The sequence below is a fragment of the Leucopleurus acutus genome (genome assembly GCF_964270905.1).
Source record: "Leucopleurus acutus genome assembly, chromosome: 18".
NCBI lineage: Eukaryota > Metazoa > Chordata > Mammalia > Artiodactyla > Delphinidae > Leucopleurus > Leucopleurus acutus.
This window is the reverse complement of record NC_139160.1, coordinates 7,340,578-7,412,666: the sequence shown is the minus strand read 5'-3', so window position 1 is coordinate 7,412,666 and position 72,089 is coordinate 7,340,578. Positions and strand designations below refer to the sequence as shown.

General features: G+C 39.9%; 1 protein-coding gene across 1 annotated transcript; it reads right to left on the bottom strand.

Annotated features, from left to right (window-relative positions):
- Positions 1-25,195: 25,195 nt before the first annotated feature.
- On the bottom strand, positions 25,196-65,064 carry USPL1 (ubiquitin specific peptidase like 1). Its single transcript, XM_082859366.1, has 9 exons — positions 64,964-65,064; positions 56,499-56,664; positions 55,854-55,982; positions 50,025-50,667; positions 46,280-46,393; positions 40,441-40,570; positions 37,118-37,243; positions 30,732-30,889; positions 25,196-28,832 (listed from the first exon to the last, which is right to left on the bottom strand). The coding sequence occupies exons 2-9, from the start codon at positions 56,595-56,597 to the stop codon at positions 26,932-26,934; spliced, it is 3,300 nt and encodes a 1,099-aa protein (XP_082715492.1). The 5' UTR covers positions 56,598-56,664; positions 64,964-65,064; the 3' UTR covers positions 25,196-26,931.
- Positions 65,065-72,089: the final 7,025 nt, after the last annotated feature.

Sequence of the window (72,089 nt, the reverse complement as noted above, 5' to 3'; positions counted from 1 at the left end):
CAGGCTGAAATAACAGCCTCTATCCTGGACATGCCTTCCTAATAGCAAAGGGAAGAGAACAAAAACGCTGGTAGAAACATGCTGGTAGAAACATTCAAGTTTCTCCCACTCACATTTTATAGGCCAAAGCAAGTCACGTGGCCAAACCCTACAATGAGGCAGGGAAGCATACTCCTCCTACAGTCCCAAAGCAACAGGCAAAAATATCTAACACTCCTATAGGGGAGCAAATATTTGGAAATATACAGAAATGCCAGGGCTAAGGTTTCTGAGAGTTTCTTGTCCTTTCCCACATTGTGCCAAGATGACTGCTGTAGCTCCAGGCATCACAGCCCTATTCCACACAGGAAGGAGAAGGAAGGGGCAAAGATAAACAGAAAGACCAGCTAGCTGAGTCTGTCTCTTCTAAGAATTTTCTTGGCAGTCTCTCCCATGACTTCCATTGACATGGGATGTATTATTAAGCTGCCACTCTCAACAATACAGGGGTTCTGTTAGTAAGGAAGCACAATAATATGAATATTAGGTGGTCAACTAGTAGTTTCTGCCACTCCCACATAAGAGAGATTATCTATACATTTTTGGAAGATGCAAGACCAATAAAGCAAGTTGACCGACAAAGCCTGAAGAGAAAACACAGTCTAGAATTTTCTGTAGTTGTTGCAGAGATGCTGGCAGCTGATCTATCTAACAGAACCCTGGCATGTTTCTGGGCTTGGAGTCAGCAGCTGGGTTAGAGGGCAGAAGCAGGACGTGGGCTGGAAGAGAGAGATTATGTGAATGCCTCATATGGACAACTAGCTTTTAGACACCGTCTTCCCCACCGCTGCCCAGAGAGCCAGCATTTACTGGCAGACAGAACAGAACAAAACCCAAAGATACTGAACAAAATATTCAAGGAGAGCTCACCCCAAAATTCAGCCTCTTTGGGCCCTTATTTGGAGGTCCCTGCAGCCCGACATCCCTCTTTTTGCCCACCTTACCCAGAGCTCTGAGTCTGAAATCCTAATTGGTGGAGACACTTTGCCTGAAAATAGACAACGGCCGAGGAAGCTCACATCAGGCACTCACTTTTCCTTTCATATGCAGGCAGACCACTGGGGCTCTCCAGGCAAATGAGGGGCTCCACTTCAGGGCCAGGCACAGCTGCAGCTGGTGATACCATACTGAGAGCCAGGCATTAAGTGAAAAGTCCTGCAGGCGGACCCATGAGACCTCCTAGCCTGCCTGTACCCATGCAACAATAACAGGTTGCTATAAAAATGGAACATTCAGAGAACCACCAAAGAGTGCTTATAAATTTTAAAAGTCTGCCTACCACAAATATGAATATTAATACTGGGAAGGGGATGGTGGACTGGGACATTGCAAAGTAAATCTTCATATTGAAATGTTAAAAGTTAATGTCAAAGCCTTCTAACTAGGTCAGTACAGGTGACAACACATATATAGTCTTGAGTTATCAGCGTAACCAGAAGCAGAGGTGAATAAAGAAACGTTTTCTAAAAAAAAAGAAAGAAAGGGAGGGAGGGAGAAAGGGAGAAAGAACCTTGTCTCTGAGTTGTGAATCCATGGCGGGGAAGGAAAGGTGGAAGACCATGACTTTCCACTATAACCTGCCCTGTATTATTTGCTCTGTCGTCATGCACATGCACTACTGTAACAAAAATAAATGGATGTGACCACCAAGAGGGGTGGGATAGGGAGGGTGGGAGGGAGACGCAAGAGGGAGGGGATATGGGGATATATGTATATGTATAGCTGATTCACTTTGTTATACAGCAGAAACCAACACAACATTGCAAAGCAATTATATTCCAATAAAGATGGTAAAAAAAATAAATGGAAAAAATCAAATAGGAGAATTGTGTCTCGAGTAATGAGGTTTGGAAATTCAGTCACAACGTAGGCATCAAACACCTGCTTATTAAGACTCAGCAGCGTTTGTCAGTTACTAGGAGACAGGAGCTACCTGGTCAGAAAGTGTCCAGAAGATGCTATAAGATGGGACCACTTCAAGTAATTGTAACAATAAGAGCAAACACTTATTGATGCTTACTGGATGCCAGGACTCTGCTGAGAGTTTTACTTGCCTATTTCTTTTAATTCTCATAACAATTCTAAGGTCTAGGTGTTTTTTTATCATCATCCCCATTTTACAGATGAGAAAACTAAGGCAGAGAAGTAAAGAAACATGCCCTGGTGCCCAGGGTAGTAAGTGGTGATAGAATTTGAATAGCCTGCTAGCAAGGGTACAACCTTAACCACTGTGCTCTGTTGCCTGTAAGCTAGTGCCCCAAATACTGTCTGAAAAAATACTGGGCCATTACAATACTGGCAGACGAGCCCTACATTCTATCATTACAGTTAAATTCACATAATGGGCACTGACTTTTTTTTTGCCTCATTGCTTTCGCATGGCTGTTATAAGAAATGTATGTTAAAAGGCCTTGGAGACTGTAAACCATTCATTGCAAAATGAAAGATGTTAAAATGCTCTTTTCTTTAGCTCACTGTCAGGGTTGGGACTCTTCGTTGGAGCCCTTGTAAGTCCCACATAAAGCCCCAGCCCACCGAGCACACAGGTCCTCCCCACTCACGCTATTGTATCTCCCACTCAGTCTCCTTCTCGTCCCCAGAACTCCTCTTCATTCCTCCCTCCTCCCCACCCAACGTAAGCTCTCAACCCTCAGCATTTTCTGCCATGTTCCTTGTATGTATCACTTAAACCATCACCTCAATTTTATCATTGAACTCGAAAGGCCCCAACCAAGAGAGGCAAATGTCTGGGAACCTGCGCTTCCCCCACATGGGAGAGACTTGTAGCAGATTATGTTTCCCAAAGAATGCAAACCCAGGCTAGAGCAACAGGCCCCAGTGAGACCATCCAGCATCAGGCCAGTTTCACCCACTCGCCTGAGGAACTCTCTTCCATTACCAGAGAGCAAGGCGCAGCACAAGTCATGGCCCTTCCTGGACTCTTGGCAACGGTCGAAACCCTGATGCATCCCCACTCCCCAAAGGTAGCTATTAAGTGGTTTAGTATGTCTCTTTCAAGATCTTCTTGTACAAATACACGCATATGTACGTGTATATATATTATACTACACATAGATATTTCCCCTAATAGCACTGAATGTATGGATTAATTTTAAGAAAATTTACATCTTGTAGTATTTTAAATCTTCCCATTTACATACAAACTCATACAAACTCTCAACTTGTACGATCAAGTCAAACATGAAACTCCCAAGAAAGAAAGACAGAATTAGAATAAGGCATTATATCTGCAACAACCGTGTCTTCGATGGTTTTGATAAGGAATTCTGGCCTGCCGTTTAAAATATTGTTATGAAATATTTCAAACACAAAAATCAGTTACAATAATAACAAGCTACAGAACGGGAGAAAATATTTGCAAATCATATATCTGATAAAGGGTTAACGTCCAGAATTTATAAGGAACTCGTACAACTCAACCACAACAACAACAAAAGTAACACATTTAAAAAGGGGGCAAAGGACTTAAAGAGACAGTTCTCCCAAGAAGATATACAAATGGCCAAAACGCATCTGAAAAGATGCTCAACATCATTAATTATCAGAGAAATGCAAATAAAAATCACAGTGAGGTATCACCTCACACTCATTAGGACGGTCACTATTAAAAGAACAAAAGATAACAAGCGTTTGCCGAGATGTAGAGACATTGGAACCCCTGCGCATTGTTGGTGGGAATGTAAAACGGCCATTATGGAAAGCAGTAAGGAGCTTCCACAAAAAATTAAAAATAAAATTACTGTACACCCAGCAATCCCACTCCTGGGTATATATCCAAAAGAATTCAAAGCAGGATCTCAAAGAGATACTTACACACGCATTGCAAATTATTCATTGCAGCATTATTCACAACGACCAAGAGGTGGAAGTAACCCAAATATCCATCGACAGATGAATGGATAGAGAAAATGTGGTCTAGACAGATATATAGTCACATGTACATACATATATACATATTATATACATATAATGCAGCCTTAAAAAAGAAGGAAATTCTGACATATGCTACAACATGGATGAATCTTGAGGACATTATGCTAAGTGAAAGAAGACAGTCACAGAAGGACAAATACTGTTATGATTCCACTCATATGAAGAGTCGGAAGCAAATTCATATAAACAGAAAGCAGAGTGGTGGTTGCCAGGGGCTGGGAGGACGGGGAATAAAGAGTTGTTGTTTGATGTCTATAGAGTTTCTGTTTTGCAAGATGAAAAAGTTCTGGAGCTCTTCACACAACAATGAGAATATACTTAACACTACTGAACTGTATACTTAGAAATGGTTCAGATGGTAAATTTTTTATGTGGTTTTTTTCCACAGTAAAAAAAAAAAAAATAACAAAAATCTGTGTACCCACCCTGGAACACTATCAAATCCTAAGATTTCACTATACCTCCTTCAGTTTTTTTCCAGGAACAAAAGGTGGCAGACAATGGGAGAGCCTTCTGTCTCCATGACCCTACTCTCCTGTTTCCCTCTTCAGAGGTATCTGCTTCCCTGAATTTGGTTTTTATCATTCCCATGCATGTTTCACATTATGACCGCATGTACATGTATCCATAAATAATACATAGCATTGCTTTGTCTATTGACTACTTTTATAGAAATGGTAACGTACTGTACCTATCCTTTGTGCAACATCACATTAGAAAATTTATACACACTGGTAAGTAAAGACCCAATTCATTATTAGAACTGCTATATAGTATTGCAATGTTTAAATATACCATGTTTATTTATCCACCATCCTTTTGATGAAGTTGAGTCATTTCAACTGCTTCACTATTATGACAACTCAACAACAACAAAAAACAAACAACCCAATTGAAAAATGGACACAGGGTCTTCTGAATAGACATTTTTCCAAAGCAGGCATATAGATGGCCAACAGGCACATGAAAAGATGTCCAACAACCCTAATTATCAGGGAAATGTAAATCAAAACCACAGTGAGATATCACCTCACACCTGTTAGAATGACTGTTATCAAAAAGACAAGGAATAACAAATGCTGGAGAGGGTGTGGAGAAAAGGGAATCCTTGTGCACTGTTGGTGGGAATGTAAATTGGTGCAGCCACTGTGGAAAACACTATGGAGATTTCTCAAAAAATTAAAAATAGAACTACCATGTGATCCAGATATTCCACTTCTGAGTATTTATTCAACGAACACGAAAACACTGATTTGAAAAGATACATGCACCCCTATGTTCATTACTGCATTATTCACAATAGCCAAGTTATAGAAACAACCTAAGTGTCCACTGATGGACGAATGGATAAAGAAGATTTGAGATATATATATATACGTGTGTACACACACACACACATACACACACATATACAATACAGTGGAATACTACTCGGCCAAAAAAAAGAAATACTGCCATTTGTGATAATACAGATGAAACTTGACGGCATAATACTAAGTGAAATAAGTCAGATGGAGAAGATAAATACCTTATAATCTCTCATATGTGGATTCCACTCATATGTAGAATCTAAAAGAAAATGAACAAATGAAATAAAATAAACATAAACCCCATAGATTTGGGGTTACCGGGGGGAAAGGAGTTATGGGGTGGGAAAATGGTTGAAGGGGACCGAGTGCATGGTGATGGATGGTAACTAGACTTGTCCTGTTATCACTCTGAAGTGTATATAGATGTTGAACTGTAATGCTGTACACCTAGGACTTATAAAAATATTTAAATAAAAAATAAAGAAAATATTTCACTACTGTGAACAATACTGGATCGAACCATCTCGTACATATCCTTGTCTATGTATATCTCAAGGCAAAACCCGTGCATTGGAGGGAATGAGTCTCTCCAATGTCACCACGATACTGACAAATCGTTCTCCAGGGCATGTGTCCTGATTTCCATCCACAGCAGATGAAAGTGAGGGCCAAATGCTCCGAACAGCACCAACTGAGTTTGTCAGGCTTCCTCAATTCTGCCAATCTGCTGGGTGTGAAATAACATCTCATTACGATTCTATGTTTCCCAGATTATTAGACGAGTGTGGTGTCTTCTCATGAGTGTATTGACAATATGGATTTCCTCTCCATTAATGTTTTGCCTGTTTTTCTGTTTTGTTGTTTGTCTTCCGCTAATTGGTAGGCATTCTCTATAAATTCTGCATGCTAAGGCTTTGCTGGTTACGTGCATTACAAATTCCTCACTCAGTCTATGGTTTTGTCTTTTAAATTTATTTTTTGCTTATTCATTTAACAAGTTTTACTACATTTTAAATATAATCAAATACATCAACCCTTTATTTCACGTTTACACTTATTATGGTGTGTTTATGAAATCATTTATTACCCCGAGGACATTGTTCTGTCTTCTTTGGGGAACAGAGTAATGATTCAGGAAATATGTGCTGAATAAATGAATTATTTCTAGTTTGTTGGTCTCCAGAAAATTGCACAAATCCAATTTTTATTTTGTATAAGCCCCATGCTCATATAAGCAATTTTTTATTGCAAAATTGGACTTAAATATAAAAGGGGGTGCTATCATTTATCCTAATTAGGCCAAGGTGAAGCATGCCTTTGGTAACACACCAGCAAGAATAACTATTATTCTTCACAAAAGATTCAGTTGAGAAACAGGATTTTTAAATATAGCAATATTTAGATTAGAAAGCAGAAAGTAAGCCTTGTTAGTGAGGGCTACAGCAGAACAGAGCACCTAGAACAGCCTACAGCATCAAAAATTTTATTGAGTATCTGTTATGTAAGGAGAGTTGTAGAACTTCTTTCTTCAAAAACTCAATCATGGGGCTTCCCTGGTGGCACAGTGGTTAAGAATCCGCCTGCCAATGCAGGCGACACGGGTTCAAGCCCTGGCCCAGGAAGATCCCACGTGCCGCGGAGCAGCTAAGCCTGTTCACCACAACTACTGAGCCTGTGCTCTAGAGCCCGCGAGCCACAGCTACTGAGCCCGCATGCTGCAACTCCTGAAGCCCGTGTGCCTAGAGCCCCTGCTCCGCAACGAGAAAAGCCACCGCAATGAGAAGCCCGCGCACCGCAACGAAGAGTAGCCCCCGCTCGCTGCAACTAGAGAAAGCCCGCGCGCAGCAACGAAGACCCAACGCAGCCAAAAATAAAAAATATAAATAAATAAATTTAAAAAAAATTTTAAAAAGTCACCTAAAATCTCAGATACCAGTTCTTTTTTAAAAAAATTTATTTATTTAATTTATTTATTTTTGGCTGTGTTGGGTCCCCGCTGCTGTGCGCGGGCTCTCTCAAGTTGAGGTGAGCGGGGGCTACTCTTCATTGTGGTGTGCGGGCCTCTCATTGCGGTGGCCTCTCTTGCTGCGGAGCACAGGATCCAGGCACGTGGGCTTCAGCAGTTGTGGCTCATGGGCCCAGCAGCTGTGGCTCGCAGACTCTAGAGCGCAGGCTCAGTAGTTGTGGCACATGGGCTTAGTTTCTCCGCAGCATATGGGATCTTCCCGGACCAGGGCTTGAACCCGTGTCCCCTGCACTGGCAGGCGGACTCTTAACCACTGTGCCACCAGGGAAGCCCAGATACCAGTTCTTAAATGAAAGCACATTTATTACTGAAGAGTAGCACATCATAAAATTCCCCTTAGGAGTGGTCTCCATGTCCCTCAGACACCTTTTCTCAGGCGGGTAAAAGAGTTGGAGAAGGGAAAGCAGCGTGACGGGTACACCATGCTTGCCAGGGACCCATGTGTGCAGGCACGGGACTGCCCTGAGTTACCACCTCACAAACTGGCACTCCTCTGCCCCCAGACAGAGAAGATCGGCGGAGCCTAACCACCTACCACCCTCTACCTGCAATTTAGGGAAACTGCTTCTGCTGCCTTTCATTGCTGGCCCCTTACAAGGACAGCTTGCTGCAGATGCTTGAGAAACTAGTGGAAAGGGGGAAGGAAGAAAATTATAATCACCACTCAGAGGTAACCATACGCATTACTCATGTGTACACACACACACAATTTGTGCTCATATGCAATGTGAGAGGCTGTGTGGGTCAAGGTTACAAGCGCAGCTGCTGGAGCCTGACTCTAGGTGTGGAGCCCGGCCGCACACTCGCAAGCTCTGCAACCTGAACAGATGTTCCGTCTCTGCTCCCATTCCCCCACCCGCCAAATGAGAATAAGAGTAATATGGATGGTATCTGCCCCACAGGCTTGTTATGGGCTTAAATGAGACGTTATGTATAAAGTGTGTCATAACATGGGATACACGGAAAGAAGATGCAGCTATGAGCTATCATGATGACACAGTTCTCCATCTGACCTTTTAACTTAACATTTCATCATAACCCTGTTGTCAAATATTCTTTGAAAATACTATTTTTAGAATTATAGTGTTCTGTAGCCTACCTGTTTTTACTTAACACTTTATCCTGACTATATGTTTTAAAATATTATTCTTGATGTCTATATTTTAATACTCTATTTTCTAAATATACCACAATTTATCATTTTCCCCTGTTGCTGGATATTTAAGTTGTTTCCTATTTATCACTATTATAAATAATACTGTGATGATATACTTAAAACTTGGGCCACATCCCTGGTCCCTCTCTTAGGAGAGATTTCTAACATCGAATTTCTAGAATGAACATCATTTAATGTTCATGTTACCAAACTGCTATCCAGAAATAACAGGCCAGATTTACCCTCATCAGTCCTGTGTGACAATGGCCTGTAACTATGCCACTGATAGAATTTTAGTAGTATCTCTTTTTCTTCTTTGCTATTTGAGAAGAGGAAGCTTTTTACTTCATTTCATTTTGATTTCGATAACTCGTGAGGTTAAACTTTTATGATTATATTGGTCGTGGGTATTTCTTCTTTTGGGAATCTTCTGTTCATGTCCCCATTTTTGTTTGTCTGATTTTTTTTAGTTGAGTTGTAAAGAGGTACTTTTCCATATTAATTGATAGATGCACTTTATATATTAGGAATTTACTTTTTCCATCACACTTTATTTTTTCCCAGTTTCCTTTAGGTTTATGTTTTACTCTACTCAACTATTCAGCATGGAGTTGCTGAGTGCCTTCTATGTGCTGAGCACTGTGGTAGTTGCTGGGGATTCAGCAGGGAACAAAGCTGGCTAAAATCTCTGTCCCTGGAGGGCCTACATTTTAGTGGGAGCTTCTAGTTGAGGGTGTCATTTCAGTGGACACAATCATCTGGTTCCTGGAATGACCTATAATTGAGAAGGACCTACAATTACTTAAACATAATTGGTCCATTAATGCCATGTTCCTTTCAGAAAAGCACTGTACCCACATGAATACAGAGCAAGAGAGACCCCAGAGCTCAGCCTAACAGAGAAAATTTGATAATATTTTCAAACAAGTATGACTAAAAAGACACCCTTAGACTTTCAGCTGGGACTCAAGCACACTCAGTGTTTATTTCTTTTTCTCCCTTCCACACAGGTGCCTCTTAAAATTTTACAGCCTGACTTTCCCAGTGGTGCAGTGATTAAGAATCCGCCTGCCAATGCAGGGGACAAAGGTTCAAGCCCTGGTCCAGGAAGATTCCACATGCCATGGAGCAACTGAGCCCGCGTGCCACAACTACTGAAGCCCGCCTGCTTAGAGCCCGTGCTCCGCAACCAGAGAAACCACCACAATGAGAAGCCCACGCACTGCAAAGAAGAGTAGCCCCCACTCGCCGCAACTAGAGAAAGCCCATGAGCAGTAACGAAGACCCAACGCAGCCAAAAATAAATAAATAAGTTTATAAAAAAAATTTTTTTTGCAACCACTTGTATACCTCACCATCTGGGGCTTGAGAAATGCGGGTGTCCAGGTGGGGTTGATGAGAAGAGGGAAGTTTGGGGTCTTAGCTCAGGCTACTGTACCAAAGTACCATAAACTGGGTGACTCATAGATAACAGAAATTTATTTCTCACAGTTCTGGAGGCTGGAAGTCCTACATCAGGGTGCCAGCAGGGTCAGGCTTCGGCGAGAGCCTCTTCCGTGTTGCAGACTGTTGACCTCGTGTTCTGTCCTAATGTGGAGGAAAAAGATGGAGCTAGCTCTCCAGCCTCTTCTTAAAAGGGCACTAATCCCATGCCCAAATACCTCCCAAAGGCCCCACCTCCAAACACCATCACATTGGTGAACAGATTTCAACATGTGAATTTTGAGGGGATACAAACATTCAGTCCATAACAGGTCCCATAAGTAGAGAAGACTGCGCCAGGAATGACTTTATGGAATGACGGATGCAACAGCCAATTTCACAAGAGATTCCTTTCCCTCAGTGGGGAAAGGAATGGGACCTGCAATAGGAGCAAAACTACCTCTTCAGCAAACTGTGTGCACATGTGACTCAAGGACCAGATGAGTGGCCACCCTCCAAAGCTTCAGCACTTGGAAACAACGCCAGGGAAGGGGACAGAGGGAATCCTGAATTGACAGAGATTGCATTTGGGGCAGCAGCAGAACCGGAAATCAAAACAGAAGTTGAATGGAGTGATAGAAAGATAAGGTTCTATTTCTTATACATCTGAAAGATATCACTGTGTTTTTAAGAGGAATCACAAGAAGAAAGAGAAAGAGGGAGAGAGAGAGGTCATCATTTAAACACTTAAATTAGAATTTCCCACAATCCTGGGAATTCCCTGGCAGTCTAGCGGTTAGGACTCTGCCCTTCCACTGCAGGGGGGATGGGTTCGATCCCTGATGGGGGAACTAAGACCCTGCAGTCCACATGGCCAAAAAAAAAAAAAAGAATTTCCCACAGTCCTTATGAAGAAACTGAAAATGCAATTGAAAAATTCCATTAAATTAGTATAAGTTTAAGCTAACTTTTTTTTTTTTTTTTTTGCGGTACGCGGGCGTCTCACTGCTGTGGCCTCTCCCGTTGCGGAGCACAGGCTCCGGACGCGCAGGCTCAGTGGCCATGGCTCACGGGCCCAGCCGCTCCGCGGCATGTGGGATCTTCCCGGACCGGGGTGGGGGTGGGGGGGGTGGGGGGGGGACACCCTTGCCTCGGCAGGCGGACTCTCAACCACTGCGCCACCAGGGAAGCCCTAAGCTAACTTTTAAAGGTGCAGTTTGGAAAACCTTATCTGTTCCTGGAATTCCAAGGAGGTCATCAATTCCTTCTTCACCTGTTCGCCACTCATAAGCACCACGTGCATAAATAACTCCACAAAACCAGATTAAACATAACTGACTCCAAAAGTTGCCCAGCACAGACGGGCAAGAACCTCCTGACAACAGGATCTCTAGATAGTCCTACTCAGAAGATTCCTCCTTCATCCCCTCTCCTTGAACGGCACAGGCTCAACTCTGCAGCTCCACTTAGCTCTTTCCCTTCCCCCCTTTATCAGAAGCTGGCCTCCATCACTCAGCTTTCTCCTCAGTGAAGCAGAGCTGGCTCTTGCTAGGAGGAAGCAAGTAAAAGGGTTGGAGAACCCAGATCCAAAAGAAATTTTAAAAAATACGCTCAACATCAGTAATCACTAGGGAAATGCAAATCAAAACCATAATGAGGTTAACACTTCACACGCATCAGGATGGCTATTACAGACAAGAAGGAAGGAAGGAAGGAAGGAAGGAAGGAAGGAAGGAAGGAAGGAAGGAAGGGAGGGAGGGAGGGAGGGAGGGAGGGAGGGAGGGGGAGGGAGGGAGGGAGGGGGAGGGAGGGAGGGAGGGAGGGAGGGGGGAGGAAGGAAAGAAGAGAGAAAGAGAAGGGAGGGAGGGAGGGCAGAAGTAAAGAAGGAAGAAGGGAAGAGGGAAAGAAAATAGCAAGTGTTGGCAGGATGTGGAGAAATAGAAACCTTTGCGCACTGTTGGTGGGAATGTGAAACGGTGCAGCTGCTGTGGAAAGTGGTATGAAAAATTAAAAACAGAATTACCATATGATTCATCAGTTGTATTTCTGGAAATGTACCCAAAAGAACTGAGAGTAAGGTCTCAAAGAGATATTTACACATCCATATTCACTGCAGCATTATTCACAATAACCAAAATGTGGAAGCCACCCAAGTGTCCATCAACTGATAAAGGGGTAAAGAAAATGTGGTGCATACACACAATGGAATATGATTCAGCCTTAAAAAGGGATGCAATTCTGACACATGCAACAATGTGGACGAACTTTGAAGACATGCTAAGTGAAACAAGATAGGACAACTACTGTACAATTTCACTACATGAGGTCCCGAGAGTCATCAAGCTCACAGAGAAAGAAAGTAGAACGGTGGTTGCCAGGTCGGGGGGATGGGGTGGATGTGGAAAGGAGGAAGTAATGTTTAACGGATGCGGAGCTTCAGGTTGGGATGATGAAAACGTTTTGGAGATGGATGGTGGTGATGGCTGCAGCGCAGTGTGAATGTACTTAATGCCACTGAACTGTGCGCTTAAAAAAAAAAAAAAAGGTTAAAATGATGAGAAAAGAACCAGGAGGAAGGGGACAGGAAGGGGTGCGGGAAGGAGAAGAAGGTGGAGGAGGGTCCCTCACAGGTAAATTGAACGGAAACTGGGAACACACAGGACTGGATTTAGCACGTGGAGAGCTGGGGTGAATTTCCTATTCTGTGGGCGGAGAAGACAAGGGGAGCGATCCCAAAGGAGCTCAAGAGATCTGGCTTCGCAAAAGTAAACTGAAAGCCAGGAAGTTCTAAGGGTGTGGCACTAATGCTAAGGCCCCCACTCCCCACCTTTGGGGAGACGGGTCATTCCAGATCTCAAAGGCCTCAGTGCAGAAGTCAGGGAACGCGGAGTGGGGGACCCTGCAGAGGCCATTTCAAACTTAAAGGCATATCTTAACTGCCATAGGGCTCTTCTGATGTCCCAAACCAGGTACTCTCAACGCTGGCCCTATCCTCGCCAAGGGGGCAAAAATTGTCTCTCTGAGGTGAAAAAATCTTATTCTTTCTATGCACCTAGCACAGAAGTGCACAGGGCAAATTCACACATACGCGGTGTATCTATGGTACCAAAATTTTATGGGGGTTGGTGATTAGGGGGGGAAATATCCAAAGGAGAGGGAGAGGGGCAATAACACAACCACGCAAAGGCTGAGACCACTGCCCTAAAGCTGGGGGGGCTCCGGGATGTGGCTCCATCCTCCAGGCCCGCACAGCCCTCTGGGCTTCTCGCACAGCTCGAGCGCGTGTGGTCCGGCAGGAGAGCACGCGCGACCTCACCCCTTCCAGCTTCCGCGGCCGGGCACCCAGTCGGCCGGGTCGTCGTCACGCTCATTGTCACTGCGCGCGGCCGCCCGGGACAACCGTTCCAGCGCGCACAAGGAAGGGGAGGGTCCCCTACGGGCCCCCGGAGCCGGGGGCGGGGCCGGCTCTCACGTCGGGGGCGGGGCCCGCGCGACGCGCGCCGGCCCCGAGGAGCCCCGCGGCTCCGCCCGAGCTTCCGCCCGCAGCCCGGCTCCTCCCGCCGCCTCCTCGGCGCGCTCCTCCGAGGTGCCAGCGCGGCTACGCCCAGGGCGGCGAGAAAGCCGCCGCGGCCGCGGAAATCTGTACACACCGCAGCGCGGTGCCAGCAACCGGGTCTCTGTGGCGCAATCGGTTAGCGCGTTCGGCTGTTAACCGAAAGGTTGGTGGTTCGAGCCCACCCAGGGACGAGGAAGCTTGTTTTCCTGTACGGGGATTCATTTTAAAACTACAACTCCGAGATTTTTAATCAAATAGGAGTACGACACTGATACGTTTCTAGGATAGAGGAAGACAACGTCCTCCTAATAGTATTCGGTGCCCAACGCAGTAAATCCAGGAGCGACACTGCTGCAGAACTGGGAGCCGGTGGATTGCTAATTCTAGTCCTACCGAATATACGGGGAAGTGTGCATATATGCTTCAGGAGACCTGCCCAACATTGTTCATCAACAGCAGACATTGTAATGGCAAAAACAAACAAACAAACAAAAAACACTGAATTGCGCATTGACAGGTGAATGAATAAATACCATTGGTTTCTCTCAGAAAATCTGATACCACCAAAAAGCAAATGTAGTTATTCAATTTTGCCATATCTGCGGCCAAAAGCATTTGAGAAGCAAATGCAGATGCAAACATGCAAGAGGAGACACCTCAGAGTCAAAAGTATGTGGAGGCACCGTTATACCAAGAAACTATTTGCTGAATTAAGCTGTGTTACAGCTTTGGGATCAAGGACTAGAATCTACACAAAGCCTTAACGTTTTCTTTAGATTGCTGGCAGATTTTTTTCTGAAATTAAACTCAAGCAGAAATTGTTTGTATGGGTTCCTGTTAAAACGTCTCAAATGACGTATTTTCAACTCGTCTCACAGAAGACACAAATATTTTTCAAGCAGATGATTTGCATATGACTTTCTTTTTTTCTGATTTTATTGAGAAATAATTGACATGTATATCACTGTATACATACGAGTTTCTATAAAGATAGAGAACCACATGATAATATGACAGCATGAAGATGTAATTCATTTCTGCCAAGATTGAGGTCATGTGGTAGGTGCTTTTTCTCTGGGTTGTTCTTATCAGGGATAGAATTTTGAGACCTAGAAGAAGGAATAGTTGACTGTCTCACTAGGGTGTCTCCTAGGGAATGCCTTGGCAAATGCTGGCTGACAATTATTTATCAAATTATGGTTGATAATAAAATATCCTCTACTGTCTCGTTAGGACTCCTCAGGAAGGAGACACAATATTGCACTTATGGTGGAATTCCAGGCAGAATGACAGGTAGCCACCCCCAAAAAATGTTCTTAGGTAGGGGCCTTTCTGATGCTTCTCAAAATTCCAAACTTGCCACCTACACTTAAGGGTAGCTTACAGTGACACGGAGAACTATCTTCAATATCCTATGATAAACCATGATGGAAAAGAATATTTTAAAAAAGTATAAAAAGAAGAATGTATATATGTATAACTGAATCACTTTGCTGTACAGCAGTAATCAAGACAACATTGTAAATCAACTATACTTCAATTTAAAAAAAGGATAGCTTACAGTGCAAGTAAGAAACGGGGAGGGGGTGGCAGTGGAATTATGTCATAAGATCATTTATACACTGTTGAAATTGAGTCTCACATTTCAAGATGAAGAAGGCGTAATATTTGCTATTACTGAAGTGATGGGGACTTAGCATGTCCTTCCACCTTGAAGCTGAGTATATTTACACTAGGTTATAAGCTCCTTGAGGGAAGAGACCATTTTCTGTTATTAATGATCAATTTAGGGTCCAAAGGATTTCCTTCAGGACACAGTTCAAATTCTTGAACTTAGCGCACAAAGGCTTTCATGATCCGCAGCTGTGTCTCCTGCCGTTTCCGCATGAGACCTTTTAGAGGTTATAAGCACTTACCAGGAGTTCCTTGAATGGCCCAGGCTGACTTACACCCCCTTCCCGGCCAGACACCTGTCCCTACACCCCGATGTGCCCCTCCCCCCCATTCTGCTTACCTGGGTAACATCTGCTGAGGAGTTACCCCCTCAGGAAGCCTCCCCTGACACTGCCTCCATCTGATTTAGAGGTCCATCCTCCACGCATGCATCACAGTACCCTGAAACCAGGGAGTTACTTGTCTCCTGCACAGGAATATGACCTCTTCAGAGTAGAAACCATGTCTCCGTTCATCTAGCACAGGCCTGTCCCATGGCACACGCTCAGGACCAGAGCAATCCCTGCCTTCTCGGGGTATGTGGTTAATCTGGACAGTCAGATAAAAATGCATATGATGAAGGGTCAGCATGAGAAACACAGAAAAATGTTCCCAGGCCTTGAAAGAGGAAGTCAACTTAGATGGGCTGGATGGTGTCTTCATGAGGATCTGAAATGACCCTGAAAGATCTGGACAGGCCAGAGGCAGAGGAGGGGTATCTAAGGCTGGGGAAATTTCAGGACAAGATGAGGGCACGATGGGGGTGATGGACAAAGTGTACTTAAATAGGGAGCAGTGAAAACGAACTTAGCTTGTGGAAGGGCTCTGAAGACCAAGAGAAGAGGCTGTCTGAGAACAGTATGGAGGTTCCTTAGAAAACTAAACACAGGGCTTCCCCGGTGGTGCAGTGGTTGAGAATCTGCCTGCCAATGCAGGGGACATGGGTTCGAGCCCTGGCCTGGGAGGATCCCACATGCCACGTAGCAGCTGGGGCCGTGAGCCACAACTACTGAGCCTGCACGTCTGGAACCTGTGCTCTGCAACAAGAGAGGTCGCGATAGTGAGAGGCCCGTGCACCGCGCTGAAGAGTGGCCCCCGCTTGCCGCAACTAGAGGAAGCCCTCGCACAGAAACAAAGACCCAACACAGCCATAAATAAATTAATTAGTTAATTAAAAAAAAAAGAGTTATCGTTTCAAAAAAAACTAAAAACAGAACTACCGTATGACCCTGCAATCCCACTCCTGGGCGTGTACCCAGAAAAAAAACATAGTTCAAAAGGATACATGCACTTCAATGTTCATTGCAGCATGGTTTGGAATAGCCAAGACATGGAAGCAACCTAAGTGTCCATCGACAGAGGAATGAGTAAAGAAGATGTGGCCCATATATACAGTGGAATATTAGTCATAAAGAAGAATGAAATAATGCCATTTGCAGTAACCTGGATGGACCTAGAGATTGTCATACTGAGTGAAGTAAGAGGAAGAGAAATATCGTATAATATAGCTTATTTGCAGAATCTAAAAGAAATGATACAAATGAATGTATTTACAAAACAGAAATGAACTCACAGACTTCGAGAATGAACTTACGGTTACCAGGGGGGAAGGTGGAGGGAAGGGATAGTTACGGAGTTTGGGATTGACATGTACACACTGCTGTATTTAAAAAGGATAACCAACAAGGACCTACGGTATAGCACAGGGAGCTCTGCTCAATGTTATATGGCAGCCTGGATGGGAGGGGAGTCTGGGGGAGAATGGATACATGTATGTGTATAGCTGAGTCGCTTTGCTGTGCACCTGAAACTATCACAACATTGTTAATTGGCTATACTCCAGTATAAAATAAAAAGTTAAAAAAAAAAAAGAGAGAGAGAGAAGAGGCTGCACTTTACCCTGTAGAGTAAGAGAGTCACTATTAAAGGTTTCTGTTTCAGGACAGAATGAAATCTATTTTAGGTGGTTGGGTTGGCAACAACGTCAATAAGAAATAAGAGATCAGAGGACAGTTTAGACGCAATTATATTTCAAAGGAGAGGCAGTGACACTCTGGGCTAAGGTAGGTAGAGGAAAGAAGGCATGGATTGATTCAAGGGAAGCCTGGTCAAGATTTAGGGACTGAAACAGGAGGGAAGTTTGAGGGTGAAGCCCGCATTTAGAGCCTGGGAGACCCAGAAAATGGTGATACCATTGCTTGATGTGGGACTTTGGAGGGGTCTTAAAGAAACCTTGAAATTAGAAAACGTATACATTGTCCATACTCTTAGCTTTCCTAACTTGTGGCCTGTTCTCCACCGTGGAGTTTATCTAGAACCTAGTCTCAGAAACAATCTTCATTTTAAGTTAAACTTCATTTATTTAAGATAAACTTCCCAAGAGACTACTTAGGGGTCCACAGAGCCCTATGAAAATCTGAATGGGAAGCTAAGGACCCTCTCCCCAGAATGTACACATTCACAGAGAAAATCTTATTGACAATGTCCAAGAGTCACAGAGGCTCTGGAGCAGAGTTCTTGGCCCCCAGATTTTGAAGGCCAGGCTTTGTATTTTATTTATTGGATTTGTATTCTAATTACTGATAAAGGTCATAAAGCATGTCAAATCCAAAGTGTTTAGGTATGGAAAAATTACTAAACTGAAGATTTTAAGGTAACACAAAGAACTAGAAGAGTCTAATAGTATTGACAAGACACAAAGAGAAGCCAGTAGCCAGTTTCTTTACTTTCTTTCTTTTTTTTTTTCTGATCAATTAATTACATATGTAAAATTAGTAATAAAGGACTTGAGACAAAAAAAAACTGCCTTGAGGTTTTAACATTTAATGCTTTATTGTTACAGTCTGGACCGACTGGAGGTACTGGCTGTGAAGGGCTTCAATATAGTGATCCTTCCAGGGTCCCTTCTATAGGGATTTACACCATCACCAGATACCAATTTGTATTTCTTTCTTGGGAGTTACTTTAATGACACCCAGCAAACTATCATATTTTACTCACCCCCTCATAGGAATTGAGCCTTTTTTTCTTTTTTTTTTTAGTAAAAACAAACCAAAAATTATTGTCTGTCAAAGATGACTCAAACTAGTTATTCCTAAACAAGTAAATCAAATACACACTTTAAAATAAGGAGATCTTCAACTACCTTAGTAATAAACTGCAAAGTAGATCATAGATTATTATATGCATGTGTGGGCATAATGATAGTTTATTTATACTTAATTATCCAATATATTCACCGGTACAAGAACATAGGCTGGCTTGATAATTGGAATTCTAGTGAGGTGGATGGACCTAGAGTCTGTCATACAGAGTGAAGTAAGTCAGAAAGAGAAAAACAAATACCGTATGCTAACACATATATATGGCATCTAAGAAAACAAAAAAAAAGGTCATGAAGAACCTAGGGGGGTTAGACGGGAATAAAGACACAGACCTACTAGAGAATGGACTTGAGGATATGGGGAGGGGGAAGGGTAAGCTGGGACAAAGTGAGAAGGTGGCATGGACATATATACACTACCAAGCGTAAGATAGATAGCTAGTGGGAAGCAGCCGCGTAGCACAGGGAGATCAGCTCGGTGCTTTGTGACCACCTAGAGGGGTGGGATAGGGAGGGTGCGTGGGAGACGCAAGAGGGAAGAGATATGGGAACATATGTATATGTATAACTGATTCACTTTGTTATAAAGCAGAAACTAACACACCATTGTAAAGCAATTATACTCCAATAAAGATGTTAAAAAAAAAAGGAATTCACTATACTACTACTACAGAGGTGAAAATCTGCAATGGATAAGAACTAAATATAGAACTGAAGTTTTAAATATAGAATTTCCCTATTAGTTATCAAGCACAGGGATGCTTTACAGTAACCATAAGGTCCATATCACTGGGACTCCAGTTTACAACTCAAACATCTCGACATCCTGCTGAACAGGCCCCGTTTACGATGCCTTGGGGCTGGGGGAGTTTTAAGTATCAGGTGAGTTGTAGACACACTTGAACTTCTCAGCATATTTAGATCATCTCTGCCTCCAAAGGCGGTGGGAAGGTTATAATAACGAGAAAGCTGGCAAGAAGGGTACTTGATCAAGCTATTAATGCCTGCAATAACTAAACAGAAAATGCATTTTCATTTTGAGATTTGAAGTATTTCATAGGAGCTCCTTTTCTCCTGATGACCTCTCGCTTCTGTGGTTACATTTAATCTCCTGATTAAACTTCTCCGGTACCAGATTTATTGTCGCTTTGGCACTTTGCTGTCTTGCAGAAGTTAATAAGTGCCTTTTGTGGGTCTGCTTTACTCAGAAGCATCCTGCAGTGCCTGTCAGCCGCCTTTGCCTCTTCTGTGGCTTCCTGAGGGAGCACGGGTGGGGAGAAAGGGGTGAGGATCTCCTGGAGGTGAAAAGCAAAGGAGGGCCAGAAAGACAGTCACAGAGAAGCTCACTGAACAGGCCTGTTTCAGAGCCACCAACCGTATGGGGCTCTTTACCTGCGGCAGGAGCCCCCACAGAAGGAGATGCCTCTGGAAACGGCTCAGAAGTCATTAGTTTAAGGTCACTCCTTTGGGATGCTCCCTCTAACCTGCCAGCTCGATTCCACCCTTCCTCCCCTGCCATAACACATATGGACACGGATCACCGTCCTTGGCCCCAGATTCTGAGTTTGGAAGAACTAGTCCATTTTGTGTTGTTTGCATTTGCGGTACCCAGGAAAACACTAAGATAACTAAACTTACTGCAGTAATCATTTCACAATATATGTAACTCAAACCATTATGCTGTACACCTTAACTTTCTACAGGGCTGTATGTCAATTATATCTCAGTAAAACTGGAAGAAACAAAACTCTAATAAACTGTTATCTTCTGCTTTTCATGTACTTTTTCTGACTTGCAGAGTGGATTACTGTAATAATGTTAACTGGAAGAAAAATTAGCTAAAATTTGATAGACTTTCCTCCTAGCCTTCCCCCCCCCCCAGGAAATTGATATTTACACTGTTTAATTGCCTTCTATAATTGATCACTAAGTTTCTTCCGACATAACTTCAATACACTATAGGAACTCAATATTTGTTAACATAATATGAAAGATATAATATGAATGGTGTATTTTGAATGGTTAAAGAACAGTGAGGTGATTCAATAAATGGTTTTCGAACAAATATACTGCTGGGGGAAAAGAAACCTCATGGTACCACATCAAGATACACTGCAAAAGAATTAAAGATTCATGGAAGGAAGGAAGGGAGGGAGGGAGGAAGGAAAGGAAGGAAGGAAGGAAGAAAGGAAGGAAGGGAGGGAGGAAAGAAAAGGGGGAGAGAGAGAGAGGGATGGAGGGAGGGAGGGAGAGAGGAAAGAAAAGAAGGAAAGGAAAGAAAAGAAAGAAAAAGGAAGGAAGGAAGGGAGGGAGGAAAGAAAAGAAAGAGGGAGAGAGAGAGGGATGGAGGGAGGGAGGAAAGAAAAGAAGGAAAGGAAAGAAAAGAAAGAAAAAGGAAGGAAGGAAGGAAGGAAGAAAGAAAGAAAGAAAGAAAGGAAGAAAGAAAAGAAAGGAGACAGAGAGAGAGAGGGAGTGAGGGAGGGAAAGGAAGGAAGGAAGAAAAGGAAGAAAAGAAACCTAGTTCCATTAGAAGAAATATGTCAATATTTATATATTTGGGGGGTAGAAGTAATCTTGACAAAACTTAATACCAAAGGGAAAAGACTATAAAATAATGTAAAACTTTTGTCAAACCATTAAAAATGATAATCGACTAGAAATCAAAACTGCCACGTGCCGGGGAAAAGTTTAATACCTTAAACGTAAAGCGCAGGTATAAAGCATTAAGACCCCAATTCAGTCACCGCAGGACTGAAGCTCCCACAGAGCTCCTTGTTCAGGCACCTTGCTCCCTGTGGCCCCCTTCAAAAAACTCCCATCTTTCCTTACCTTTCAAACTGCCCAAGAGGCCAATCCCAAGAGGAAGGCTGTAATTGGAACTCAGGATCCTCCCAAACTCCTCTCCCCAAGAGATCCCATCACAACCTGCACTCTTGTTTAGCCCTGTCAGCCTATGAACTCCGATCCTCCCAGGACTTTAAATTCTAGATCTAATCTCTCCCAATCTCTCACTCCATCCAACACCTTAGCCACCGCCCCCCCCCCCCCCCCCCCCCCCCCCCCCGCCCCAGCGCCTTCTGGAGTGCATGGTCTGTCACTGACAGGACTCTCCTGTCCTCAGCTTCTATAAACAGTCTCTCCCTTCCTTTGTGCTGGGTGAAACCTGAATAGCCCTGTCAAGTGGTGGCTGTTTTATCTTCCTGGTTCCCTGCTGTTATTTCAGCCACGGTTCCCCCATCTTCCTTATAACCCTCCAGTGCCTTTAAAGCACAGACCATTAGACTGAACCCCCTGTGCTGTTCCTTTTGCTGTCATCCGCCCTTTTCATGGTCTCCTGCCTTTCCCTGAGGGTTTTAGCTCCTGGCTTACTGTATATTTCTTTCCGCCAGGACTCCTGCTGCCACTTAGATGTCTTTGCCGCCCACAGAGACTATCCACACACCGTCCTGGCTTCTTGGCTCCTGTATCTCCTCACTTTTCATGGACTTCTCACCCAACCTTGGCCTTGCACTTCCCTTGTCATTATTCAGACCCTGTCATCACCAACAACTGTACTGTTTCTGAAAGCTCAGTTTCAAGCACACCACTGTCTAGCCAGCTTACTTCCTCCATGAGTCCCATTCTAGCATTCTTTGAAGCCACCTCCAATCCATTGAGATCTGCTACCACTTTTTAGTTTTTATTTTTTAAATTTAATTTTGATTTTATATTGCAGTATAGTTGATTTACAATGTTGTGTTTCAGGTATAGAGCAAAGTGGTTCAGTTACACATATACATATATCCATTCTTTTCCAGATTCTTTTCCCATATAGTGCCACCACTTTTTGTTTTTGTTTTTGTTTTGCGGTACGCGGGCCTCTCACTGTTGTGGTCTCTCCCGTTGCGGAGCACAGGCTCCAGACGCGCAGCCTCAGCGGCCATGGCTCACGGGCCCAGCCGCTCCACGGCATGTGGGATCTTCCCGGACCGGGGCACGAAACCGTGTCCCCTGCATTGGCCGGCGGACTCCCAACCACTGCCACCAGGGAAGCCTGAGTGCCACCACTTTTTAAATGACCATCACCTGTCCCATGTCCCTACCCCCCTCCTTATCCACCACTACCATCATGTTCCTTTCCTAAAACCTGAACTTTTCTCTTCTCCGTCCACTTTGTCTGACAATACCTCCAACTTTAGCTGACTCCAACTGCCCACCTACTCTCTGTCCCGCACCTGAGCAGCACACGTGATTGCAGAGAAATAAACAACCATCTTAGCTGGTCTCAGTAGAGTTTATGACCATAAACCCCTGGAGGGCTCTCAGCACTGCCTAGCGAGCCCACCGCATGTCCCTATTCAATTAGCTCTGGAGACTCGAGCCTCTCTTCCTTGGTCTTCAACCCCTCCTCCCCTCACGCCCTCAGCTGACTTTACTATATCCCCTGAGAAAAGAATCACAGGACCTTTCTTATCCTCTAATCATCAAATCTCCTAATGACTGTACCTATATACTTTGTTTTTCCTAGTATTAAAATGGATAAACTCTTAACTCTTAAGGTCACACCCTCCTCCTATTTTGGATCTCATCCCAGAGAAATGTGCTCCTGCAACTGTTCCTTTTCTCATGTACAACATCCGTTGTCTCTCTCCCTGGAACACTCAGCCTCATATAGAAACATATTATGACATCTCCCATCTTAAAAACATTAACAAAAACCTTGACCTTACATTCCGCCACCAGGTGTCAAGTGAATGTTTCAAAAGAATGTAGACACACTTGAACCTCTCAGCATATTTTAGATCATCTTCAAAAGAATGTACCTGTATCTGCCCTTTCTCACCACCCCTTTTCGCTTGAACCCATTCACACTTATTCTCACAGCTCCACTGAACTCTCCTGGCTAAGTTACCAAAGATGTACGTCCCTGTTACCAAAGCCAATGTCAAGTCTCAGTCCTATTTCTCTACTTCCCAGCAGCACCTGACAAACCAGCAGCAGATCTGATAGATCCTCCCCTGATTTTCAGGACACCACTCATCTGGTTTTCCTCCTAACTGCCCCTTTTGTTCCCAGGAGCTGTTTTAACTCCTTAAATGGCCCCATCCTATATCGTGGCGTTAAATAGGATCCACGCATTTATAATTCTTAGAAGAGTATCTCCAGCGGCGCCTCTCCTGAGGCCCAACACTGCAGATGCACTTTCCTATTAAATTATCTCTCCTTGGAAGTCTAATAGAGATCTTATGCCTAACGCATCCAAAACTGGATAAGTTCTTTCCTTTAAATGTTCTCCCTCCCAAGTCTGTCCCATCTCAGGAAATAGCGCAACCCATTTGTTCAGGCAACAAACTCTGAGGTTTATCTTTGCCTCCTCTTTCTAGCCCACCTTCAACCATCAACACGACCTGTTGGCTCTGCCTTGGAAAGGCAAGTGATCCAGCTGTTCACCACCTCCACAGGGGTCACCCTGTCTTAACTGAGACTGTTATAGACTAGCACTTCTATTTCTGACCAACTGCATTCTCCACACTTCAGTGATCCTTTAAAAACTAGACCGTGGGCTTCCCTGATGGCGCAGTGGTTGAGAGTCCGCCTGCCGATGCAGGGGACACGGGTTCGTGCCCCGGTCCGGGAGGATCCCACATGCCGCGGAGCGGCTGGGCCCGTGAGCCGTGGCCGCTGGGCCTGCGCGTCCGGAACCTGTGCTCCGCAACGGGAGAGGCCACGACGGTGAGAGGCCCGCATACCGCAAAAAAGAAAATAAAAACTAGACCGTGTTATTCCCTTGCCTGAAACCTTCCAGTGGCTTCCTGTTTTTCTCAAGCACAGACAAGGTCTTTACTATGCTCCACAAAGCCATACGTGATCTGGCTTCTGCCAACCTCTCTGATCTCGTTATAATTCTCCTTCCCTTGCCTCACTCTACTCAAGCGCACTGGCCTCTTCCCTGTTCTCGATCCTGCCAAGCACCCTCGCTCCTCAGGACTTCTGCTCTTCCTGGAATGCCCTTCGTCCAGTCACGTGGCTAAGTCCCTAACTTCACTGAAGTACCTGCTCAAATGTCATGTCACTCCAAGCAACCTTCCAAGTCCACTCAGTCTAAATTAGTCCTCCCATCACTCACCCACTTTTCTCCATAGCATTTAGTGCCACCTGACATTAGTCAATTGTCATTATTTGAAGAGTCTATATTTGTGAATTTGCCTACTTGCCAAAATTGATTTGTAACCCTAAAAACCAATACTTGCAGTGCTCTTGTGGTCATTTATGGACATGTACACAGCAATGACAAATCTGAAGCCCTTGCAGTACATCTGGTCCACACCAAATGTCAAGGCTCTTGACATTGGTACAGATCATTTGGCGTGGACCAAATATGCTCGTGGACATTTTGGATTGGACCAAATTTCAAGGACCACTGGCATGGACCAAATGTCTTATGGACGTTTTTTGTCCTTTTCGTTGGTTACTTCACTTGTTTAAAATGGCCTCCAAGTGCTGTCTAGTATTCCAAAGTGCAAGGAAGGTGTGACATGCCTCATGGAAAAAAACATGTGTGGGATGAGCTCCATTCAGGCAGGAGTTACAGCGCTGGTGACTTTGTGTTCAATGTTAATAAATCAACAATATATACTACCTAAGGTATCTTTAAACAGAAACACACAAAAAACAACATTTGTTGATCAGGTGACAAAAATGTTGTGACCAGAGCCTCACAGGAACCTAACTGTATTCCCCCAGGAGCAGTGGTCCAGTATTTGCTAATTCAGTGTTTGTGGTGACTTGATACAACAGAAGTACCGCAAATAACAGGAGTCAACCGTATGTATCCCCTATTACCACCCAACATTATATATTTACCTCCTTGTTTAGAAGGCAAATTACTAAAAGGCAAGAATTTCCCTTTATTTATTTATTTATTTTTATTGCCTTATATCTGAGGTTTACAACAGTGCTTGGCACTCAGCAGAAATCTAGAAATAGTTGAATGAATAGTAACAAGTAAAGGATGGATAAGCAATTCCTCAAAGAAACTCAACTGGCCAATAAAGTTACACAAAATATTCAACCTCACTAATAATCATGGAAATGTAACCAAAACCAGTCAAGGTTTTTTTCCCCCTTCAACGCTACTACCTGGTGTTGGTGAGGGTTCGGCAAAGCCATGCAAACAAAAAAGTGCATATTCTTTGACCCAGAAATTCCACTCCCAGAAAATAAAACTTGGATCTGTGAAAATTTTTATCAATAAGGATAATTAACAATAACAAAACAATACAAATCACCTCAAAATATAAATTGGTGAAACAATGGTAATACACACAATGTAACATTATATAGCTATCCAAAAGTTGTCAAAAACTAAGATGGAAAGATGCTCATTAAACATTAACACACATCATTAACAAACAGGTACAACAGAATCTCATATTTATTTCTTAAAGTCTAAATGCATAAAAATATGAAAATGTTTGCAGTAGTTATTACCACTAAGTGTTAAGATGAATGCTCTGAAATTTTCTTGGTGTTTTCCTGTATTTTCCCAGTTTTTCCTTACAATAAACATGACTTTTTACTTCTGCAGTCAGAAAAAAAGGGAGGGGGAGGTTTGGGAGTAATTTTGACAAATCATTTTTGCAGTACTGAGTCCCTAACAAAGTATTCTCCCCCAAGACTGCCACCTTCAAACCTTAGTTAACTCTGCTACTAACTCAAATCACTATAGCAGTGGTACTGTTTTGGGCACCCAAACTTTAAATGAAGCTAGAGGTAAAACATATATTAAGTTCAAGCACTGTAGTAACCACTCTATACTCAATCCCAGCTCTACAACTTACTAGTTCTGTGCTGTTTCCTTATCTGTTAAAAGTGATAAGAGTACCTTGCTCATAGGAATGTTGAGGTTTAAATGAATTAATGTTTCATTTATAGTAGAATCCAACATAGGCAAGCCTTACATGCACTGGCTATTTCTCCCAAAATATAACTGCTAGATGGTGTCCCACTTTGGTTACAGAAATAAATGTCTTGGGGGAGAAAGATGATACTGATAATGTAAACTCTTAGCACATCAACACAAAAATAGGTTACTTTTTCCTGTTACAGATCAGTTTTTTGATCACCTAACATTATATAAAGTTCTAGTAACAAGTTTCCTGCCATCTTTTGTAAAGAGAGAAAGAGGAAACAAGTTGTATGAGGGGAGCTTACATTCTACACCACTCTACTGGTAGAAGAGACAGGCTGAGACTCTTATGCAAGACCACAAAACCACTAGCAAAACAGTCATGTGTTCATGTACCATATACAATGACTTAAGTTTGTATCAACTGGTGTTTTGCCTGAACCAACATAACTAAAATTTAAAATGCAGAAATTTAATGTACCCAACTGTACAGACTGCCAGAAACTACAAACTACTTTTCATTTTTAACATTTTGAAATCCTCATTCTCCTACAAACACAAAATGAAGCCAACAAGGAGAACAAATTCTTCAGCATTTAAACTTGTGAAACAGATCATATGCTTTGTGGGCGTAACCAAAGGTAAAACCTTCAGTAGCTTACATTTTGTTCATGACAAGGCCAGTGTGTAAACACTATCTAAAAACATAGTAAATTTTTCCAAGAGTAATAATAAATATTAAACTAAAAACAGTTACCAAGCATTCAACAATTCTCAAACAGATAGTCATCAAAATGAGGGAAGTCTAACGTGTCACTTGCTAAAGAATTTAACGCTGAAGTAGAAAAAAACTCATCAAAAATATCAGTCTTCATGGAATTTTCCGAGTTCAATGTTGTAACATAGGCATTATTTGTGAGTGAGTCTGGCTGAACTTTGCATTGATTTTTCTTAGTGGGGCTGCAGTAATTATGGTCCTGTCTCAGATGAATGTTTTGGGGAATACTGTTTAATTCATTAGGTACTGGTGCTGGGATATGATTATCTCCCATTTCTAAGTACCTAAAGTCAGCCTCCTCATTTTCTGAGAGCTCTGTTGAAACAACCGTTGTAGGGGACAGTAATTCTGCTAAGATTTCTTCATGAGTTTGACTACTGTATGAGGAAACACCAGGAACTGTAGGGCATCCAGATTTACCATCGGCAATATCGATTTGATGTTGTAGTTCTTTTAGCAAGTCTTCAATTGATTCACAGTCATTTGGAGATCCACAATGGGACACAGGTTCTAAATTTTCACTTGGAAGTGTTCCATTTTGGGGGGAAGACATAAGAGCAGCTAATTTCTTCTTTTTTGCCTTAAGTTTTTTAAGAAGTTTTAGACGAAGTTTATGAATCTGACCCTCAACTGAGTCTCCACGGTTTGCTGAAGAAACACCATTTTCATTTCCATGAGAATTGTGGTTGAGGTGAGCTCCACATGAGGCGTTTTCACATTTCTTCAAAACTTCCAAATCACCATTACCATCAGCAGGGAGAGCAGAAGCTATGCTAACTGGTGATGGATGGCTTGGTGCAGGGTTGCTAACTGGAGAAGGCTTACCTGCACAGCTATGAGCTTCCCTGGATGCCCAGTTACCCTTTTGTTTTGTACCTTTAGTTTTAAAGCCACCAAAATTATTTGCCCCCTTAACTGAAGGCGGCAAATCAGTCACAGTGTTTCTACTATGAGCTGAAACATAAAACGGCATAAAAGAAACACCCTTGCTTAATAAGCCTTTAACCCAACTTCCCACAAATGGTTTTTTCTGATTTTCTTTCAGAAATGGATTCTGTGACAGCTTAGCTGTTACGGTTTGAGAAGACGCTGCGGTTTCTTTTTCCTTCAAATCAGACACCTGAGATGTAACATGTTGTTCTGGTTTTAATTTCTCAGTTTTGGGTAAAAGAGATTGTTTCGATGGAGCATCCTTCTCTAGGGCAACTGGATCCTCAGTTTCTACTGACTTTACTCTCTGTGTAAGGTCCGTAGCATGAATATCATTCACAGGCTGAGTAACGACAGTATCTTCTGTATTCAGCTGTACTGATGGCACATTTGTATTTACAAGCTGAGATGAAAAGCTTAAATCCACAAACTGGTCTTGGGTAAGCTTGTCCTTGCCTGGAGCCGATACTAAAGAAGCCATTAGTGACTCCTGCGATTGCAAAGCATGTGTTTTGACAACCCCTGCGTTCTCTGCCACAGGTTTATTTTCTAATAAAAAACTTTCAGAGTTAACCTGTATTTCTTCAAATGTCAAAGGTGAAATATTCTTGTCGACCAAACCTTTCAGACCTGAAAATAAATGATGTTCAAAAGTTACGGCTTCATCCTGTGAAAGAGTATTAGGAGCAACTGACACTTTTGTGGGGTGAGTTCCTGAGGACATTTCAGCTGAGGCAGCATCACCTACAGAACACAGTGCTGGCGAGACTTGATTCTCATCTCCGAAAGCGTGCTGATCATAAGTCTTTTTAAGTGGGCAGCAGGCAGGTGCTTTATCTGTCATTTGGGATGTTTTTCTTTCCCAGATAACAATATGTACCTCTGAAGCAGGAACCTGAAATTTCTCATGCCTTTCAGAACATGGGCCTTTTAAGTCATCACATTCCAGCCAACTTCCTGGGGGATGGGGAAGGAAAGTTAAAGATGTTAGACGTTCAAAAAAACCACCATCCTGGGTTAACTTTCTTCAGGCCTTTTTAACCGCTGTATCACTGGATATCCACCAAAGGAGAATGCTTGAAAACATGGCCTTATCCTTATGTCACCATTTTTCTCTGCCATGTTAAAAGTCCTTACTCGGATAACAAAAGTTATACACTAACATCCAGAAATGTGAAAAACTGAGGTAGTGTTTACTCTTTTCTAAAATGCCCACAAAAATCAAGACAGAAGTATCTTTAACTTCTGGAACTTAGAATACAGTACAGTATCACCTAATATATCTAACAATATTAGAAAATAGATTAAGTTTTTCATAATATAATGAATTTTCAAGATAAATGAAGCTTGTTAACTCAAATGCCAACACTTAATTCAATTCTTATTTCATTTCTTTTTGGGGTTAGAAAAAGAAGCTTTAGGTCTTTAGGTGTCTGCTCTTATTTTATTTCTGAGCTCCTGTTTTCTCATTTGTCAAGTAGGAATGAGATGATGGTGAAGGGAAAGAGGTTAATGTCCCTCTACACACCAGAAAAACCCCAAACAAAACCATCTGTTAAGTTTATGTGGATACACCCTTATAAACTATCTGAACCCACCACTTTTTATCCTATACCCATTAAACTTTGAGAATATTTTCTTTGCCTACGTCAGTGGTTCTCCACCACACATACACATTAGAATCATCTGATTAATATTTGGGCTGAATTCTCAGAGACTGATTCACTGGTCTAGGAGAGAGCCAGGATGTTTTTTATAAGCTAACCATACAATTTTTATATGCTGTCAAAGTTGGAAACCATCTAACCTCTTCTACCTGAAGCAGACTTTTCATTCTCTAGAATGCAATAAAAAAGTAAAATAAATTTTTTCTAAGTTTTTTTATGTTATTGAGAACCACTTCCCCCCGCCAATTCTGAAGAAGGGTAAAACTTTAAGGTAATAACTATATTTCTAAAATGAGTTTCAATTTGCAAAGTGCAAATTGATGACACGTTATTGTGTCATCTAACCAAACCATCCCCAGGAAGAAAATATCAAATATGAAAAATTTCCTAACAATTGTAAATGGAAAAATAGAACAAAATCAAAGTGACCCCTTATCAATGAACTGATATAACACTTTACAGAGACTGAGTTATCTTGTCTAAGACAAAGTGAACATCGTGAGGGGAAACAAACTCAATAATAAACCACATTAAATATACAGAAGGGAAAAAGCAAAATTCATGAGCTGTACTAGTTAACCTTGTATTGAAAAGTTTAATTATTTAAATAAAGGCTTTACCTTGACTGTAGCTGTTAGCAAACTATGGATTTCAGATATTCTATTTCACAGTGAGAGAAGGTTACATAGTCTGCAATGTCTAATAGTCTTAGAAATAGATGTTTACTTTTATTTATATTACTAACAATTGCAAACTCAGCAAAACTTATTTTATTTTTGTTCTCAACTAAAAAACCTCCAGAACAACGTACTTTCTTTTTAAAAGAAATACAAGGTTATAGATCTAAAAACTGAACATATATTCCTCATATAATAAAAAATGAAAGCAAAGGCATTAAGTGAAAAATAGAAAACTGTAAACCAACAGTAGTATATCACCTCAATCTCTGTCTAAAAAAAAATACGTATATGCATGTGTATACCCATAAATATGCTAATATAAACAAGCAAAGTTAAAAGTTAGGAGTGATTCTAAAGCAGAGTGACAGAATAGAGGAGAGGGGCAGAATTGTAACAGGCAAGGACAGGAAGAGAGAAAAAAGAACCAAGGCAAAGTCTGTCTTAAAAGAACAAACTACAGTTTAGTGTCCATGCCTATTATCATAAAAGGAAAACATTTAAACACTTACCATCAGCATCTAAAATCCATGTTATAAAATGATTATTTGCTTGGTACTGAATTACAGAAGTTATTTGATAAAGACAGCCTTCAGAATGAAATGAATAGTGCTGCAAGTCATTATGCGGTAAGCCTTCCACAAAGTGCAACATGAATATGAGAGATACTCTGTGGGAGAGAAAGGTAAGAGAAGTCAAACAAATGTAATACCATGTGTCTGGTTATACAAAAGATGGTCTAAAGCGAGTAAGTCACACATAACATTTTCAAGGCCAACTGCACTGATTTTTCTTGAGAACCTCCAGATGTGTGCCTTAATTAGAAATGGAGAACTCACTCTAAGAAGAATGTAACAGTAAACCCTTCTCAGAATGGTATCACTGACAGTTGGAAGCCATCATGCAATAAGGCTCTAACACAGACCATTAAACAAAAATTGCTCTGTGAGCCGTGATGCTGCTTTGGCTTAAAGAAGATCTCTCGGAAACTACTTCACAGAATCAAAAGAAAAAAATCCAGACCTTTGAGAATTCTCTTCGGCATCAAGTGCCCAAATTAATTGCCTTTGTTAGATGGGACAGGTGATATGTGAAACAAAATAACAAACGTAAGATATTCAAACAAACATTTTAAAAACCGCAACATGCTAATACTTTGGCCTATTTCTCTCAGTTTTCTCAGGAAGTAGAGAGACCCATCAAACTAAAATTTCTACTTACAAAAAGTTTATTTGTGAGGAAGTAGAGAAGAAAATACAACATGATGGTTGATTTACTATAAACTTCAAGACATCCATAATTTCAAAGATACATTTTATTATTACAGTAACATAACAAACCAGAAAATAGAACCCAAAATAGGCCTCAAATAATTAAATTTAACAAAGCTCTCAGGATTTACAAAAAATGTTGAATACCTCTTCCCAATATTTAAACAGCTGTCAAAACTTACTTAGCTTACCAAAATTTATTCAGCTGAAATAAACTTGAATCAATGTCCAAAATGCAGATTATTCAAACTGATGAGAGATAATTTGTAAATTATCCCTTGTCAATCTTTCTGTTAGAGAATGATCAAATCTTTAAAACTTAAGTACCGATAAATAAAAAGTCCTGCAAAACCGTCCATAACACTAAACTCTCATTGTTTTTTGCCACACATTGATCTGAGATGCCACTGATTATATAAAATGTACCATTATGAAAGAAGACTGCCAATTAAACTATACCATGCCATCGACTTTTAGATGTATTCCCATTTCAAACATGTTAAGAGGTGAAACTGTGTCTGTGAATCAGTGATCCACAGAAAAACCAGAGATTTACTCTCACAGCTGGATACGCAGGCTTTGGGTCTCTTCAAGTACTAATACTTAGTTCTTTTGGCCTCAGATGTTACCTTTTCAATATATTTGCTGAGGCGAGTTACTAAAACACTCTCTTGTTGATCCCTAGACTACACAATCTTACTAGTTTCTTTGTGAGTTTACACGTGGAAAATGTTAAATAAGCAGCATTTATTTCTTAATGGCATAATTTTAAAACAGTACAACTTAGAAACGTTGGCTCCTTGGAGTCAACAAAATAAAGCAGATGCCTCCTCCTTTTCTAGTTTATTCTCCTTTCCACGTCTCCTAAACCCTAGAAGTCACGGTATTTTCCTACCCATAATTCCAGCTTGTCTCATTTCCAGCCTCTCAGGTGAGGGTTGAAGTTTACCTCTAGCTTGGCAATAACAGATTTTGTTCTCACACTTCTTCCTACCCACAGTACCTTGAGTGTCAAGGACAGTGCTCAGAGCTGAAGAGAGCAAGTCAGGTTCTGACTCAACCATAAAAAACTGGATGGGACAGGTTAACAGAACTGGAACCAAGAGTCACAAGAGATTTCAAGCTACGATCCATTTGTACTCATCTCCCTAACATGAGATTCAACTCCTCCTGTTATAAGGATCTACCCTCAGGAAGAGAAGAAAAAATAGGAAAGAGAGAAAGCAAGCACAAGAGAACTGTGCTAACTGCCCTGCTATACAAGTCAGCAGGGCACACTGAGTCAGCTCCACAAAAAGTAGCCAGTCTTGTGCTAATGGCCTGGAGTACAAGTTTTTGATTTTCAGCCCAACTAATGTAATATAATCATTCATATTTTAGAAAAAGCATATTTAACAATGTGCACATATGTACTTCTGAACTGTAATAATGTAGGCTTTAGGCAGAAAAAAATCTGCAAATGTAATTTTTAAACCTCATTACATTTCAGCTCTATTATACCACTGTTTGAATTTGCAATATGACAAAAAATGAAAAATATGAGTAAAATTAGGTGTAATTCAAAGAATTAGAATTCGTTCATGTTAATTGTAAAAAAGAAAATACATCTTTAGAAAAAATTCAACTGTTCGGGAATTCCCTGGCTGTCCACTGGTTAAGACTCCATGCTTCCACTGCAGGGGGTGTGGGTTCAATCCCTAGTTGGGGAACAAGGATCTCACATGCTGCGTGGCCAAAAAAAAAAAACTCAACTGTTCAACAAAGGTTTACAAACTGTGTTTTCTGAAGGTGATTCAAGGATCTCACAAATAATGAAACATTTCCTGCCAAACAATGAAGACTTAAATTAAGAAACATAATTTTAACTATTTTTTATATCAGTATTCCATCCAAAATTTGTAGGGGAGAGTGTACTTTATCTGTTTTAAAAAAGTCTGAAAATCATCGTATTAGACAGTTTAACAAAGCTCTCTCTATAAGCACAGAGCAGAAATGTCTTATTTCAATTCTCCCTACTCCCCTATCCTTTAGAAATAGTTATTTAAAAAACTGATCATTGTTAAAACTTTAAGTAAGCTTTTCAAATGACAATCCAGGATAGCATATGACCAGATTCCTAAAGGAGATCGTGGCAGTAATGAGAGGTTCATTTCAAGAGTCTGTGAAGTAAAATTAAATCACATTCTAAGTCTATGTCACCATGCTCTGGATATAATTCCTAAATAATTTACTCAAATTTACTTAAAGAAAAGTAGCAGATTTGGACCCACCAGATTTATCAATGGACTCTTTTTCCAATGGGAACATATAGAGATGGGGATTACCTGAGACAAGGTGCTCAGGGAACACTATTAATTTTTAGAATGCTATAAGATTGAGTTATGCACAATATCATGATGGACCTAATTACTTTTAAGTTATCCCTAAAAGCTATATTAAATTTGCTTCTAAATTCCATTAGATACCAACAATCAAGTTACACAAATTTCAAAGTAAAAAAATTACCAGGGACTTTATAAAGACATTGTCATTTAAAATTTAAGTGAAATTTTACATACTAGTTCAATTTACTTTTGAATACAGTAAATGTCCAAATTATAAATTCTGCTTACAAATTGGCCCATTCACTAGAACTCTAAACACATTTCCCATTGAAACACTGGCTGGATACATTTCCACATCAGAGTATGAATCTTTAATGTAAGTAAAGCAACATATTTGTATAATTAAAAATTATATGTTGCAATACAACAAATTAATAGATCAAACAAAATAGTAGTGAGTTTGTCTTCAATGTTAGGGCTTGAGAAAAAGCACTATAAACTGTTATAATTATATACACCAAGAAGCCTCAAGTGATCCAGGGCAGGATGACAGACTTCCAATCCGGCTGCCCTTCTACCTCATCACTAAGGAAAGCACTTCAAAAAAAAAGGATTCCCTGGCGGTCCAGTGGTTAGGACTCTGTGCTTTCACTGCCGAGGGTGCGGATTCAATCCCTAGCTGGGGAACTAAGATCTCACAAGCCATGCAGCACAGTCAAAAAAATAAAAGGGTGGGGGGGATTCCCTCAAGACTTAAATCTCAAAGCTTGGACCCCAGACAGCCTATGGACTTTTGGTTAAAGATATCTCCACTGTCTCCCCAATCAAATGCTATCAAATGATAGTAAAGGACAAAAAAAGGTAATAAATCAAAAGGACAAAAAAAGGGAAAGGAGACATGAGCAAACGAGAAGACAATAAATACTTAGAAGACAAAAAGCAAACAGAAAAATGGTAACTTAGCAGAATGAATGAAGTGATGAATGTAGTGACTGCTACAGAGTGGGGATACTGATGAGAAGAGCTTATATGCCCCCAAAGAACCCCTAAAGACTCAATATTGATAGGCAACAGATGTTGAAGAAGGTAGGGGTAAGGCCCTGGGCTGAATACTGAGATAGTGACCACAAGTGTGTATAAAGAAGACTCCCGGGACTTCCCTGGTGGCATAGTGGTTAAGAATACGCCTGCCAATGCAGGGGAACCGGGTTCGAGCCCTCGTCCAGGAAGATCCCACATGCCGCGGAGCAACTAAGCCCGTGCGCCACAACTACTGAGCCTGCACTCTAAAGCCCAAGAGCCACAACTACTGAAGCCCACGCGCCACAACTACTGAAGCCCGCCCGCCTAGAGCCCGTGCTCCGCAACAAGAGAAGCCACCGCAACGAGAAGCCCATGCACCGCAAAGAAGAGTAGCCCCCGCTTGCCGCAACTAGAGAAAGCCGACGCACAGCAAGACCCAACGCAGCCAAATATAAATAAATAAAATAAATAAATTTATTAAAAAAAAAAAAGAAGACTCCCATGCAGCAGACCCAGGGAGGAACCAGTATAGATTAGAACCCTGGAGCAGAAGGATAAAAGGTTTCCAGAAAAAAAGGGGGAGGAGAACTTAAAAAACTGAAGCATTTGAGTGTTTAGAAAATTTACTAACGGGCATTTGAAGAATTTGGAAAAAAAATCACAATGTATATATAACAAAGCAAGTGAAAACACAGGCAATTAGTAATTCCAGGAAAACTAAAGAGTTATAAAAGAAATGAAACATAACCACGTATCCTGCTTGGCTGGAGAGGGAATATATGCATATTCATAATAAACAATAAGTACTGAAGCACTGATTTAACCAAAAATGTAATCATATTGGAAGGACAGGGAGAGGTTAAATAGAGACGGGGCCCAGGTGTTGGTGTAAGAGCCCTTAGTCCTCAACTACTATAAAAGAAGACTACATAAAGGTGGAATAAGTACACTGTTTTGAAATCTCAAAGTAAATACTACCTTAAAGGTTTAAAAAGCAGATGCCTGGGGCTTCCCTGTGGCGCAGTGGTTAAGAATCCGCCTGCCAATGCAGGGGACATGGGTTCGAGCCCTGGTCCGGGAAGATCCCACATGCCGTGGAGCAACTAAGCCTGTGTGCCACAACTACTGAGCCTGCACTCTAGAGCCCGCAAACCACAACTACTGAGCCTACGAGCCACAACTACTGAAGCCCAGGTGCCTAGAGCCCGTGCTCTGCAACAAGAGAAGCCAACGTAATGAGGAGCCCACGCGCTGCCACAAAGAGTAGCCCCCGCTCGCCACAACTAGAGAAAACCCGTGTGCAGCAGCAAAGACCCAATGCAGCTAAAAAATTAAACAAATGAATAAATAAAATTTAAAAAAAAAAAAAAAAGCAGATGCCTGGAGATGGGTTAGGAGTGGCACTGCCCTTTTTTCCTTTTAAGTCTTGGCACTATTAGATTAACTGAGAATTTATTACTTGGATGATAATAAACCTTTAGGAAAGATTCTGAGAGGTTTCTTGGCACATCCAAGGGCATCAGAAAAAGGTTAAGAAAAGGTTAATGTCACTGGTTCTTTATTACATCAAATTAAACCTCAAAACATTTTCTTTATGTAGAGATAAGGGCAACTGAAAGCAAAGGTTAAAGAGGAGGTATGTGTGTGAGTGTATTAACAAAAGAGAGACAAACTGCCTAAAATGGAATTTACCTGTGAGTTTTTAAAGATATGGGGCTTCTGATAACACTGGAAAAGATAATTCTGATCAGTCCTCCCACTGAGGAAAAAATAGAAGAGCTGGCAAAATATAAAAATGATACATCTGCTCAAGGGCAGCAGAGAGCTTACAGCAGGACGAGGAATTAGCAGGCCGAGGACTGCAAGAAGAGGGAAATTCAGACAGATGAGCCTATGGCTCATCTTTGAATCATCTTAGTTCTTGAAATTAGATTAAGGACATTCCAGAATTCTAAGGACTCCAGGCACTTGGCAGAGGTGAGAAAAATGCAAGTTTAATATCCTTAAAGAGAGAAAAAAGGCAAAAGAAGGTAAGACAGTAGGACAGTGGGGTCAGACAATCACCCTAACTCAGCTCCGCAGTGGTATGTCGCCTGAACAGCTTCCTTATTGGCCAGAGTTCCTGATGGAGAGAAGCATTTTGGCAATTCACAAACATACATTAACTCCAACTTCTGAAAGTGGGTTGTAGTCATCACTTTCAATTCTACACATTAAAAAAAAAAAAAAGTAAATCCACCTTCATTTTGTTCTAAAAATAGTAGTGCAATTTAAACTCACTTTTCTAATACCATTTTTCTTATCTGTGACTTATTGTTGCAATTGTTACATGGACCAAAATGGGCAGCATTAACTGGGTGCCACTCAGGGATGACGTTTGTAAAGGTGACCAGATTCTTCATACATCTATAAAAAAAGAAGACAAAACTTTGATTAAGTTAAATTCATTTATGTTAACTCAATCAACATTTAAAATAAAAAGGTACTTTCCTTTATTTGTTTATTCATACTTTCCTATTCCCTCAAATCAATACATCAATGTTCCTCCCGAACCCTGCTCTAGTAAAGCTCTTGTAAGGACTCTCCACGTTAATTACCTATAGTTTTCAGCTATGAGATGAAGAAAGCGTTAAGGCAGAGTTTCTCGAGAGCAATACCACTGCTGTTTTGCACTGGGTTGTTCTTTGCTGTGTGGCACAGTACTGTGCATTGCTGGATACGTGGCCTCATCCCTGGCCTCTACCCACTAGATGCCAGTAACAGCCTCCAGCTGTAGCAACTCCAGCTGTAGCAATATCTCCAGACATTGCCAAATGTCCCATGGGACAAAAATAGCCCCCCCCCCCCAGAAAAATATTTTTCTCAAAAAATAGTTGAGAACCACTGTTCTAAGGCTTTCAAATTTATTAAGAGCTCATCTCTTACTCAAAAAATTCACAATCTGGCTCTCCATTATTGACAACCTAAAACAAAAAGGGGCACTTACAAATATATACAATCAGGAATAGAGACAACTTAATTATCTTGATCCTTAAAATATAAGAATATCAGCTGCGAAAGAATATTGTTTTCACAGTTTACACAAGTTCTAAATTTGCACTTTAGCCTGAATACTTAATAGCAATAGGCATCTAAAAAGATGATCTTTACAGATGCACACTGTACCGCAACTAGATCCGCTTTAGTAACATCTTTAAAAGAGCAATTATTCTAAAAAGATGATCTTTACAGATGCACACTGTGCCTCAACTAGATTCGCTTCAGTAATATCTTTAAAAGAGCAATTATTTATTATCTAGGAGACACTACCTTCTTCTCTAAACAGTAACAAATACTGGTAAGTCATAAGTGAGATAAGCACAGGCCGTTAAAAATAGATCAGGGAAGCTAACATTTTAAAAGCAAAGCCACATAGAGGTATCAACAAATACACTGACTATATTTCTGCTAAATTCTTAGTTCTCAGAGATAAATGTGAAGTAAAGCCTCCTATTTTTTAGTTAATAGAAGGGAATTTGTCTCAGCAAGTAAGTGTTAACGCTCCACAGGACATCTGACATTTCTGAGCACTTACTGTGTACAAGTCACCGTGCTAAGCACTCACGTACCAAACAAATCGAAGTGGCAGGTACTATTCTTATCCCCATTTTACAGATGAGGAAAGTGAAATACATCGGATGATAAATGACAGACTTGAGACAGGAATTCAGGGAGTCCAACTCCAAAGACCATGTTTTTAACTGCCTCCAGAACATATCTTCTAAATTAAGTAAGAGCTGTTCAACTGGCACTAAAAGCAGCAGCACAAAAATGAATGAGTTTGCTGGGTATTCTTCCACCAGATTAAGTGAAAATACTTTTAGTAAAATGCCACTTCATTTTAGCTTTTCCTCTATAACTCCTTTTACTTTTAGAACAAAGAACTTAAAAAAAAAAAAAAAAAGGCAAACCCAAAGTGGTTGGTGGCTTCTGTGCCTTGAGCTCTCAGAGTTTTTTCTATACAGCTCCAAAATGCACTTATCCACCTTGTATGCAAAGCCAACAGATCAAAATAACGACTGAGTCACCGGTCCCCTATTATGTTCATGTTATTTCCCTAACTAACTGGTCTGAATTTGGTCAGAATAAAGATTACTTCTGTTGAGTTCCTGGCACACAGGATATGTTCAATGAAAAGCTGTCAAACAACTGAGATGGGGATTTTGGAAAAGCTATAATGAAGCTGATTTTAATCATCAGACTTGCATATGTTATTTATGTTATTTAAAATCCAGGTGGTGATTAGGCAGTACACCACAGTGAGCAGGAAAGTCTTAGAGAACAGAAAACCTAAGCCTGAATTTTGCCACTTACTAGCATGTCACCTTGGGCATCAATTTAACCCCTTTAAAGCTTCAGTTTTCACATTGTCAAATGAGGAGAAAGTCAGGTAATTTATAGAAATTAATGACAGAAGACCTAGAAGCAGGTATTTGTTCTCATACTCACTTACACAAAATTATTTAAGTCTTAGGTATGAGTGAAATGCTAACTCTTACTCTGTTCTAGTACTTTCAAGCTAACTGGTAAAAATACAAATGTTTCCTGGTTCTGTAGCTTGGATTCCCTAGAGTGTTCTCTCAGTCCCAACTCTCCTCAACTGATTCCTAAATACCTAAAAATAATCTTGATTAAGATAATGGATATCTAAAGCAATACTTTCCTCTTATAGTTTTATTTAATAACTTTGAGAGACTCCAAATTTTCTAGTTTACTAATAGTTGACTTTCAGAAAAGAGGAAAGGCCAGCCAGCCAGAGACTTTCTCATATATGGACAAAGTGAGGGTATCATGCCTGATGAACTTTCTCTCCATGACTCCTCTTCTAAAACCTAATTTCTCTCCTTATTTATGTGGCAGGTGTATGGAGGCAAAATAAATTTGCAGCTTCTTTCTTCTCCATGCTTCCTCCCAAGTACCAATCTCAGGGTCATGTACAACAACCATGACCCCTCTAATCCTCACCTAGAGGCATCAGGGAAGTAGAAAGTACGGCTGAGACAGCTCACGTGTGGAAGGATTCTGGTGATGGCTGGTCTTTCATGGGACTAAGGAAAGGAATAGGAAAGCATAAGTTACCTCTGAGGACTGCTATCAGACTCTGGGAGCCTAAAATCAAGTTGCCATGATGTTAAAAACAAGCAAACAAAAGCCCTAGTCCCTAATATTGGAGTAAACAAAACACACATAGTTTTTCAAAGAATTCTAAGAGGTATTCTTACTCAGTGGGGAATCCAGAGGGGAGGGGAGTACAGGGGAACATGCTACGTTCCCATTTGTCCCCACTTCCCACTAAAGAACTTCTTAAGAAAATGCCTTCTAGTAATCTATCAAACCATTTTTTTTTTGTACTCTTCTAGTATGAAGAAGCAAGCAAATTGCAATTTCTGAGGCTCAAAATTTTCCTTTAAACCTTAATGGTGGAGAAACTTCAATATATGGTGGGAAATTTTATCAAGGGTAGAGAGAGCAGTGCTACAAGTGGAAGCAAGTTTTCTTCCAATTTTATTACTTGGAGCCATTTTCAATAGAATGAATCCATTTTAAAAAATAGAAAAACTAACCTGTTTTGATATTTGTGTCCACATTGTGAACATTCAAAATTCCAAGAAAAAGAATATGTGAAGAGCTTCTCAACGTGGGGTTCTGTTTTTAAGAGCAGGGGAAGTGCAAACACAGGGCTTTCCATATCACCTTGAAGAAGAAAAAAAAAATTATTGCTCATAATTAACTGAAAAAGATAAACCAAAATTACAAATTGTTGTCTTTTCTCACTACATTCACAGTGTGAATATATGTGAATATGCATGTATGACAGAGTAAGTTATTCACAGTTGGGCAAGGGAAGTTTTCAAAGCATTTTCTAAAAATGTCCATCATAAAGATTTAATTAACACTCAGTATCTTTCATTTGTATTGGTGGACATTTATGAAAACTTCTTAAGACAAAAGATAGAAAAGGCTCATACTGTCTCCTCAGATCTTTTTAGGTTTTCTCAGGGAAAACATATCCTCAGAACTATAACAGCCCTAGAGTATTATAAAAACAAAGCAAAAACATGTACAGGTTTGTTTGGTACAGATACTAAAAGTAATATGACTGGTGAAACACTGTACGATAGTAATTTCAGAGCTGGACAAAACCATTAAAAAGCCATCTCCATTCTGACTCTCTTGTTCTACATGTGGTGAGGGCATGACAAACCAGGCTTAGAGGACCAGATTCAAATCTCCAGACACCTTACCTACTACTCTTCTTAATCTTTTAACAATTAAAATTAAACTTCAACAACTTTAAGGCTAAAGAAGATCTGAATTTTGTTGTCATTAAAACAAAAACCCAACTATGGATTCTGTTTTCCAATTTAGAGACCAGCAAGCAAGTTAGTAGGAGGATTTATATTCTCCTCTTACATCCATCCTCCAATTGGTTTCTCTCCTTCCTATCCTCCGGGGAGCTTAGATGCTGCCTTACTGATTTGGCCTGAGAAAGAACCTGAGTTCTTCTATCCTCTCCCTCCCCTGGGACAGTCTCACTTCCGTGGTTCAGTTCTCCCCCTTGGCTGGAACTACAGTTGCCTGGAACACAGCCAGGAGGAGTCACCTTGGCATGACCAAAAGGCAGAACAGTGGGTTTTATTGCCTAAGCACACGCTATAAATATCGGTGGTCACAAAGGCTATTTTAATAGTCACCTTTGTGGTGCAGTCCCACAGCTATTTTTGTACAAAAAACATAAAATATTTTTTATAAACAGAAATAAATACAAATCAATCTCCTAAAAATGAACAGATGCAACATCATATGCATAAACAGTGCAGAGTACAGCATGAGTTTGTAATCAGTTATCAGCCTTTAAATGCTTACTCTATTGTAACTAAATATTAAGTGAAAAAGTAAGTAATTTGTATTTCATGAGGACATAGAATCTTTAGGTCTAAAAATACATGAAGTTTTCAATGAATCAAAGTATCATGAAAGAGCTCAAAACACAGTTAAATAAGTTACATGATTACAGATCATTTTAGATAATTTACATAGCTCCTAAATTGATCTTAATTATTTTTCCTTTGATTATAAGTTTTATGGGTATAAAGCATCCTATTAGAGAACATATAATGCCAATACCTAATTCTAATTTTTAGAACCTCCAGCCTAAATTAGTTAAGTGGTTTATTGATTGACTGATTGATTGATTGATGGCTGCGTTGGATCTTCGTTGCTGCACTCGGGCTTTCTCTAGTTGCGGTGAGCGGGGGCTACTCATCATTGCGGTGCGTGGGCCTCTCATTGTGGTGGCTTCTCTTGTTGCGAAGCACAGGCTCTAGGCTTGCGGGCTTCAGTAGTTGTTGCAAGCGGGCTCAGTAGTTGTGGCTCGCGGGCTCTAGAGCACAGGCTCAGCGGTTGTGGCGCATGGCCTTACTTGCTCCGCGGCATGTGGGATCTTCCCGGACCAGGGCTCGAACCCATGTTCCCTGCATTGGCAGGCGGCTTCTTAACCACTGCGCCACCAGGGAAGCCCTAGTTAAGTGGTTTCTTTGCCTCTAGTACCTTATCCCCAACTCCTACCCAACTACAGATCTTCCTCATCTTATGATAGGGTTAGGTCCCAATAAACCTTTATACTGTAAGCTGAAAATATCATTAAGTCGAAAATGCATTTAATACACCTAACCTACTGAATATCACAGCTTAACCCAGCCTAACTTCAACGTGCTCAGAAAACTTAACATTAGAATACAGTTGGGCAAAATCATTGAATACAAAGCCTATTTTAAAATAAAGTATTGAATATCTCATATAATTTATTGAATACTATAATGAAAGTGAAAAACAGAACGGTGGTCTGGGTCCAGCATGGTTGTAAGTGTATCAGTTGTTTATCCCATGATTGCATGGCTGGCTGGGAGCTACAGCCACTGCCCAGCATCACGAGTGAGTATCACACCACTTACCACTAGCCCAGGAAAAGATCAAAATTCAAAGTGCAGTTTCTACTGAATGCATTGATCTCTTTAACATCATTGTAAACTCAAAAGTCAGACCATTGAAAGATGGGGACCTAGTACCTAGTTTGCATATTGCCCTAAAGTACCCTCGTTTATTACCAGGATGCAAACCTTTCAGTGACTCCTTGCTGTCTAGCTATTCAAGTTTCCTCTTCTGTTAATTTCTCATTAATGTTTTCTGGCCATTTTTCTATCAGTTTTTGTCTTTTTTTTTTTTAACTGATGTACAGGAGTTCCTTGTAAGATATCCTGGGTATTATTTCTTTGTTCTATCTTTGCCCAGAGGTTTTAAACTTTAATGTAATCACAGTCACCAATCTCTTCTTTTATGTATCTTATTTAGGAAATTCTTCCCCACTGAGCGGTAAAATATTCACCTGTATTTTCTTCCAGAGTTTTACAACTCTGCTTTTCATGTTCAGGCTTTTAAATATGCTGAAGTTTCTTTCTAATTACGGTGTGAAGTAGGGATCTAATTTTCCCCCTGTATCAGGAAACTACTGTCCCAAGCACCGTTTCCTGGATGGCCTTTTCTTTCCCCACCTACCTGCATCAGTACCTCCATCATGGTTATGAAGTAACCAAACGGGGAGAGTTCTGATCTGGACTTTCTATTCTGTTCTAGTGGTCTGTCTATCCTTACACTGGTACACTACACTCAAAGGCTAAATTACTCTTTACACTTACATAAATAAGTAGAAACCAAAACAATAACAGCTTTTTCCTTTTTAAAATAAAGAAAGAAATATACACATTAGAGGGAAAGAAAACACCAAATTGAAGATAGTAGTTACCTTTGTGGGGAGGTAAGGAAGAATTGGGGAAGAGTACATAAAGGGCTTCAGTTGTATTTGTAATGTTATATTTCTTAAACTGTGGGGAGGGAGAGCAGAGAGGACAGTTTACGGGGGAGGGAGAGCAGAGAGGACAGTTTACAATGCCTTTTTTAAAAAACAATAATCAAAATGAGGAAGTGGCTGGCTGATCTTAAAAATTTAACAAACATTCCGGGTCAATACAGATTCTACTTCTCTTTCTTTAGTACTTTAAAATACACGTTAATATTCAGAATGAGGACACATACATTGTAAGACTCTAAAGTGCTCCCTGAAACAAAGATTTCATTAGTAAGATCTTAGCCTCTAATGTAGCACCTCTCACTGCTGACTGAGTAGTACAAACACAAATGAGAGGATTCTACTGTATTGGAAGAGCTGTATGCTTGCCCAATTGCTATGAGTGCACAAAATTTACAAATCCCAGACCCAAGGTAGCAACAGAGCAAGACGCCACCTTGTAAATACAATTAGCAGGGATAAGAAGAGTGATGATTCAGACTGGGGAAGAAACCACTCTTTAATTCAATTGGGAACTGGAGTAGGGAACCTGAATAAAACATCTCAGGTCACTCTAGGAGGGAAATGATACCTGCAAAATGCAACACGGGAGCCCCTCAGTCTACACTCTGGCAATCTTATGAAAAAGGCTCCTTTGAAATGAGTATCCACCCAACAGATCAGTGATTGGGGGTAAGGAAAGGGGCTGACCATAAAGGAGCCAGGGGAACATTTTCATGGTGATAGAACTGTTCTATATTTTGATTGTGGAAATGGTAACACAACTGTATACATTTGAAAAGGATTTTACTATATGTAAATAATACTTTGATAAAAAGAATATTCGTCCCATCTGAGATCCCACCTGATGATGAATTAGAATAGCCCTTTAGTCCTAGAGGAGGCAATGCCAAAGATCTGGCATATGGAAAATCAGTTTATAAGAACAGAGTAAACTTAAATATGTAGGAGTCCGTGAAAAACAAAATAGTAAAACTAGGGGACAGAACTGTGGGACAAAGAAATAAGGGGATACAACCATGCAAAAAAGACACTGCTTCCAGATACACTATCTGGGTCTGATGAAATAAAGGCCACTTGTTGAGAGAAAAACTTGAAGGCATTGATATTGTACATAATTTAACAGGAGTATTATACTAATAGGAGTATCATATATTCAGCTACTACAACACAATATTAATTGAAGAGTTAATACAAGGATAAAGAGAGGGACTTCCCTGGTGGCGCACTGGTTGGGAATACACCTACCAATGCAGGGTTCGAGCCCTGGTCCGGGAAGATCCCACATGCCACGGAGCAACTAAGCCCGTGCACCACAACTACTGAGCTCGCGAGCCACAACTACTGAAGCCCGCGCGCCTAGAGCCCGTGCTCTGCAACAAGAGAAGCCCCCGCAATGAGAAGCCCACGCACCACAACTACTGAGCCCACGTGCCACAACTACTGAAGCCCGTGCACCTAGAGTCCATGCTCTGCAACAAGTGAAGCCACTCAATGAGAAGCCCGCGCAAGGCAATGAAGAGTAGCCCCCGCTCGCTGCAACTAGAGAAAGCCCACGTGCAGCAACAAAGACCCAACACAGTCAAAAATAAAATAAAATTTTTAAAAAATAGACTTAAAAAAAAAAGGATAAAGAGAAATATGGTAATTCCCTGGTGGTCCAGTGGTTAGGACTCAGCTCTTTCATTGCTGGGGCCCTGGGTTCTATCCCTGGTCAGGGAACTAAGATCCCACAAGCCGTGTGGCAGGAAAAAAAAAAAAAAAAAGATAAAGAGAAATAAAACAAAAGGCACCCCCTCAAAAAAAAAAAAAATCACTACCAGCTCCTTTCTGCAATACAAAACAAAATTTATAAAGACCTGGAGACTCTAGCGCCCCTGTTCCACTCTGCTCCCAGAGGCCAAAAGACAATTCATAGAGGACAAAGCAGGTCTCATTCTTATGCCCTTTTTAAAAGTAAGAAAACTTTCCCAAAAGGTCATCAGTATACATCTCCTCATATTCCATCGGCTAAAATTGTACCATATGTCCATTCCTAAACCAATCACTAGCAGGGGAAATAGAATTATTATGGTTGGTGTAGACCAGAGATTCTCAACCCAATCCGTCCATAAGAATCACATGGAGGCTTCTAAAAATTACTGATACTTGAACTCCATCCTGAGATTCTTATGTAATGGGCTCCCAGCACTAGTTATTTACTTATAAACTTCCTAGGTGCTTTTTTAATACACAGTCAGTCAAGGCTGAAAACGCTGGAGTAGTCTACTGGGGGACAGTATTGGGAAAGCAACTGATGGTGTATCCCGTGAGTATTCAGCTGGTTTTGAGAACTGCATCCACGCTGAAGGGGTGGAACACATGCCTGCATATTTATATAGAACACCTCCATCCACGAATGATTTAACCAGTGATTAAATGATCAGATTCCAAGAATCTGATCATCCCAAGTAATAAAACAGTATTATATTTCCTTTTGATGTAAGTATGTCTTTATGGTAGATGCGTAATACAATTCAATTCCATAAATTACTTACCTAATGTACACCTAAGCTGAGGCTGAAGCCTAATAAAAATATCGTCTCTGACTTCATTCAGACAGGTCTCTATCTTTGCAAATATTTCAGAAGGAAGTTTTTTACAATCTCCATCTGATAATAAAATACAGAACATTATCAATTTCTCATCAACCTATTTCTTTCTACAGACAATTAAGACATTACCAAAATGAACATTTACCAGAGTCAACAAATTTCGCAGAGACAAAAATGGAAAATACAAAATTCCTTAATTCTTCTTCCTCTCTCTGTGGTATACCATATATTCCCTCAATATGTGTTAACAGCACAATATCATCAGTACTGACTGCCTGGCTCAACATCATTCTGCCTGAGTAAAATCTCAGTGCAAGTCTTTCAAGCCTAGCTAAAGAGCCACACTTTCAGATATTCTGCCCATCTCTGAAACAGCTGAAGCTCTCTCTTTTCATGAAATTATTACTTATGCTAGAGACAAAATCTAACCATTTAATCCTCTCTGTTTAACTTTTACTGAACTTAACTAGATCACAGGAGCAGACAAATTTACAGTCATGATTATTTCCCAAACTAACATTTGGTATGTTTTCCTCCTCCTATGTCTTTTGAAGGGCCTTCAATGACATCATCACATTTCATACAATTCTACATTCTGCTTTTTTTTTACACAAATCTGCTTCATTAAAAAATTTGCAGGCTAGTAATTACACTCTGACTGAACCATAGTTTTATTAGCCATTCCCTATTGTTGGACACTTAAGTTGTTTCTTTTTTTACTATTATAAATACTATCATGTTAAACATCTTTGGGCACACACCTGTCCATGTTTTTCATCATTTCTTTAGGGTAAAAGTCCTCAAGATGCAATTACTCTGGCAGAAAACTACCTAAGATTAATAAGAAAATTATTTTGAATAAAAACCGCCATATGCATCTGACTCTAGTTACTTTTAAGCTACAAATAGATCTTTTCACTCAAATCTCTTACGAATAAATAATTCATACAGCCTGATCACACTCTGCTTATATGTTTCACTATGAAAACATCCGGAGTCTTCTGTAATATGAAGTAAGCATTAACCAGAATTTTTGTTATTTGACCACACTGAAGAAAAGAGAAAACTTATAATCCAAAGCAATGTAGCTTGAACAAATGTTAATTACAACTATATTGTAAAAACTACAATTATCTTGTAAAAAATTAATATAATATTAAAATTAAAAGTTAATATTAATTTAATATTCAAGTCAAAATTTGAATGAGGTATGTTCTTTTACAACAAACAACTGTCACCAACTCAGTACTGGGGTTTCTATAATTATACAAAACAGGAATAAAGAGAAAAGGCAGAAGCAAATATGCTTCTGAGAAACTGAATTTTAGAAATTGCAAAAAACTTCAATCTCAAAGAAACTCAAATTGAAACAAAATATTTTTTATCTAAAAAAATTACAACTTTTTAAACGTTTCTACGCAAAGGTGATTACAGTGTTCTGGGATGTTTATTTCTACATATGAAAATGGAATTATTATGTTGGTAATAACCCTTCCGGAAAGCCATTTAGAAAGACTCTTTTTTTTTTTTAAAGGATCCCCAAGGGGATCCCCTTCTTTTTTTTAATATAAATTTATTTATTTTATTTATTTACTTTTGGCTGTGTTGGGTCTTTGTTGCTGCCCGTGGGCTTTCTCTAGTTGCAGCGAGTGGGGGCTACCCTTTATATAAATATTTTAACATCCCTTCTAGGGTATAATCAGCAATGGATTCAAAGGATACAGGGATATCTGCCATGGTATTTACACATAATAGCAAAAAAAAATGATAAGTAGCCTGAATGGTTAACAATGGGGAAACAATGTATAAGAGTATACTAATACAGTAAAATGTTGCACAACCGAAGTCAAACTGCATAAAGGTTAGGATTCTCCACCTACCAGATACCAAAACCCCAAAAGCCATAATAATTAAAGAGTATGGCATTGCTACAGAGACAGAAAAATAGTCAACAATGGGGAAACAATGTATAAGATCTATATAAAAGATTGCATGATCAAAGTCAATTTGAATAAAGATGAGGACAGCAAGACCTAAAATGCCCTAATAATTAAAAGTGTGGTATTGGTGCAGGGACAGATAAAGTGACCAAGAAAACAAAGCAGAGTTAAGGAACAGCTGCACACATACATAGAATGTTATATGACAAAGGGGGCATGGCAGATCAATTGAGGAAAAAGGTGGAGCTAGAAAAACTGGCTATGCAATGGAAAAAAATGAAACGTTACCACATACCAGACACAATTACCTCCAGTTGAACTAAGAATTTCAATGTAAAAAGCAAAGCTCTGTGACTTCTCAGTGAAAACAGAGGTAAATGACTTTCTGATCTTGGAGAAAGGAAACATTTCTTTTTAAAACCACAGACATTACTAGCTATAAAAGGAAAGATTAACAATTTCTGTCATCAAAAGATATCTTTAAAAAAGTAGAAACATGAGATACAAAGTGGGAGATTCAGTAACCTGTCTGAATAAATATAGCAACAAGGACATATAAAAACTCACACAAATCAATAAGAACATGACAATACAACAAACAGGGATAAGACACAAACAGGCTTCACAGAGGGAACAGAGGGTCAATCTACATACAAAGAGCTGTTCAACCTCTTTAAAATCTGGGAAAAGCAAATCAAGACCACAAACCATTTTATATCATTCAAATTGCAAAAATCACCACGTGTGAAAAAAACCAAGGGAGGAAATATGGATTAGGAAAATCTCTTCTACATTGCTAATGGGAGTAGACTGGTACAACCACTTTGGAAAACCATTAGCCATCGTCCAGTAAATCTGAACTCAGAGTCTATCCTATGGTACATCCAAGAAAAACTCTTGTGCCCCAGGAGACTTGCCTAAGAATAGTCACAGCAGCAGTATTTACAATTGCAAAAAACAACCGAATGACAGATGAATAAATAACATATGTACTTACAGACTGATATACTTACGAACTGGAAATATCATATAGCAACAAAAATCAATGAAACACAAATACAACCAGTACAACCAGCATAGATAAATCTTTATAAAAAAAATAAAAGTCCCAGAAGAAATACTGTACAGTATGTCTTTTTTTATAAAGTTCAAAACATTAAATTAGGCAATATATTTCTTAGCCATATATATGTAGGAAAAGCTATTAAAAAACAAGAAACGATATAACACATTTCAGGATAATGATTAACTTTGGGGGAGGTAGATGATGGGATGTGGAGGAACACATAGGTAGGTGCAAGTCACTGGAAATATTTTAATTTATCTTGGGTTCATGGGTATCCTATTTTATAGAAAATAAAAATATAGCCCTCACTGTGAAAAGAGATTTTGGGGGAGTTGTGGGATTATGGATGGTGTGTATTTACTTCTTTATTCTGCTTTACGGCAACTCAAAAACTTAAAGTTGTACTTTGATGTACTCTGTGTTGACCACCATTACCCTGACAGCTAAGATACAGCCATAGCCTCTTTATTCTTTACTCTTAGTTTTTGAAAAAGACTGCCTTTTGGGCAGTCATGATAACACAACTGGTGTTCACTCAAGCTTCATGACAGACTCGGTCCCTATGCTCCTTGCTCCGAGGTTCTACGTAAAACAAAAGCTACTGATGGCATCTTTTCGCGTGCTACAACGTTCAACATTAACCTCTTTAAAAATTAAAGAGAAATAAAATGTTATTACTAACCTTTAACTCCATCCAACTGACTGGTGTGCAGAAACTCATTGGCTTGATTATACCTGGTAAACAACTGACCGAACACAGACTCCTCTTTAGAGCATAGGTCAGTCACAGTGTTTTTCAGCCCTTCCAAGTGCACCAATGCTGACAGGATACAGTCTAACCAACAGAGAGCATATGCGTTTTTCCACTGGACACATGAAGTCTGGCAAAATGAGGTATGCTTGCTCTCCAACGGCATTTCCAGTTCAGATGCGCATCCTTCATTTTGAGGGGCAGTCCCTCCAGTTCCAGAAACATCAACCACAGTAGAATCTTCTTCAGCAGCCATGTCAACAATATCAGCTTCCAAAATCTCATTCTGCTCCAAGGAATCAGTTGTCCTAATTGGATTCTGTTGCCCACCGTGTAGTAAACCAGGTAAGTCTGATGAGGTTTCATCATACTCTTCATCATGTTTACTGTTCAAAACTTGTTCACCATCAATACCATTATGATGTTTAGTCTTTTTGGCATTTGCTAAAAGAGGTGACTCTTTAGAGTTGGTTTCCACGATCTTTCTTTTTTGAGGCTTATTTGGAGTGTGACAATCTTCCAAATCAGGAGTAATTAAGTTATTAAGTGATTTAGAGCCCAAGGGATAGATGCACTAGAAAGAAAAAATAACAAAAACTAAAAATTCAAATAAGCTCAAGCTTTAACTTCACAGATTCTACATCATGAAAAATATGTACAAAATTTTAGCATTACTTTGACCTGAGAGGGTATACAATATTATCAATCTAAATTTGAAGGAACCAGGGATAAACAGCTATTTAATCAAAAATTTCGTCCCCAAAGAGTAATTTTTCCTAGTTAATCTGAACAATCAAGGGTTTAATCTGAGTTACTCCAGAGTAAGCTAGCAAGGAAAACGTACATAATTTTGCTTTAATAAAGAATCTAATGTTGAGTGAATTAAAAATTCCAACATTTTATGAGTGTATTATTCTTTTTAAGACAGGTACACTGCATAGCATTAAAAACTAGAAAAGTATTTTCAAACCAAAAAAGTTGCACAGAGCAATCTGTATTGTTTCTCAGTTTTGAAACTGAGTATTAATCTGAGAGCACATCAGCATATCAATTTTACACCCATATTGGGTCTAAGAGTCAAACTGGCTGAATTTTAATAACTTCACCATGCACGAACACAATTTCAGGCAAATATCAAGAGTAAACAAATCACTAAAATAATCAATGAATTTTCCCTAAGTGTGAAAACTAGTAAAATATTTTATAAGACAAATGCAAGAAATCTAAATACCGTGTGCCCTCGTTTAAAATATGCTTTCTTCTACACAAGTATGGGAGATTGCTCCCTTGGTGGCCTCTAGCGAACTAAAGAACTATATACCTCCAGATACTCATGCCCTTGTACAGTCAGCCCCCTGCCACACAGCCTCAGGCTCGGCCACGTGACTAGCTTTAACGGGACATTAGCAACCAGGATGCCCATGCTTCAATAAGCACTGGCTTGTTGGGCTTGCCCTCTTGGAGCCCTCTTTCTGCACAATCTTTCTTAGTCCCAGCCATCACACTGTAAGGGTCCCAATTAACCTCACCGAGAGACCCTCATGGAAAAGAAGTGAGATCCTGGCTGACTACCTGAGTTGAGTTCCCAGCTGGCAGCTAGCATCCACAGTCTGCCATGTGTACATTTTAGTTGTCCCAGCCAACAGTATGTGAAGTGTAAGAACTGCCTTGTCAACCCACAGAATCATAAGTGAAGCCATTAAGTTACTTTAGTGACTAAGTTTTGAGATGGTTCACTTCACAGCAACAACTAACTGAAATGCTCTCATTTAAAGTATAGCATTTTCTATACAAGCGAACACTATATGCATAACATTGTACTTACTTCGAAATTCTTTAGTTTAATAGGACAAGTTCTTGAGTTTTCTGTTACCAACTAGCTGTGCGATCACCATCAATTAACAACTTGACCCTCAACTTTATACCCGGAGATTATTTCCTTAGTCCTACCACATGTCAGAAGACAGAGAACACTTTAAAAATCAATAGCAGTAATTTTGTATTCAGAGTCATCCAAAAAAATTGAAAACAAAACCTCAAAGAGATATTTGCACACCCATAGTCACTGCAGCATTATTCACAATAGCCAAGAGGTAGAAGCAAACCAAATGTCCATGGACAAACAAATGGATAAAGAAAACATGGTATATACATACAACAGAATATTATTCAGCCTTAAAAAGGGAAATCCTGTCATATGTGACAATATGGATAAACCTTGAGGACATTATGCTAAGTAAAATCACAAAAGACAAAAACTGTATGATTCCACTTATATGAGGTACCTAGAGTAGTCAAATTCATAGAGACAAAGTAGAATGGTAGTTGCCTGGGCTACAAAGAGAAGTTGTTATTCAACGGGTACAGAATTTCAGGTTCTAGAGATATGTTGTATAACAATGTGAATATAGCAAACACTCCTGAACTGTACACTTAAAAATGGTTAAGATGGCTTCCCTAGTGGCGCAGTGGTTGAGAGTCCGCCTGCCGATGCAGGGGACACGGGTTCGTGCCCCGGTCTGGGAAGATCCCACAAGCCGCGGAGCAGCTGGGCCCGTGAGCCATGGCCGCTGAGCCTGCGCATCCAGAGCCTGTGCTCCACAACAGGAGAGGCCACAACAGTGAGAGGCCCGCGCACCGCAAAAAAAAAAAAAAAAAAAGTTAAGATGGTAAATTTTATGTTTTTTTAACAATTAAAACAATTTTTACTTTTTAAAGGCAAAAAATTAAAAAAAAACCTTTACCATTCTCAAGCAGAGTCAAAATCATGGTGTGCACATCCCACCAGCACCCCTACTTAATCAAAAACAACAACAAAAATCACTCTTAGCCAGTGGGTAATATACAAAGAGTTTGCTGACTCCTGGTGTAAACCAATGTACTTCATAAAATACACTGGGCTCTTACTGATGATTAAAACATTTTCTAAAAACTAGATCAATAATTCCTCTAAAGTTCTTTTTTTACATTTGCAAAGTATATACTTGAAAGTCTTGGTTATTTTTTTTTCCTCATTGCTTAAAAAAGAATGCTTCAAAATCTAAAAATGCAAAAAACACATCTAACCATAATAGTTAAAACCACTGTTCTGAGAACAGACTTCGCTATTCTGGTAGTCCTTGGTTAAAGAACTCTACTGAAATATCACGTATTGTTCAGAAGAGGGGAAAAAAGTAATTTTCTTCTAGAATTTGTAAGTTTTATTTTTCTCTCTTTCCAGTGCTCACAATTCTACAACTTTATTCTGAGCTGGTTAACTAGTAAACTCTGTAGAGTCTGGTGTTACAGATGAGCTGAGCTGTCAAGTCTCCTAAAGTCAAGCCCTCCCCTTGTGCAATAGAGCCTGTCATTTGCTCCAGGGATATCCCTCCAGCAATTCTGTGACACTTTCTGTTTTTCCCTCTCTACTGGATATAACCAGCGTACAAACATGCTGCTATTTTTCCCAACTTAAAAACAAACAGAAGTAAAACTTTTCCCTCCAGGTACTACCTCACGTCTATATTTCTCAATTCTTCCTCTCCCATTTTCCATCACTCACTCCAATCAGGCTTTTACCACTACTACTTTACCAAAACCACTCTAATCAAGGCCTGCAAGGACCCCCATGACACTCCAGTCAATGGTGAGTTGAGTCCTCAGCCACCTTGAGTTCTCACTGGAATTGACAGTAAATCATTCCTTCCTTCTTTAAACATTTTTCACTTGACATCCAGGACAATATACTTTCCTTCCTGAGATTACGCCTACCTCACTCTCCATATCTCTCACTTCTTTGCTGGTTCCACTTCACCTTCCAAACTTTTTAATGCTGGAGTGTTCCAGGGCTCAGTTTTGCAACTCTTTATCCACACTCATGGTAAACTCACCCAGCCTCATGGTTCAATTACTTACTGAACCATGTAAGTTCACGTAAGTTTGCTGATGACTCCCAAATGTATATATGCAATCTTAGACTCTCCACCTAACACCAGACACATAGATCCAACTGTTTACTCCATATACCCAGTTATTAGATAGATGCCTCAAGCTTGATTGCTCCTGATCTCATCTTTCCCCCAGACCTTCCTCTTCCCAAAGTCTTTCTCAGTTCAGCAACCGGCAGCTCCATTCTTCCAATTATTCAAGCGAAGTATCTGGGGATCATCCTTGATTCCTCCCTTCCTACCATGTACCCCACTCTTTCAGCATATCCTTTTAACTATCAAAATACATATAGAATCCAACCATGCCTCATCAACCTGGCCACTACTTGTTCTCCCTGGAATACTACAACTGCCTTCCAACCATTTCCCTGCTTCAGATCTTGCCCATCACATTTTTTTCAACATGAAAATCAGATCATGTCACTCCTCTGTCAAAATCCCTACTATGGTTCTTTATTTCATAGTAAAAGCCAGCAAACGGCCTACAAGGCTTTACTGGATCCATCCCATCTTCCCTTATTCTGCTTCACTCACTCCGATCCAGCTCTGCTGGTTTCCCTGCAGTAGCACAAACATGGACAGGCAGCCTCCTCTCTCTCAGGACCTTGTATCTGCTACTCTCCCCACCTGGAAGGCTCACTCCACAGGACTTGTTCCTTTTCATCTCTTTCAGATCTTTGCTCAAATGTCACTCACTTTCTCAATTAAGTTTCCTCCTATACTTTATTTAAAATTGCAAATTACCCACTCTCTGATACTCCAGTCCCTGTGGCTTTATTTTTCTCTACATCACTTTTCATTACCTCACACAAAAAAGTATGCTTTCCTTTTTTATTTTCTTTCCCAATCTAGAATATAGCCTTGTTGAGAAAAAGAAATTTTTGTTTTATTCACTGTATCCTACCATCTGGAACAGTGCCAACATGGTGACACACAAATAAATATTTATTGCATAAATGCAAAAAAATAATTTATTTCTATTTGTAAGAATACCTGAAATTTTCTTTAAGTGTTACCCAACAAAAGTATCTACCACCAACAGTATAATATAGTCTAGTATTTTCCAAAACTGGCTGATCATCAGACAGTTTATAAAAGTTATAAAACTACAGAATTCTGGGCCAACTCTATTGAATAAGCATCTAGGTGAGACCCAGAAATTTTTTAAAAGCTTTCCAAGTGATTCTGATGAACTGCTAGTTTATCTGGAATAATACATATCTGACATTAGAAGACTGTATTCCAATCACTGCTCTGCTGCTTTATGAAGATGTTGTGTTCCTAAACCCTCTGCATCTGTTTTCTTATTCATAACATGGGAATACCTACCTTGCAAAGTTTTGAGAATTAAGTATGTATATGACAGTTTCATAAGTTGTCAAGTACAGTAAAATATAGAGTATTATGGAATTTAACGAGCTCCTGTGTAAAAAGTTGTGCCAGTGGGTACAAATTACTATAATTCTAAGATATTTAGAGCCTTAAGTACATAATATTTAGAGATTAATAACCTTTGCAATAAGTCCCAAAGTTAATAAACAACACATGAAAATAACAACAGCTAAAAGGACCTCCACAAGGTTTAAAAAAAAATCTTGAAACATATTCTCTCTTCTCACAAGTCTAATGACAATAAAAACAAACATCTTCATGTAATAACTCAGGAAATCAAGTGGCAAAATAAAATATTTAAAATTATATACCAGACAGATCTAGAGACTAACTACATGTTAAAAACATACAATCCAAAAACTACAAAATGAATACAAATTTAAACACTGAAGAGAAAAGCAAAAGGCGAAAACTTCAATACCATCTAAGATTAATACTTTACCTGCAGATCCTCACACAAAAAGACAGATTCTTGAAAACTAATTCGGTAAGTCTTTAAGGCTTTTAACTTTCCCTTCGTCCTACAAGCAGGGCAATACCCATCTGACGGTACTTTAGATGAATCATAATTCTAAAAGAGAAAAAAAGTAAATTAAAATATAGACATTCCTAGATTGTATAAAATTACAAAAAGTTAAATGGAAAAGTAACCAGAAAAAAAATGTACACTTTTTACCGAGAAGTGTCCTGGCAAGATATCTTAAAGACAGCAAATAAAAGAAATGCATATAGGCTTTAATACAGCTATTGTTCCAAAAAGAATATATTCTAGTTTTAAATATTAAATTAAGTGTTAAAAATAGCATCAGTTTTATCTGCAAGAAAAAAAGTAATGTCAACTGTCACTGAAAATATGTTCAACATTTTCAAATAGTAAACTATACGGTCTATGTTTTATTTCTACTTTTACATATCAATAAAACAGAGAGAGGTAAACAGAGAACAATCTTTCGCCATTACTGTAAGATTTCCGTGGAAGATACAATTTTTTTTAAATTAACTGGTAAAATTAAAACCAAATTTAAGTCTTAAAAATAGGAGAGAAAAAAACCAACTTTGCACTGAGGCAAAAAATAAGTTCACTAACTTTTCCCAAATACCCCACCATATGGAGTGAAGATATCCCTATATCAGTCCCTGGTCCAATCACTGGCAAACCATTTCCAATCTTCGGGGAATCCATCATTCCGAGTCATTGGCTAATTTATGTCACTTGAAACATGTCAATATCACTAAGGATTTTTCAATGAACCCTGGAAAAAAAAAAGTTAATAGACAATTTTTATAAGATGTATGCATATTAAGTATATTTTGAGAACTATATATCTTATGTTAAACATATTCTGAAATTGTAATCTTGAAGTGAAAACAAAATACCTAAATTTATTTAAAGATCTAGCAAATTTGTGGAGAGAGGGCAAAAACTGGCAATAGGACCAGTCTTCACAGTAGACTCATTTGTAAGCAAATTTATCAAAACTTGTAATACAGATAGCTATTACTTAAATATATTGACAAGAGCTTGAAAACCTAAGTTTTTAGTCTACGCACAACTTGAAACAAATATGTAAGCATTATACCAAGAAAACATTTAAATAAACACAGATCCATTGTGCCATTACTTAACAAGGACAAAAGAACCCCATACATTCCTATTGCTTTCAACTGCCAAGAATACATCACCAACTGAGAACAGTGCCACTTTTTAAATAAAAGCTGTGAACAAAATACTATTTTACATTAAAGTAAATAATCTGTAACGGAACAAAAATATAAACACTGTCAATCGTACAATGTTTTGAGTGTAGACCCATGGAGTAGAATCACATTTAGTAAAGTTGAAATTATGAAACTGGAGCTCAGTGTAAGGGAAAAGCAATTGTTAACAGTGGTTCAGATATGGATTTAAAATACAAGGAAAACAAGATAAAGGAGAAATTTAAGCAGAGTGAATCACCACTTCACAGGGATGTTGTAAAACACTTTCAAGCAAAAGTCTTTCCCAAATCTAAGAATCCATGATTCTATGACAACCACTTTCTAGGAAACTGGGGCTCACAGATTCCACTTTAAAAACTAGTTATGCTATTGTTTCCCGCTGTATAAACTTTACACACCTTTCAAGCCAAGGAATAATTTCAAAAATAAAAATGCTTTTTAGAAAAGTATCAGTGGAGGATAGCCTCATCCACCAGAGGGCAGACAGCAGAAGCAAGAAGAACTACAATTCTGCAGACTGTGGAAGGAAAGCCACAGAAAGGCAGACAAAACGAAAAGGGAGAGGACTTTGTACCAGACGAGGGAACAAGACAAAACCCCAGAAAAACAACTAAATGAAGTGCAGAGAGGCAACCTTCCAGAAAAAGAATTCGAATAATGATAGCAAAGATGATCCAGGACCTTGGAAAAAGAATGGAGGCAAAGAAATGTTTAGCAAAGACCTAGAAGAATTAAAGAACAAACACCTAGAAGAAAAAAGAACCAACAAACAGAGATGAACAATACAATAACTGAAATGAAAAATACACTAGGAAGGAATCAATAACAGAATAACTGAGGCAGAAGAATGGATAAGTGACCTGGGAGACAGAATGGTGAAATTCACTGCTGCGGAACAAAATAAAGAAAAAAGAATGAAAAGAAATGAAGACAGCCTAAGAGACCTCTGGGAAAACATTAAACACAACAACATTTGCATTATAAGGGTCCCAGAAGGAGATGAGAGAGAGAGAAAAAGGACCCAAGAAGAGATTATACTCAAAAACTTCCCTAACATGGTAAAGGAAATAGCCACCCAAGTCCAGGAAGTGCAGAGAGTCCCAGGCAGGTTAAACCCAAGGAGAAACACGCCGAGACACATCATAATCAAATGGGCAAAAATTAAAGACACAAAAAAATTATCGAAACCAACAAGGGAATAAACGACAAATAACATACAAGGGAACTCCCATAAGGTTAACAGCTGATTTCTCAGCAGAAATTCTACAAGCCAGAAGGAAATGGCAGGATATATTTAAAGTGATGAAAGGGAAGAAAGTACAACCAAGATTACTCTACCCAGCAAGGATCTTATTCAGATTCGACAGAGAAATCAAAAGCTTTACAGACAAGCAAAAGCTAAGAGAATTCAGCACCACCAAACCAGCTCTACAACAAATGCTAAAGGAACTTCTCTAAGTAGGAAAGGCAAGAGAAGAAAAGCACCTACAAAAACAAACGCATAAAAATTAAGAAAATGGTAATAGGAACATACATATTGATAATTACTTTAAACGTGAATGGATTAAATGCTCCAACCAAATGACACAGGCTTGCTGAATGGATACAAAAACAAGACCCATCTATATGCTGTCTACAAGAGACGCACTTCAGACCGAGGGACTCATATAGACTGAATGTGAGGGGATGGAAAAAGTTATTCCATGCAAATGGAAATCGAAAGAAAGCTGGAGTAGCAATACTCGTATCAGATAAAATAGACTTTGAAATAAAGAATGTTACAAGAGACAAGGAAGGACACTACATAATGATCAAGGGATCAATCCAAAAAGAAGATATAACAATTACAAATGTTTATGCACCCAACATAGGAGCACCTGAACACATAAGGCAACTGCTAACAGCTATAAAAGAGGAAATCGACAGTAACACAATAATAGTGGGGGCCTTTAACACCTCACACTAATGGACAGATCATCCAGACAGAAAATTAATAAGAAAACACAAGCTTTAAATGACACAGTAGACCAGATAGATTTAATTGATATTTATAGGATATTCCATCCAAAAGCAGCAGATTATACTTTCTTCTCAAGTGCACATGGAACATTCTCCAGGACAGATCACATTTTGGGTCACAAATCAAGCCTCAGTAAACTTAACAAAACTGAAATCGTATCAAGCATCTTTTCCGACCACAACGCTATGAGATTAGAAATCAATTACAGGGAAAAAATCGTAAAAAACACAAACACATAGAGGCTAAACAATACATTACTAAATAACCAAGGGATCACTGAAGAAATCAAAGAGGAGATCAAAACATACCTAGAGACAAATTACAATGAAACACGATGATCCAAAACCTATGGTATGCAGCAAAAGCAGTTCTAAGAGGGAAGTTTATAGCAATACAAGCCTAACTCAAGAAACAGAAAAATCTCCAATAAACAATCTAACCTTACACTTAAAGGAACTAGAAAAAGAAGAACAAACAAAACCCAAAGTTAGTAGAAGGAAAGAAATCATAAAGATCAGAGCAGAAATAAATGAAATAGAAACAAAGAAAACAACAGGAAAGATCAATAAAACTAAAAGCTGGTTCTTTGAGAGGATAAACAGAATTGATAAACATTTAGCCAGACTCATCAAGAAAAAGAGGGAATGGACTCAAATCAATAAAATCAGAAATGAAAAAGGAGAAGTTACAACAGACACCCCAGAAATACAAAGCATCATAAGAGACTACTACAAGCAACTGTATGCCAATAAAATGGACAACCTGGAAGAAATGGACGATATCTTAGAAAGGTATAACCTTCCAAGACTGAACCAGGAAGAAACAGAAAATATGAACAGACCAATCACAAGTAATGAAATTGAAACTGTGATTAACAATCTTGGAACAAACAAAAGTCCAGGACCAGATAGCTTCACAGGTGAATTCAATCAAACATTTAGAGAAGAGCTAACACCCATCCTTCTCAAACTCTTCCAAAAAACTGCAGAGGAAGGAACACTCCAAACTCATTCTATGAGGCCACCACCACCCTGATACCAAAACCAGACAAAGATTCTACAAAAAAAGAAAATTACAGACCAACATCACTGATGAATATAGATGCAAAAACCCTCAACAAAATACTAGCAAACAGAATCCAACAACACATTAAAAGGATCATACTCCACGATCAACTGGGATTTATCCCAGGGATGCAAGGATTCTTCAATATATGCAAATCAATCAATGTGATACACCATATTAACAAATTGAAGACTAAAAACCATATGTTTATCTCAATAGATGCAGCAAATCTTATGACGAAATTCAACACCCATTTATGATAAAAACTCTCCAGAAAGTTGGCAGAGAGGGAACCTACCTCAACATAGTAAAAGCCATATATGACAAACCCACAGCAAACATCATTCTCAATGGTGAAAAACTGAAAGCATTTCCTCTAAAATCAGGAACAAGACAAGGATGTCCACTCTCGCCACTATTATTCAACATAGTTTTGAAAGTCCTAGCCATGGCAATCACAGAAGACAAAGAAATAAAAGGAGTACAAATTGGAAAAGAAGAAGTAAAACTGTCACTGCTTGCAGATGACATGATACTATACGTAGAGAACCCTAAAGATGCCACCAGAAAACTACTAGAGTTAATCAATGAATTTGGTAAAGTTGCAGGATACAAAAATTAATGCACAGAAACCTCTTGCATTCCTATACACTAACAACAAAAGATCAGAAAGAGAAATTAAGGAAATAATCTCATTCACCACTGCAACAAAAAGAATATAGTATCTAGGAATAAACCTATCTAAGGAGATAAAAAGACCTGTACTCAGAAAACTATAAGACACTGATGAAAGAAATCAAAGATGACACAAACAGATGGAGAGACATATAATGTTCTTGGATTGGAAGAATCAACATTGTAAAAATGATTATACTACCCAAAGCAATCTACAGATTCAATGCAATCCCTATCAAATTACCAGTGGCATTTTTTACAGAACTAGAACAAAAAAAATCTTAAAGTCTGTATGGAAACACAATAGACCCCGAATAGCCAAAGCAGTCTTGAGGGAAAAAATGGAGCTGTAGGAATCAGACTCCCTGACTTCAGACTATACTATAAAGCTACAGTAATCAAGACAGTATGGTACTGGCACAAAAACAGAAATATAGATCAATGGAACAGGATAGAAAGCCCAGAGATAAACCCACGCACCTATGGTCAACTAATCTATAACAAAGGAGGCAAGGATTTACAATGGAGAAAAGACAGCCTCTCCAATAAGTGATGCTGGGAAAACTGGACAGCTACATGTCAAAGAATGAAATTAGAACACTCCCTAACACCATACACAAAAATAAACTCAAAACGGATTACAGACCTAAATGTAAGACCAGACAGTATAAAACTCTTAGAGGAAAACATAGGCAGAACACTATGACATAAATCACAGCAAGATCCTTTTTGACCCACCTCCTAGAGAAATGGAAATAAAAACAAAAATAAACAAATGGGACCTAATGAAACTTAGAAGCTTTTGCACAGCAAAGGAAACCATAAACAAGATGAAAAGACAACCCTCAGAATGGGAGAAAATATTTGCATATATTTTGAAGCAACTGACATAGGATTAATCTCCAAAATTTACAAGCAGCTCGTGCAGCTCAATATCAAAAAAACAAACAACCCAATCCAAAAATGGGCAGAAGACCTAAATAGACATTTCTCCAAAGAAGATATACAGATTGCCAACAAACACATGAAAGAATACTCAACATCATTAATCATTAGAGAAGTATAAATCAAAACTACAATGAGGCATCACCTCACACTGGTCAGAATGGCCATCATCAAAAAATCTACAAACAGTAAATGCTGGAGAGGGTGTGGAGAAAAGGGAACCCTCTTGCACTGCTGGTGGGAATGTGAATTGGTACAGCCACTATGGAGAACAGTATGGAGGTTCCTTAAAAAACTACAAATAGAATTACCATATGACCCAGCAATCCCACTACTGGGCATATACCCAGAGAAAACCATAATTCAAAAAGACACATGCACCCCAATGTTCACTGCAGCACTATTTACAATAGCCAGGTCATGGAAGCAACCTAAATGCCCATCAACAGATGAATGGATAAAGAAGATGTGGGACATATATACAATGGAATATTACTCAGCCATCAAAAGAAATGAAATTGGGTCATTTGTAGAGACATGGATGGACCTAGAGACTGTCAAACATGGTGAAGTCAGAAAGAGAAAAACAAATATAGTATATTAACGCATATATGTCGAACCTAGAAAAATGGTACAGATGAACTGGTTTGCAGGGTATAAATAGAGACACAGATGTAGAGAACGTACGGACACCAAGGGGGGAAAGTGGTGGGGGGGTGGAGGTGGTGGATTGAACTGGGAGATTGGGATTGACATGTATATACTAAAATGTATAAAATAGATAACAAGAACCTGCTGTATATAAAATAAATAAAATAAAATTCAAATATTCAATAAAAAGGTATCAGTGGATGTCAATATGCTATTCCTAAAGAAATATCCAAAAGCAGGGTTTCTCAACCACAGGATTATCGACATTTTGGACCAGATAATTCTTTTGTTGTGAGGGCTGCCCTGTGTGTTAAGAGGATGTTTAGCAGCACCAATGACCGCTATGTGCTAGATGCCAACAGCACCCACCCCTCAGCTGTGACCATGTCTCTAGACATTGCCAAATGTCCCTCCCTCCTCTCTCCTCCCAGGGGGAGGGGGGGAAATCACCCCATTGAGAACCACTGCCAAAAGGGTAAAAACAAGTGTGGTGATAACTTTTTCTTTTTAAGCTCCTCACAGACAATACTAATTTGTTAACTTTGGCTGGTTCTATTTATAATCTACTTACTAAAGGGAACTATATAGTAAAGTCTCAAACTTCTGGTTCCAGAGTGGATAAAAGCATGAGCTTTAGGTACAGAAATTTATTTGTGAAGTTAGTTTCTTCTAAGAATTAAATGTGATAATACATGTAAAATGCTTAGCACTTGACACATAGTAAATTGCAACCACTATTTGGTGCTATTTTATACTTTATGCAGAAAATATGCAGCATAGCTTGGATCATTATGCAGTATTCTCAAAAGAGAAGTTGGTAAGCTATGTATCTTGAACAAGTTTTTTTTGATGAAAATTTCCATCCACCTGAGGGATTAAGAAAACTTCTCCAGCTGGTTCTCTCTCTCTCTCTCTCCCTCTCCCTCCCTCTCTCCCTCCCCCCCTCCCCCCTCCCCCCCTCTCCCTCCCTCTCTCTCTCTCATAAGTAAAACATGAGGAGCCTTCAAATCTGCTCTCCTGATCCTATCACCCATTTCCCATTTCAATGGGAAAAACAGGCAGGTTGGTGGTTGAAATCCTTAACATGCAGAACATCCAAAAGAAAATTCACTTAAACAAATATCAAAGGTAGGCTACTCAGGTCTTCCAAATACAATTTACTTGGTCCTATGTACAAAACCCTGGGCTGATTCCTACAACTTAACTTGTTTCTAAATGACCGCCTTCATTGTCCTCCCTTCAAAATTACCTGTTTCTGCTCCTCGTTTGTATCTCACCTAGATTTTGGCATCTCCATCCGTACAAACACACAAACTAGAAAATCTGAGTGGTTCTCGGGACTTCCCTGGTGGTCCAATGGTTAAGACTCCGTCCTCCCAATGCAGGGGGCACGGGTTCCATCCATGTTCGGGGAACTGGGGAACTAAGATACCCCATGTCACACGACGCGCACAAAAAAGAAAATGAAAAATTTGAGTGGTTCTCTACTCTTTCACTTCCCTCTTCTTTACTTAGTGAAAGTCATCAAATCCTATGGACAGTTCTTTGGAAGCATCTCAAATCCCCACCTCTCTTTCTATCCCATTCCCACTCTATCATGCCAAAGTGATGCTTCTATAACACAAGTCTGAGTCTGACACTACTCAACTTAAAATCCTCTACTGACTCCAGTGTGATTATAGGAAAGTCCAAACAGCTCAGTATGACCTAAAGCTCACTGCACTATGAGACCACTGGTTTTCCAGCCTTACCCTCCTCTACTTCACTTCAACTTCCGCATCTTTTTCATGATGCCCTCCCTTTTCATTACTTCTGTGATCTACTGATGCTCCATAAGCCTGAATGTCAATTACTAACCCAGTAGGGACCCAGGTACAGCACAACCAAAGTGTGAAGTTGGCTCTGGGGATAGCGAAAGAAGCAATTAAGCTTAATTCACAGCCCCATGTGCAAAATGGGGAAACCCAGAGAACCAGCTGTTCGAAGAAGGCCTTATACCCGTTTGAGCTTTCCCTCCAAGACCAAGTGGGCTCAGCACGCGAACTGTGAAAGGTAAGGCCACAACAGACTTGAAACCGAGGAATGGGGTCGGCTTTCGGTGCCCAGCCCTGTCTGGTACCCAACCCAGCCGTCCAGAACCACAGACTAAGACACGTCACTTGCAAAACCCAACCTTGGAAACCTAGGATGAGCAGGGTTTCGTTAATTCTCCCCATCTCCACGCTCCTTGGGAAAGCGGGGGCGGGGGAGGCTCTGGTTTCTCTTCTGCATTTACCTCTCTGAGTTCAAACGAAAGAATCTGTGACTCCATTCCAATACCTTAACCACCAAGCCTTCCCACCTGAACCTACTCCCATCCTTTCCCCCTCCCAGCCTAGCCCCTCCTTTCAGCGAGCAACTATCCCATAGATCACCCCAGCTCTGTCCTCCTTCCCTATTTCAGGAGCTGAAGGAAACTACTCCGTCTTCTCCCTTACCTGCCGCGGGTTCTCCCCTTCTTCGCGCCGGATCGCTCCAAACTCCTGTTCCAGCTTGAGCGCCACACCAGAGTGCAACGTTTAGCCCACGTTCCCCTCAACCTGCTCCTCCCCCACCGGCCCCTCCGCTAGAAAAGCAGCTTCCGGTTTGAGTCCGCAGCTAAAGAGTTCCCCTTCCTGCCCCGCGCGGGGCCTGAACGGACGTATGCGTGGTGGGGAAGGCGAGGACGGGAGCACTTCCGTCAGGCCTCCGCAGAGAGGCGTGGCTGTCCTCCCGGCTGCCGCAGTCGCAGTTTCAGCTGCGGCGACGACTAGGGGCGGGGCCGGTGGCTGCAGAACCCGCCATATGTGAGTGGCGGGTTTGGGGTGGCGACATTTCTGGAAGCTGCTGGAAAGCGCTCGAGTGGCGGAGGTGACGCCGGCGGCCAGGGGGTGGGGCGTGATTAAAACTAGTGCGCGGTCGGCAGCGGAGGGATTACGCTGAGGAAAGAAACCGGAACGCGTCTCGTTGCGCTCTGGCCGCGCGAGCCCGGGTCGGAAGGCGACGCGCCCCTGAGTGACTTGGGTGGGTGGGCGGGCGGCGGAGGAGGGAAGGGCACCCCAGCCGGCGGAGGGTGCGATGGAGGCTCTTGGCCGGCGCCTCCTTGCAGCGCCGAGGTCACCGCGACGGCGGGCCGCGCGAGGCCCCCATAGTCCGCTCTCCTAAAGCTTCGGTGAGAGCCGAGCTGCCACAGAGCGTGTTCACAAAGGGTCACCATACACGGAGCTGCCCCTCCCTGTCTCCCTAAACCCCATCTGCGAGGCCAGGGGCTTTTCCACCAGGATTCTGGGTGTATCTCCTCCTTTCCTCCCTCCCAGATCTTCTAACGGTAAGGGGAGTAGCCGAAGCACAGGGACCCATTCTTACTAGGCAGTGGCCGACGTGTCCCTGCTGCGCTCATTTCAGCTGCCCTGCCTTGTTTTAACTTCAGAGGAGGGGGGAGTTCTCATGGAGTTTCTAAGTTTAAGGCTCTGCTTTCGTAGGAAGGTCATGTGGTTTAAGGGACATCGTGACCGCGCGTGCTATTTCTGAGTCTGCGTTCTGAATCTTGGGGGCAGCATATTCCAGATGTCCTTCGCTCGATTGAGTTGTTTCCTGGATTAACAATGTGTAGTTTTTGACCATTTCTTTACAGAATAATCACCATGGGCATTTTGGACTGTGGCTTTTTTTTTAAGTGGTCTCAAACAAATTATATTCTGGAATAATGCTGATAATTTTGATAGGGTGATATAGAGGAAGGAAGTCCCGTGTACCAAGAAACTCTTCAGTGAGAAGGAATTTTAGTTTTCGGTTCTTCTGAATGCAAATGGCCAAGAATCCAACAGAGAGTTTGTTGTTTTGTTTTTCTCCAGAAAACTGAAAAATAGGCTGGTTGGTTTTTGTTTACCTTTTTTGTGGTTGTACTAGATACCTAACGTGCCTGTGTATTGGTTGTCAGATATAGCTAATTAGATTTTCTTTTATTTTAATGAATTATGAAAATGCGAGGATGTAGTAAGTGTTTCTTCCTGAAATAGTAGCGGTAATCCAGAAGGTTTTTCTTTTTCACCCTTGGTATTTCCATTTTTAGAATGGAATACACTTTTTTGTAATGAACACTTGCTGAATGTTAACGTCATACATTGAACAAATAATTGATTCAGTTAAAATGTCGCTAAAATTTTAAGATTGAAAGTCAACATGCCCAATCATATCAGTCATTGTTGTCTGCAAAGTTGATTTATAGTCTTTTAGTGCAAATTTGATTTTTTGCCAGGAGAAATTCTGTAATAGTAACAGAAACAAAATGGAGGTGGGGCTTGAGTTGTGGAAAGAAAAGAATGGATTTTAGTGTGTGTTGTGTTTTGACTCCAGACTTTTTCCTCTTGTAAAAAGTAGAAAAAGGCATAAAAGAGTTAATACGATTAAGGGGAGGTTGACTAGAAAACTCCCCTTTCGTTTACATTAGAGTAATGGTCCGAAGGTGAGAAAATTTGTGTACATTTCTGCTTATTTCTCACCAATATATTTGGAATGCCTCTTTCTATGAACATTGGTCCCCAAGAGTGCAGTTACCATCCAGTAGGATTCAAGCTCATTGCCTCCATACCGTTGTTAGCAATGTATAAAACTCCTGTCAGGAGGAGTTTTATTTACCTATTTTCATTTAAATAACATGATTTAATCAAATGGAGTTTTTTTATTAAATTAATAATTAATAAGCAGCCCCAATAGGAATACAGTGTTGTACAATTAGGATTTTCTTTTTCCTCTTCTCACATTGTCAGCTTTTGCCCCCCTCTGCTAGATTGGATTCCTTAATAACAAAACAAGTCTGCCCAAACATGGGATATAAGAGCTGCCTGCTATAACTGCTTGTTTCGGGCTCATCAAAAAGATGAGCGTCGAAGTGACTAACCATATTTTCTAGCAGCACCGTTGTGAGTAGTCTGTAGTCTCATATCTAATTCCAACATTCAGAAGGCTTTGAGAACCAGAAACGTTTTAAGCTTGGAGACAAAATTCATTTGGTAGCAAAATACAACCTGAACTAATGAAAAGTTATATATATTATGTACTTATCCCATATGTTTTGCTGAAGAAATATTATGTTTGATTACGGGGTGCTATTCTTGGCCACTGGTATATGAGGTGTTACATAATGGGTTGTGTGCCTTGTGACATTTTTTAATTCCCGAAATTTCTTATTTCTAAAACACATTCAGCCCCTGGGTTTTGGTTAAGGAATGTGAACCTATATTAATAATTTTGGCAGTACACTTGTGCTAGGCATTCGCATATTTATTTATTTATTTTTCATTTTTGGTTTTTTTTTTTGCCATGTTTCTTAGTTTATTTTTTTTAACATCTTTTTTGGAGTATAATTGCTTTACATTGTTGTGTTAGTTTCTGCTGTATAACAAAGTGAATCAGCTATATGTATGCATATAACCCCATATTCCCTCCCTCTTGCGTCTCCCTCCCACCCTCTAGGTGGTCACAAAGCACCGAGCTGATCTCCCTGTGCTATGCGGCTGCTTCCCACTAGCTATGTATTTTACATTTGGTAGTGTATATATATGTCCATGCCACTCTCTCACTTCATCCTAGCTTACCCTTCCCCCTCCCCATGTCCTCAAGTCCATTCTCTACATCTGCGTCTTCATTCCTGCTCCTAGGTTCTTCAGAACCCTTTCGGTTTTTTTTTTTAGATTCCATATATATGTGTTAGCATATGGTATTTGTTTTTCTCTTTCTGACTTACTTCATTCTGTATGACAGACTCTAGGTCTATCCACCTCACTACAAAGAACTCAATTTCATTTCTTTTTAATGGCTGAGTAATATTCCATTGTATATATGTGCCACATCTTCTTTATCCATTCATCTGTTGATGGACACTTCGGTTGCTTCCATGTCCTGGCTATCATAAATAATGCTGCAATGAACATTGTGGTACATGACTCTTTTTGAATTACGGTCTTCTCAGGTTATATGCCCAGTAGTGGGATTGCTGGGTCATACGGTAATTCTATTTCTAGTTTTTTAAGGAACCTCCATACTCTTCTCCATAGTGGCTGTATTAATTTACAGTCCCACCAACAGTGCAAGAGGGTTCCCTTTTCTCCACACCCTCTCCAGCATTTACTGTTTGTAGATCTTTTGATGATGGCCATTCTGACCAGTGTGAGGTGATGCCTCATTGTAGTTTTGATTTGCATTTCTTTAATGGTTAGTGATGTTGAGCATTCTTTCATGTGTTTGTTGGCAATCTGTATATCTTCTTTGGATAAATGTCTATTTAGGTCTTCTGCCCATGTTGGATTGGGTTGTTTGATTTTTTGATATTGAGCTGCATGAGCTGCTTGTAAATTTTGGAGATTAATCCTATGTCAGTTGCTTCAAAATATATGCAAATATTTTCTCCCATTCTGAGGGTTGTCTTTTCATCTTGTTTACAGTTTCCTTTGCTGTGCAAAAGCTTAAGTTTCATTAGGTCCCATTTGTTTATTTTTGTTTTTATTTCCATTTCTCTAGGAGGTGGGTCAAAAAGGATCTTGCTGTGATTTATGTCATAGTGTTCTGCCTGTGTTTTCCTCTAAGAGTTTTATACTGTCTGGTCTTACATTTAGGTCTGTAATCCATTTTGAGTTTATTTTTGTGTATGGTGTTAGGGAGTGTTCTAATTTCATTCTTTGACATGTAGCTGTCCAGTTTTCCCAGCACCACTTATTGAAGAGGCTGTCTTTTCTCCATTGTATATCCTTGCCTCCTTTGTCATAGATTAGTTGACCATAGGTGCGTGGGTTTATCTCTGGGCTTTCTATCCTGTTCCATTGATCTATATTTCTGTTTTTGTGCCAGTACCATACTGTCTTGATTACTGTAGCTTTGTAGTATAGTCTGAAATCCAGGAGCCTGATTCCTCCAGCTCTGTTTTTCTTTCTCAAAATTGCTTTGGCTGTTCGGGCTCTTTTGTGTTTCCATACAAATTGTGAAATTTTTTGTTCTAGTTCTGTGAAAAATGCCATTGGTAGTTTGATAGGGATTGCACTGAATCTGTATATTGCTTTGGGTGGTATAGTCATTTTCACAATGTTGATTCTTCTAATCCAAGAAAGTGGTATATCTCTCCATCTGTTTGTATCATCTTCAATTTCTTTCATCAGTGTCTTGTAGTTTTCTGCATACAGGTCTTTTGTCTCCTTAAGTAGCTTTATTCCTAGGTATTTTATTATTTTTGTTGCAGTGGTAAATGGGAGTGTTTCCTTAATTTCTTGTTCAGATTTTTTATCATCAGTGTACAGGAATGCAAGAGATTTCTGTGCATTAATTTTGTATTCTGCTACTTTACTAAATTCATTGATTAGCTCTAGTAGTTTTCTGGTAGCATCTTTAGGATTCTCTATGTATGCTATCATGTCATCTGCAAACAGTGATTGTTTTACTTCTTGTTTTCTGATTTGGATTCCTTTTATTTCTTTTTTGTCCCTGATTGCTGCTGTGGCTAAAATTTCGAAAACTATGGCATATTTAAAAAGAAAAAAAGTTAAGACATTTTAGTTCTTGCCCTCAGTGATTTCAGTTGAGTTAGAAGGATAGATCTTTCATACTGTGGTTATGTGCAGTGATAGAGATATGCACAACCTATTTGTAAGTATAGCCATATAGTGACCATACAAGAAATTAGTAGTCTAAGGGTTTGATGTTATTTTGTACTTTAAGACTCTAAAATTTAGACAGATGACAGCCCATTATATAGCCTAAACTTAACTTGGCTCTGGTTTACCCACACAAAATGAGAAGACAGAAAGATAAAGAAGAGTCTTAGAGCAGGTGCTGAAATTTCTGATTTCTAATGCTGACTCTTCTTTGTGACCTTACACAAGTCACTTAATTTGTAAGGCCTTGGTTTAGATATTTATACAGTGAGAAGTTTGGGATAGATGGATCTTTTAAGGAAGGTCCCTTACAGTTAAAACAGTCTACCTGCAGGTATTTACCCTTAGGACTATGTCTACTTTTTATAAATGTTTTTCACTAAGAACGTGATCCTGTTTCATCACAAACTACTTTCTTGCTGATCTAAATTTTGTGTTTTCTTTTTGGTTAGGTAGTACATTCACATGGTTCAAAATTTGAAACGAAAAAAAAAGAATATGCAGTGAAAAGTCTTTCTTCTACACGTCCCTCAGCCACCTGTTTCCTTGCCTAGGAAACAACCAGTGCTAACAGTTTCTTGTGTATTTCCCCACCCCCACCCCAAGTGTATGCTTATACAAGCAAATAAGTACTATATATATTTTCTCTTCTATTTTTTTACATAAATGGTACATACTACATATAGTTTATGTACCTTTTTTTTCACTTATCTTAGAAGTTGTGTATATCATTGTATACAGTGTTTCCTCATTCTTTTTTATGGCTGCATAATATTCCATCGTATGATGTATCATTTCATCAGTCCCCTCTTTTTGGACGTTTAGGGTTTTGTCTGATCTTATTAAAAGCGTTATGCAGTGTTTCCCTGGTGGCGCAGTTGTTGAGAGTCCGCCTGTCAATGCAGGGGACACGAGTTCGTACCCCGGTCCGGGAAGATCCCACATGCCGCGGAGTGGCTAGGTCCGTGAGCCATGGCCACTGAGCCTGCGCGTCTGGAGCCTGTGCTCTGCAACGGGAGAGGCCTGTGTACTGCAAAAAAAAAAAAAAAAAAAAAAAAAAAACGTTATGCAGTGAATAACTTTGTACATCATTTCCTACATATGTGAATATATCTGTGCCCTAGACAGTGACACAGCTCTATTGGAATAGTGACATAGTTCATGAAATATGTTATTTAGTAACCAGTATCATAAATAAATTGATAAATCAGGGTTTCAAAAGTGTACTTCTAGAGTTCCATCAACTTTGACTTATGTGCTCCCTATGGCAGTATAATATGATGGTATAGTAGACTCAGCATTCTATTTGGTTCTGAAGTAAACGTGAGAGGAATCATATCACCTGCGTGGCTGTTTCTTCGTTTGAGCTTCTTGAGCCCTAGATAAAGGATTATGTGTAGGGACCTTGTCCTAAACAAACAAAAAAATATATAAAATTTTAAACACTATAATCATGCGTTAGAGTAAAATTTTCAGTGAGAGGCGTATAAGAGCTGAGACCAATTGGTGTAACAGCAGATTTGTGCTTTCCAGCTCATGCTCACTCCAGGGCATATGCTCCTTGAGTGCTATTTAAGTTGATATTTTTCTTTTAAATTTTTTGCCAAGCACATATAGTCAAATTTGAATAATATGCAACATCTATGTATTCCCTCTTTACCAATAAGAAAACTCTAAAAGTAGTAAACAATTTACCCATATTTGCATAACAAAGTGGCAGACCTAGGACTAGAACCTACATTCTCTAATTTCTAATCCAGAACTTTTTCCAGTATGTCACATTCTATTCTAATTTAACATGTAGCACCAGCAGATCTGAGCATTCCCAGTGATTAGGGAGCACTTTAGGGAACTTTACTCTGCCTAGGCTCCAGAGCAATGTAGAGTTCCGAAAGCAGCAGTGCATTTTTATGATGACAAAATAATATTCTATACGTAATTG

Excerpts from the sequence above, each read along its gene's own strand:
- USPL1 (XM_082859366.1), bottom strand. The coding sequence starts at position 56,597 with ATGATGGATTCCCCGAAGATTGGAAATGGTTTGCCAGTGATTGGACCA. Across the intron at positions 46,394-50,024 it reads TCAGTTGGATGGAGTTAAAG|ATGGAGATTGTAAAAAACTT; the intron begins GTTAGTAATAAC and ends TTTTATTATCAG. Across the intron at positions 28,833-30,731 it reads ATGGATTTTAGATGCTGATG|GAAGTTGGCTGGAATGTGAT; the intron begins GTAAGTGTTTAA and ends CCCATCCCCCAG.